This window comes from Stegodyphus dumicola, chromosome 1 (genome assembly GCF_044657685.1).
Source record: "Stegodyphus dumicola isolate Sdum_Otavi_A_Nest chromosome 1, ASM4465768v1".
Taxonomy (NCBI): domain Eukaryota; kingdom Metazoa; phylum Arthropoda; class Arachnida; order Araneae; family Eresidae; genus Stegodyphus; species Stegodyphus dumicola.
The window spans coordinates 79,516,096-79,577,992 of NC_140768.1; the positions used below are offsets into that span (position 1 = coordinate 79,516,096).

A 61,897-nucleotide genomic window follows, 5' to 3' on the forward strand; every position below is an offset into this window, starting at 1 on the left:
GTTGAAGATTTTGAAAATCGAGAAATAATGGAATACCTGAAAGGTGTGGCGAATAATTTTGCAATGGATTAGTATAATAACAGTTCTGTGATGCAATCTTATTTATCTCTAATCTTATTTATGTGTAATCTTATTTATCAGTAATCTTATTATCTGTAATTTTATTTGTCTACAATATAATATAACTACTTTGTAACCATATGTTTATTTACCATTTGTGTATTTTGCCTTTTTGATGCTGTTTTGTGAAATAAATAAATAAAAAAGACCTCCCTCATGTCCCGGAGCCTTGACGTTGGCGAGGGGGCTTCTCACTAATCTGTGACACAAACAAAAATCTAGAACACTTTCACACATATATTTATTTCAAATATGCATGCAAACAATCGCTAATTCAATAAATAAAAATCAGTCATATTACTTATTTATATTACTTCATATTTATTCTAAAAATAAATAAAAATACGAAAAAAAAAATATGGCGTCGAACTGCCCTGCGTCGAAACGTACGGCGTCGAACTGCCCCGGCGTCGAAACGTTGGCGTCGAACCGTTGGCGTCGAACCGTCGGCGTCGAAACGACCTGCTTCGCTGTTTCACACCCACAAAGCAATCCTGTAGAGAGGATACATAGAGCTTTAAAAAGAATTCTTCGAGTCCTATGTCTAGAATCTAGCCCGGACTGAGATAAAATTTTACCTCAGGCTTTATTTGCTCTTCGAACCGTTATTCACGACTGAACAGGTTACTCACCAGAGAATTAATTCACGGCAGAAATTTACGAACTTCAGTTATACTATTGCATGAAAAATTATCTGGTAAAGAAGAGGAAGAAAATGCTGCAGTGGACTATATTTTTGAACTAATGAATCTAATCAGGAGATATCAAGAACTCGTTGGCCAGCATATGAAAGAAGCCAAATAAAGGCAGAAATTCTGGTATGATCGCAAAGCCGTAGAAAGTAATTTTCAAACAGGAGATTTAGTTCTAGTTGTGGCTCATTCGAAGTCAAACAAGAGTAAATCCTGGAAAAATAGTTCAACAATTATAAGAGACAAAGACAAATAGTCGAGTTTCCCGAGAAAAATAAAACTCAGGTGTTAATTAATATGCTGAAACCGTGTTTTCAACGAGCAGAAAATATAAACTTGCTATGTTTAGAGACAAGATAAACGCCTATGAGTCTAAATTATAGCGGAGATACTGAAATGTCTAAAGTTCTGCAAGGCATCCAGTTGAATTCCCTATTATGTGAAGACCAACAGAAAGATTTAAAGCAGTTGATTTACAAGTATTCCTGTATAACCGGGATTCACTGACTTAACGAACATGATATAGAATTAAAAGCATAAAGACAGATATGTGCAAAACCTTATTGGATGTCTTCCAGACAAACCGAGATTTTAAAAACTGAAGTAGGAAAGATGATAAAACTCTGAGTAATAGAACCAGGTTAATCGGATTGTACTTCTTCACTCATACTGGTTGAAGTTCTGGAAAAGCGGCAAGACCATGCATTGGTTACCGTCGCTTGAACAAGGATACCCTCGCCGGAACTTCGAACCACAGGCCTCTCGAATACCCACCGAGCGTACTGACCACTACACTACGAAGGCATGCTAAGAAAGGAGAAATACCTTATAGAGTATGCATGTAAGCGAACAGATATATATAGCTCACGATTAATTTTTAATATATGTTTTCTTGTATTTCTGTTTTTAGTGCTATGTTGTGAATCTCTTGATTCGCCTATTTCATATGTCATTTGTTACATTTAGGGATTAAAAAAAACGCAAGAAAACCCGCAATTTTTTTAATATAGTAGTAAAGTACCATAAAGTATAACAATAACATAACATAAAATTTAGAGCTTCGGCATACTTCGCTAACATTAGTAATACTATATGAATACTGAAGTGTTTTTCAAGCAGGCTTTCTAATGAAAATTCTTTAATCAAAAGAAGCTGCAAGATTTTTTCTCAAATAACTTCATACCAAATAAAACTACAAAAAACTACCTTTTAATGGTGGTATTACACTTACACTAAAAAGTAAAACAGGTATTATTTATAAGCGTTGTAAAACCATAGACACGAAAGTCACTTCTATCCTCTATTATGTTTTTCTACATTATAAGTAGTATTATTAAATTGAAAACTTTTAATTTCCCCAAATGCATATTGAATTTAAACACTCCTATAGATTAGGTTATATTAATCATATTAGATACTTCTGTAAAGCACTTTTCGTAAAAATTCTTTTTGAGACGGCTTTGTTGAGCTTCGATCCACAGTGCTGATAAGCAAAAAAAAAAAAAAAAAAAAAAAAAAAACTTTTTCGATTATAGTACTGCCGGCTCTGCCACAAATGAAGAATGTATGTAAAGAGTAAACAATAATAGACAATGGACCAACACACTGTGCACTAACATTCTGCTTTTCTTAAACTATGCTGTGTTTTCCGAAAATTGGGACCTGTTTTGATTTTTCAAAAACTATTTAAAATTCAGCATATTTGTTCGACTTACTGTAAGTTTTATGAAAGAACTATATGCGGCCTGTGGCCGACCTTTGTTTTGGCCGTCCGCTTGGGGTGCACGCCCTGCAAACCTGCTTGGATCGGCCCTGTTCAGAAGACTGGAATTTGAAAAAGATGAAATGCTCTTTAAGAGGAAACTATTGCCGGTTCTTAATCGAGTTTACGATCCTATGAGGTTTACATGACTTGTAAAGTTATGTCCTTAATTTCTATATATTTTAGAATCGTTTTAGAAAAGAGCTATAGAAAACTTGGTTTAATAAAGTACGCTCATAAATGATTCTATAAGCTAATTTCATTTAGATGGCAACTTGGTTTCAAATAAATATATTAAAAAAGCAGAGCTCTCTCCTAACATGGTCAACCTGAGAGGGTTGTTATACAATGCAATTTTAACATATGTTACTGTTAAAAGACTGGCTAATATTATATACACACTTAATAGCATTAACTAATATGATGAAAAGTCTATACGGCTCACATTTGGCACAACAGTGCTTCAGACGACGTGGGTCAGAAGATTACAACAACTCTACGAGAAATCATCTGACAGACATGAAATTCAGAAATAAGGGACAGCATTTTGTATTTAAACTATGACGAAAGTATAGTTGAGCAAAAATGAATACAATACATGCAGTATAGAATCAAACAAAAAAGATTTTGCTGAACTCATAGCATCGTTGCACTACACATGATTGTCTGATCACACATGATCACTACACATGATAAGAGGAAGAGCAATCAGCAGATGTTCCTTAGTATGGGATATGTCCTCCCCTTACTGTAATGGTTGCTTCGCACCGCCTCTCCATACTCAGCAACAGATTGTCCAACAGATCTTGAGGTAAGTGTGCCCATTCCTCAATCAGCATCTGTTTTAGTTGTTGGGTGTTACCTGGGAGGACGTAATTGTGCAGCAAGGCGTCTCCCCAAAGCATTCCATACATGTTGTATGGGATTTAAATCAGCGGAGTGCGCTGTCCAATCCATTCGAATGATATCTTCAGTTTCCAGTAGCTTCTGAGCAGCAGGTGTCCGGTGTGGCCCTGCATTTACACCCATAAAAACGAAGTCTACTCCAATGGCACCTCGGAACAGGATAAATGGAGAAGGATAACCTCCTGACGGTGCGATCTCCAGTTACAGAGCCTCTGTCGTAAACGTGGAGCTCTGTCCTCTCATTCAGCATAAAGCCTCCCCAGACGAGAACTCCAGGACCACCGTACCGGTCTCTTTCCGTGATGTAACTGGGATGAAACCGTGTCCTGACCTCTCTCCAAATCATCTGTTATTGAGAATCGCTTGTGGCACTAAAACAACTTTCATCCGTAAAGTGGACACGACTACATTGATGAGATGCTCAGTTTTTATGCTCCTTGCACCACTCTAAATGGTAGCGCCCATGGCTAACTTTCAAAGGAATGCAGCGTTTAGGACGGCAAGCGAATAGGCCACCTTTTTGAAGGCGTCTGGACATAGTAAATCGCGACACTTTTCGCCCCGTTGCTGTACACACTTGCTAAGCTAAAGCGCTTGCTGACTGGTTTCGGGATCTTTTCGCTTTCAGGATGATATATCGATCATCCACTGCAGTTGGTTTCCTGGTGTGGCCACTACCAAACTTTCTAACAACTGCACCTATGGTTTGGAAGGCTTTCCAAGAACGCGAAACGAGACTTTTGTTGATTCCGAACTCTTCAGCTACACTGGTCACACTACGACCCTCCTGCAGCTTTTCGATCATTCTTCCACGTGTGAAGTCATCCAGGTGATTTCTTCTAGCCATATTTCACGAAAGAACTCACTTGTACTTGCAGCGAATGCCTTTAATTGCGTCTTCGTCTTTCCATTTATTTAGTCTAGAGTTGACCAATCACACGCGTTTTGCGTACGGTCAAGTCGCCTGTGATGTTATTTGCATACGCATGACCTTTCTACTGAATTGCGTGTTCATTGTATTGATCGCAAGAACTCCTTTTCTGCAATTTCATGGTTGTCTGATTAAAATTTGCATTGTTGCTTAGGTTTTGCAACACAGTGTACTAATATTTTCGAACACGCATGCTACCTGGGGCATTGGTTCACCGTGTGTGTTTCAGACAAGTCAACTTTCATTTGCCGAGAGAATATTAGCAAAAATTCACGACTGTCATGCATGGAAACTGGTTGTAGAAAGGTATCGGATTTTCCTAATGGCAATAACAACAGCAAATGAAAACGAAAAATCTATCATTTTGATCCGCTTTGAAATGGAGACAGCAGGTATCCGGAAAGACGATAATTTTTCTTTTCTATAAAAAATAACGCCAAATTAATTCCACTGGAAAAGTCGTGACGAGGATTGCTGTAACATAAGCAGGTGTGATAGTGTGCCATTTTCCAAAAATTGCTGTCAGTTCGCATATTATGTTTCAGTCTTAACGTAAATGTGCTAATAGATATCGGGAGGAAAATGTTGGGAAATAAATGGAAAGGAGAAGTATAGCACGCTTGTGTTTGCCTGCTACTGATTAGAAGCAATCAGCAGTTCCTTACAAAATGAAATACGGAAACCTTCCATAGGTTGCTTACAATCCTGAATTTACTCCAAGCGATTTTTCTTCGTTTCTTTCATTGAATGAGACTATGCGTAGAAGAAATTAAATTCAGATAATGGCATTAGTTATACTGTATAGGCTCCATAAAATAACTTCGCATCAAGTTTTCAAAAGTAAACTGAAAATTGAAACCAATGCATATCTTTTGAAGGAAGATAATTTGGAAAAGAACTTCCAACTCCTACTTTTGTAAATTAAAACATTCTGTGGAAATTTTATACTTGTCGCCTTCGAAAGCAATTTTTTAGCATATGTTACTACCAGTATACTTGTGTTTTAAAAGTGCAATTAATTAAAATTCGTTTAATTTTATATTGATTGTAAGTTAACAGAAGAAAATCTATACTTATTTTTAATAATTCAAGTCAGTTCGAGTTTAGATAATCTTCTTATTAACTAAAAATTAAATAAATCTTAGCACTCGCACTAATGAGATGGATCAGCCTGCCAATTCTTGCATAGCTGTACTATGTTTAGATGTAAATTAGGAAGAAGCACCACACTGCCTTAAATTCTTCTTTTGCTGCTAAGAGTGGGAAATCTGTAAGTAGAGCAACAGATAATAAATTTCATAAAATGTAAGCTTTCAGAGAAAACATAAACAGAAGACCGTCGTACGTAATTACGGGAACATTGAGATTTTCAGCTACACAAGATCGTTTTCCCTTTAAAGAAATGAGTTTGATAATTAAATTTAATGCTTAAAAGGCACATTTCTTGCGGCGATTGGCTTCTGTACCTGATAGGATGTTTCTTGGTTACAGATCTAGCTCGAAGTTTCTTTGAAAGCAAATTATATTTTAGCGCCGTCATGTCAAGTTAATTTCACTCCTCTCAGTTGGTTTTCTTAAGTCCATTCAGTGTTTTCAGATGTCGTTTGTTTTCTTAAATGATTGCACCAATAATCTTGCATTCGCTGTTGCTCTGCAATCAATGTCTTTAATCTGGTCCTTAATACTTAGCCGACGAGATACTTAACCGACACCAGTTAGCCGACAGGACTAACGAACAATCCTGTCGGACACGGACACATTAGCCAACACGGACAGTTAGCCGGCAAGACATTTAGCCGACAAGGACATTCAGCCGACAAGACATTTAGCCGACAAGGACATTCAGCCGACAAGACATTTAGCCGACACTTACAGTTAGCCGACAGGGCATTTAGCCGACAAGGACACTTAGACGACAGGACATTTAGCCGACACGGAGAGTTAGTCGTCAGGAGATTTAGCTACCGGACATTTAGCTGTCAAGACATTTAGTTAACAGGACTAAGCCAGCAGTGACGTTTATCTGACACATACCCAATAACTCAATAATGGATCTGAGTGTCCTTGTCGGCTAAATGTCTTGTCAGCTAATTGTCCGTGTTGACTAATGTGTACGTGTCCGACAGGACTGTCCGTTAGTCCTGTCGGCTAACTGGTGCCGGGTTAAATATCTCGTCGGCTAACTGTCACGGACGCAGAATTAAACACATACTTACTATCAATTACAAAATTTCTCGTTTTCTCCATAAGTTCAATACTGAGGTAATTTGTTTCACCTATAAAGTTCCGACCTAGAATTTACAGCTAAGTGTGTGGAACCTTGAGAACTAGTAAGCGAATAATAGCTTTAGCTCAGAGAACAGAAACTCAAGAAGGGTTAATTACACTTTATTGCTCAAAATAAAGTTTACAGATGACCCTTTCTCAGGACGTACAGAACAGCCTCCACTTCGGCTTTAACTCAAGAATACTAACTAAAACTTAATTAATGCTTAACTAAAAAGATATAGCCGAAGCTATCAAAATTCTACAGGAGTTGGCCCCTTAAACGCTAACTAAACGGCGAATCTATCAAGGGCCTGAATTACGGTCGAGCGTAGTAATAACTTAGACAGAGTGTAGCCAAAAGGCCGACGCGCGCTAGTCAGAAACCCTGGTTTTCTAACGAAGTTAGTGGAACTTCGACTTTAAGTACTGCTCTTCCTTCATTTGCATTTAACCGCGATTCTGAAAACACATTCTGGTGGAAAATTCTAAGCTGGAGTTAGGAAAGACAGGAAAATGGCTATAACTAAAAATAACTATTAATAACTTAGGATAAACGTTACACACCTATTAGTAAAATTCATTTTTCGATTCTTAAAGATCCCATATGGGCTTTTAATTCTTGTGTAAGTTCGCATAATTTGATATATATCGTGCTATTTGGTGTATATTGGCCAAATTGAAAAAGCGTTGAAATTTCTCGTCAAGGAGTATGAATTAATTTTCGAAAGGAAAAAAGAACTTTTTTTTTTAGCTGAGATGACTTAGTTACATTTTAATATGGGATCTGCAAAAATTCTCCGTAAAGCTTCTTCATTTAATCAACTCAGTTCCTTTGAAACACTTTCAAATCATTATTAAATTTTTCTTGTTTATTTAATGATATTAATTTTTCGATCTCGCTATATAAATAACTCGCTATATATATAATAATTCATTCTTACTTTTTGTCAGAAATTTATCAAATTTGACAAAAGAAATTAGCTCAAAATCGAGCTTGGACTACCAATTTTAAATTTGTCTATTGCAAAAGCTCAACTTTGTGTCTTTCAGAACATATGTTTTTCTGCTAAACTTCATGAATATTTATAAATTCTTAACACATATTGACAAAAGTTACATTTTACACGAAAACAAATATTCATATAACTTCATATATATTGAAAATACTAATCACGACTTGCAAAACGTAATACACAATATTACTTTAATTAACAATTATAGATATGTTTTTAATACCATCGAATTTCGGTAAATAATACTCAAAATGTGTGCGCACAACCCGAGCCATTTGTTTAGCAGGTGGCTTAAAGTAAAAGAATGTCTAACTGTCTGTGTCACTTAAATGGGCTGTCGGCTAAGTGTCCTTGTCAGCTAAATGTCCTGTCGGCTAACTGTCTTTGTCGGCTTGTCCTGTCGGCTACGTGTCCGTGTCGGCTAAATGTCCTGTCGACTAACTGGTATCGGTTAAGTGTCTCATCGGCTAAGTGTCCGAGATCAATTTTATCTTGCAATCAATGTTGCTTTGTATGCGTGCAAAAATACACTAGATGCCCATTAAGTTTTTCAAATACAGTACACTCCCGATTATTCTCGGAATTGGGTGGCGCGGCCGCCGCGGATAACAAAAATCGCGGACAATCCGAATAAAGCTAAAAACGGGTATAGCAAAAGAGAAAACAGTCATTCCAACTTTGAAAAATCGTTTTATGTACAATAAAACGTAAAATAAACAGCAGGAAATGTTTAACTAACGCTTAATATTTTAGTATATCACTCAAAACTAACCTAAAATGCATTTTGTTAATGAAAATAGAAAAGTGCTTTGTACTTACGAGAGGCGTCAAGGATACACAGAAAAATTAATATATATGTACTGTTTTAATACTGTAATGTATTATGCAATTACAAAAGCATAACTGCAAAACTACACCTTTTTGAAGAAATCAGTCATTTGTGTTTGCTTCTTGCTTTGGAAGCATTTTCTCTTGATCCGAGATTGCATTTTTCGTAGCATAAGTTTCTCGGCCAACTCCGCGTCGTCTTGTTATTCCAAATAGCTCGGCAGTCCGTCGACTTGTTGCAAAGCCGCTTCGTGAGTCTTCCGCATCTGCACAGTGGGCTCTTCTTCGCCTTCACTTCGCTGTCCCTCATTCTCGGGCTCTCCCCTTGCTTTCTTCACAATTTCGTCATCTGTCAAGCGTTCGAAGCCAGGTTCGTTGACGTCACACTCCAACCACTCGTTAATGTTTTCAGCATCGACGTTCTCACCACCTGGAACTGTTTTCACCATATCGGCAAGAGTTGCCTTGGGCGTCTCTACATCTTTATTCTCTTCTTCACAACTCAAAGGTGTTAGGTTGTTGTTGGCTTCAACATTAGGCATGAGTTTTCTCCATGATTTTATGAGGGTTGACGGTTTCACCGAGTTCCATGCAGATGCAATATCGTAGATGCTGTCCAAGATTGGGTAGTGTTTCCAAAACTCTTTCAGATCATAACCTTCTTCAATTTTGGTCAACGGGTAAAGGAATCAACGGGCAAATTTTCTATCCTTGTGCCTTTGAAAGATTTCAGTTTTTTTCCTATGACAACAAGTCTAAGTTTATGTTCACCACTTGTGTTACTGTAAGACATGATAGTGATCCTTTCCTTGCTGCTTTTACGACCCGCCGCTTTACTTTCACTTTCAAATGCTAAAGTGCGAGTGGGAAGACATTTCCACAAAAGTCTCGATTCGTCGGCATTGTAAATTTGTTCAAGAGATAGCTCTTCTTTTAAAACAAATTCTTCAAATTCGTGGTGGAAATCGTCGGCTGCTTGTTGGTCACCACGAAGTTTCTCCCCATGAAGTCCAGTTTCTCGAATTCCATGTCGCTGCTTAAAACGAGTCAACGAGCTAGAAGACGCATCAAAAATTCCTTTCAGGCCTAACAACTCAAAAAAGGTTTTTGCCTTGGCCGCAATGATAGGACCATTTACAGGAGTACCCTCTTTTCGAACTTGAGCTAACCACTCTGTCAATGCCGTGTCTAGTTCATCAAAGGTTTTTCGCTCATCAAAGGCTTCATAGTTTTTCGCGTTTTCATTGCGGAAGCACTGTCCGACATTGATGCAAAGTTCACCAGCTTGTCTTTTTGCTTTAGAATGTCACAGATTCCGTAATCCAATTCCATCTGCTGCCTTGTAGCGCCGTTTGTTACTTTGGAAATTAATTCTAGTTTTTGCGCAATCGTCAACACAACCTTCTTTCATTTTCCTGACATTTTAAATCGGTAACAAAAAACAAAAAACCAAAAAGCACAAGCACTGAACACAATAAAAGATAAGAAATTAACTCTGACTGGTTCGCAAACACTATCCGGCTTAAACTAACAATAGCGAAAGGGAGCAAGTGGACGTATCAGTAAGATTAAGACGAGAGAGGGCGGTGGAGCGGGCACTGCAAGGGTGAGTAAGAAATCATTTACTCATCAGAGGGGAAGGTTCCAAGAAGGCCTGGGATATTTTTGCTATAAATAAGCACGATGTTAGCAAATTTAACGTTTCGCTCAGTTTTGTGAACATTTTTCTTTTCTTTGCTTTACGCTAGGAAAAAAAAAAAAAAAAAAACTTTGTGCGGTAGGCGCGGATAATCCTCCCCACGCATAATCCGCCCGCGGATAATCGGAAGTCTACTGTAACAGTAGATGCCCATTAGGTTAAATTAAACCCTTTAATAAAACAAATATTTATCATTTATAGATAATACCGAAAATAACGGTAATTTATCTCAGCAAATATCGATTTAAGAAAATTGCAAATATCTGAAGCTTTTATTAGCTATAGATATTTACTGATGCAATAAATCCTACAACTATTATGAATCCCATTGGGAACTTGCCTGTACATTGACAAAGCTATTTCGTACAATCACGTTTGTCAGTCAAACAGAAAATTGATCTCTTTTTCTTATTATAATAACTTAAATATACCCCTGTAACATCGAATGTTACCATTAATTTCCACTTTTAGCAGCTAAATGTTTTTCATATAATTTTCTGTAATTTAGTTTCCTTTTCGCAGTATGCCTTGGCAAAAGCAGATGAACTTTGAGTTTAAGTATGTTTTTTAACTTCAAATCTTTCGGAATAATTTTACTTATAGGGCAAAATACATTTACTTATAGTGCCAACAGATCTTTGATTCGGTGGATTTCCTTTTAGTATCCAGATACCTTCTTACCTGGGTTTACCCAGGTTCAGACAGTCTCGGGATGCAGATTTGCAGTAACGTTTTCATTTTTGCCTTCAGCTAGACGCTTTTTCTCTCTCCAGTTCAATATATTAAAAGTACCTTTCTTTGAAATGCATTAAACTCGATTTACAGTTTTTGATTCGAATATTTTCCCTTGGAAAGTGCATTTGCACGACTGTAAGAAATGCCAAAACTTTAATCTTGATTTTAGTAAGCTATAATTAGGGAAAAAACAATAATTACATCACCAATAATTTATCTTAATAGTTTGTGTAATTTGTTGTATGTCGTGAACCTCCACCCCTATTTCTGATATAAACTTAGAATATTTACAGTGACACACTATTTAGTTTCTTATCAAATTTTGGTCTCATAATCTTTATGATAAGAATCTGATGAATGTAATTACTTCCAAATTTAAAGCCCTTTTTAAAGAAATCAGGAACTTTATTGTGAGGGTAATTTATCAAATCCAGTTTTGGGGGGTTCCGTTTTAGAATCAGGTTTAATAAATTACAAGTAAATTAGTTAGCATATCTTAATTATTTGTATACTTATCCTAAAAGTTCCTAAAGTTTGCAACACGACCCAAATTTTAGCGACCACGCAGTAGGTCGCTAAAATCTTTTAAGTGATTTTTTGCGGTATTTAAATATGTATACTTAACAGCAATTATTATGTGAGATAATTCCCAGACGCACAGACATGTATCTGAATTTTTAAGGTGTAATTCGGATTTTCTAAAATTGAATAGAAATGTAAAATCGAAAAAGGATTTGTTCAGATATGCGAGATGACTAAACGCGCTTATGAATTTTTGATGGCTGTATGGGGAGGTTCCATTTCCGCTTGATAAGTCTGGATCATTAACAATCCTCTTGTTTCATTCTTTTATTTTATATTTTAACTGCCAATTCCAGTGTATTTATTTGCCAATTCCAGTAAATGATTACTGGAATAGTGCACATTTGCTTTCTAACATTCACTTCGCATTTCCAGGAAATAGTTTTCATTTATATTCTCTGTTACTTTATTAAATTAAATATTATCTTTACAGCAATAGCGCAGGATTTTACTTTTAGTCCTATTAAATAAATTTTAAAATACCATAATTTGAAGTTTTCTTTTTGTTTTTCTTATATAACGATATCTTACGCACACACACGCACGTATATATATACATATTTTATTTATGGAAATGTTTTTTGAAAAGCTTTTCATTTTCTTAGTATTAAAAGTTTAAGGTTCACATAATCGGGGACCAACTATTTTTTGAGTCTTGTTTAAATGACAATTTGATTTAAAAGTAAATTCTTTTACTCATTAATTTGTAATTACTTTTGAAAGTCTGATTTGCATTCAATGAATGTATCTTAATGTGTGCATTCAATGGGACACATTAAACAAGTTTTATTTTGTATCTTTGGCAAATTTTGTATTTTAGAGTAGTCAATTTTGCATAATGTAGTATATTATTCATTTTCTCTTTTTTTTCCAAGTATTCGAATACGTGTAGGAAAAATTCTGAATACATTTGAGATTTGAGCTTTCGGTTTTAATTGAATTTTAATGTTTTTACTGAAAATTTAATCGAATCTTTTTTCGATATTTGATCTTAAATGATTCAGAAGAACGAAACATGTATTCGAGACACATTAAATAACTTTTATGAAACTTTAATTCATTTTCCCTGATGAGTTCTGAATAAGGGTTTCAGACAAAGGAAATTAATTTTTATTTTGTTTTTTCTATTACTAATTTGCATTTTTTATTTTTCGGGTTTATTCTACTGATAAATTCTTATATTAATTTTGATTATGTTTAGCTACAATGTTTGACTTTTTATCCACGGTTGTAATTATCAATATTGTTAGAGAATTGCCTTGTTTAGATTCCAATTTAATTTAATTTTGGATGCTTTAAGTTTAATTTATAGGTACTTAATCTCTATCAATAACTTTTTTCGAAACTGCGTCATATCTGAAAACTAATTCAGCATTATGCCATCTTGCATTGCCTAAAAGTTTCAGCCATTAGTTTGTCTATAAGCCATTTGCCTATAATTTTTAACTCTTGCATTGCCTATAAGTTTTAGCCAATCATATTAATGAAAAACTGTTACCGTTGCAATCCATTTACCCTCCCTCTTTCTCTGCCTACGCTTGCTGGCTTAAGGACATCTCTTGCTTAGCCGCTTCTATTGAAAATGTCATACGTCATCATCAAAATTGTGGGATGCAGATTGGCCCTACTGTGCTGTGCCATTCAATAGCGTAATCAACAAGTAATAAAGATATATTTTGATTATTAAGTGATTTTTGTGATTCTTCAAAATTTCTCAGCATCTTCTGCTACGTAATTAATATTTTTCAGTGATGACATAACTTCATCATCTAACCTTTTAATGAAGCTTGTACCAGTGTGAAGTGACTTGATAGAGTTATTTTCTGTTGACATAGCTCCTGAAAATTTTTATTCAACTCTTGTAACGAACAGAGATATTTTGGCTTATATGTATTGTGTGTAAAACATATATTTTATAAAAATGTATAAAGTATGTTTTATATGAATGCTAATGTATTTTAATGCTTTTTTTCTGAAAAGGCTTCTCTGTCACTAAAGCTTTTAAGCTTTTTTCTCTTTGAAGGGGATGGATATGCAAGGATAAAAAATATGTTAATATAAATTATAATTTAAATTAGCAGTAGTCCTATAAAAGTTAATTTTAATTTGCGTATTTCTCTTCTCTAAAAATTAATAATAACTTTCTCTGAACTACGTCATTTTGAGACTATCATATCATAGCATATGACTTTTACATAACGCTGGTGACGTAAATGTAACTAAAACTTTAATTGTTGTGTGATCGATAACTTTAATTAATTGAGTGATCGATAATTTTACAGTATTATTAATTATCCAGTTAAATGCGACTGAAACTGAAATTAACTCATTCTGAATTGAGATTTTATTCCGAACATAAGTCACTTGCTCTCTGGATCTCGATTCCAAATAGATTGCTGCTTCCTTACCGCAAAGCTATCAAAAATGTAAAATGCTTAAATAGGCATGATTAAAGTGCCAAGTATTTGTGGCCGCGAAATGTTTACATATATAAGGTATTTCTCCAGCCTTCTTAGCATGCCTTCGTGGCGTAGTGGTCAGCACGCTCGACGCGAGTTCGAGTCCCTCCGAGGGCATTGGTCATTTTTCTTATCTTCTGCTTCCAAATAACCTGATGTCTCTAAACATATAATTCGAGATTTAACAATATGTTAATACGCGAATACTGTAAACAACTTCATGTAATTTAAACTTTCATTCATTAACGTAATTTTTAAAAATTTGGTCTTCAGCAGCGTGCAGTCCCTGGATCAACGATGTGTTCAGACTGCTGGAAGGAATATAAAACAGAGCAACTTGATGAAAGCTGGTTACAGTCACCTTACTGTGAACCATAAATACAATTGCATAGACCCAACAATGGGTGTTCACATCCAGAATGTGAAAAAATAAAGGGGGTTTAGCCTAATGGCGCAATAAAGGTCAAATGGGGCACAGCTTGGAATCATCTCGAATAATATCTTTCGGAATTTATATGGAGAAATTACATAGAAATAAATGATGTTTTGATGAAATTTTTGGAAGCAGTTTCGGAAATTTGGCCTTGTTATAAAGATTATTAAAAATATTCTTAGGAAATAACTTCTTCTTATTATCATATATTATGCCGCTTATCTTATATTCGCGCTTCACAAGCTTGGCGAAATCATAGCTGCGATCTGGGCGTATCCCTAAGGTCGCCAAATAAGCTCGGGGATCTTTATAATAAGGAAGTACTCCTAATTTACATCTTCTGGAGTGGATTAGTTGTAAATTAGAACACACATTAAAAAAAGAAAAAAGAAAAGAAAACTTATATAGTTTAGGTAAATTACTTGAATATGGCTCTGAGAGGACTAGTAAAGAAAGAAATCTGTGTTCAGAAGCGATTTATTCTAAGAGTTAGGAATATTCCCTCCTTCTGCTATTTGATTTAACGCAATAAATAAAAGTAAACAGAAAATAAACATAGTGACATGGGAGGAACAATTGTATATTTGAAAATAAGTATGCAAATTTTATTTGATATTGTAAATTATACAAAATTTAAGGTATTTATTTTAAGAACTTCTCCACAGGTCATTCTAAAAGTGTTTCGTAGGAATCGCAACTTTTCAGACTATTTCGATGTAAAATATTCCATAACCCGTAACATTGACTGCTTATCAGGTTCTTCTATATTCATTTCTTGTACGATGGGTAAGAGTCCTCGATACATTCTCAAATCGCAAAACTTTTGTTCATCTGTTGCAATACGGAATGTATTTTCGATTTGCAGAGTTGCATTTGGGGCAAAACTAGTACATTCAGCAGCAGTATAGCCAGCGTAGCAGGAGACAAAATAAACATATTGCCTGAAAATTTAAAGAAAATAATTTGTAATACAACAAAGATTAATTTTTAATGCATATATACATATATGTTACCGGCATTCTACAGAACACCTAGGCATTTTATAGAATGTCTGTCTTTTTAGGCAAAGTATAAAAGATCAGAATTATTATATACTTTAAATAGGCACTGTATATAATACCTAGGCATTTTATAGGATGACTAATGAGCTTTAGGCAAAGCATAAAGAAAACGTCATGATGAGCTATTATTTAAAAGACGTTTATTTCTGAAAAATACGAATGTTATCTTCAAAAAATAATGAAAGATTTACATTAAAAACTTTTATTCTAAACACAACCGGGGAAGGAAAAAAAAAAAAAAAAAAAAAAACTGAAAGTTTTTAGATTTTAAATTACGTTTAAAGGGGTGTTTTTTTTAACATTTCGTGTGCTACCTTTATTTATTAAATATCATGTTCTTTGCACTTAAACCATAAAATTCAGTTCAAGAGCAATATCGCAAAATAATTTTAAATTGAGCATATCTTTTGAATTTCCGATACAGTCTCACGCGCTGAAAATAAAAATGTTTTTTTCTGCACAACGTTGCCATTGCTCGCTTTGAAATTCTTGAGTTTGTTAATCAAAAATTCGTCAATGTTTTACAAAATAGGAAATCGATAACAAATTCCAAATTTTGGCTTCCAGATGCCCATACTCGCAGAAGGATTACGTTATTCAAAATTGGAGGGCTCTAGGTACCATTATTTTATCACAATGCGAGAAACATACATACATTCATGCAGATTCTTCATTATTTAATTTCTTTAAATATAACACAGGGCGATAATATTTGGTGGCAACAATTTGAAAAGTGAAATAACGGTTGTAATGAATCAACGCAAAATGTCTCAAACTGCTCATTTGGACTACGGATAAATTAAATTTAACTACCTAATCAGTAATTTATTTAATTATATAATAATTTAACATTTTCTAAGTCATCATGATTACTAATTGACTCACATATTGTAAGGATCTTAAGTTTTACTAACGTTTATTTTATTTTAAATCTTTACTATCACTTCTTATTTTCTACTTCCGGCCAGAATTATAAGCGTGAAGGATTTTATGCAAAGTTGTCTGGCGAACGCCAAGTATTTAAGTGTGGCCTTTTTGCCAAGCAGGAGAGAGGAAGCAGTGAGTTCGAAGCAGGCCGCTTACCTTAGAAGTTACGCAGTTGCTATTTGCCTTCCAGGCCAGAGGTTTTAATCCTCTTGATAAATTAAACGTATTGTAGTGTTCACAGTCTCTGTGCTACATACGCTTCCTGTTATTATAAGGCCAATCTTATTCTAAAGTTAAATTAGAGTTTAGTTTTATTTTTATACCTTTTACGTTAGACCCCGAGTGGAGGGTCATTGTATTCCGAAGTACGGAAGTCATTGTATATAAAGAAAAATAAAGGGTCTTGTATACCCTTCGTCTGTATCCTGTCTACTTACTACAATTAGTGAACATAGCTTTAGTAAGCTCTCTGTTCCTAGTCAGGTCATTGTATGTTTCCGAAGAAGGTTAGAAGAAACATTGAACCTGATAATATTACGAACTACTTATGATTAAATACACATATATTAAATTAGATATTAATTAATCCTTAAAGAATTAATTTGAGAAGAAATATTTCTTTACTTAGTGAAGATAATTTAGTGAATCCTTACCATATTATCAAAGAATTTTTTATAAAATACTATTTGACCTAACTATCATAAACAAATATTTTAAAAACAAATAAAATAATTTATCTGTCTCTTCTGGCTTCAGATCATTTGCGTTTAACGCGATTCTAAAAACTCATTCTAGTAAGGAATTGAAAAATTCCTTTGCAGAATGAGTTTTTAGAATCGCGTTAAACGCAAATGAGAAAGTATTTAAGTTCCACTGACTTCGAGAGAGAGTTAGGATTCCTGAATAGCATGTGTTTGCCTTTTGGCTACGTCTCTCTATCTGTTACTACGCTCGGTCTTAATGCGTGCTTTATGATAGCTTCACTGGCTAAGTTAATATTAAGAACAAACTAGTTTAGAATTGTGTTAGCTTCGGCTAAATTTCTTTAGTTAATCATTAGTTAGTCATTATTTCTTACATTTTGAGTTTAAGCCCAAGTGGAGGTTTTATTGTACGCCCTGAGAAAGGGGCCATCTGTATATCTTTATTTGGAGCAAATAAGGGTTAATGAACCCTTTCTTGAGTTTACGTTTCCGTTCGTGGATTTAAGCGACTACAACATTTTCAGAAATGTTTTAGCCTCAAAACTATTACTCATATTACGGCAAAATTTAACATTTTCTTGAGCTGATCTATTCCTACAAAAACTGATTGATAAGAGCTTCAGAGGTTATATACTGGTGATAGCGAAGCTAAAGGAAAGCATAGACGCTCAGAACTTAGTACACCATGCCAAACATATATTGCTGAGCGACTATTTTTATCATTTTTCCTACGGCGGGCAGAATTTACAGAAGAAAGATGGGAACAACTGCTCTTCTTCTTTTATGAATCACTAAAGTAATCTTGATGATAAAGATTGGTTATTGAGAATGAATCAAGGTGTAGCGAGGATGGAGCGAAGAACAAAAAATATCGAATAACCAATGGTATAGTATAGTGGTTTCCAATTGGCGAAACATGAAAATCTATATGTGGAATTAATTAATTACGATGTGCTATAAATCTTAACGCTTGAAAATGCAGATTTTATTAATTTTATTTGCACAAAAACTATATAACTTTTATTCGAACTTTTAAAACGTTTATTCATTGTCAAAAATGAATAAGCTCACGAATTTTTGTATAAAGAATAATTGTTTTGTTTGGGAATACACTTATATGTGAACAGCGGTTTTTTTTTCCACTGTTGAAAATTAATAATAAAAACCTGATTTACGGATGAACATGTAGAAAACGTGATGAAAATAGTTTCTAGTAATTTCTCTACATCGCTGTAAACTTTATCAGAATAGAAACGCCATCGAATGTCAGACATCGAATGCAAGGTATAAAGAAGTTTATAGTTACTTTCATACAGACATACGCATTTTTATTTATGCGTCCAAGAAAAATTTAATAAATAAGAGAAAGGTGTTGCTATTATTTATTCTTAAGTTTTCTCCCTCTTGGTAAATTTTCTGTGAAAATTGAAAGTTTTCATAATTTGTTATTTTTAGTTTAAATTACAACAAGTTATTTGATGATTAATTAAACATGTTAGAATTATTTGAAAAAAAAATGTTAGTCTAGGAATTTAATATTTAGGTGTCATATATTTGAATTACAAAGTATAACTAATAAAAACTGCCTTAAATGCATCAAATTTTAGACTTTAAAAATTAATTAAAATATACTTTATTTTGTTAATGATTTTTTTCATTTTGTTAAAAAATTTTTTTGGAAGTTTTCTCCATTAAAAAAAAAAAAAAAAAAAAAAAAAAAAAAAAAAAAAAGGGAGGAGTGAGGCCTTCAGCTGTTCAGGCTCACATATAATTTGAGTTTGAGACCACTGGTATGGGAAACGGTTAGCGAGGTAAGAGCGCGTAATGGCAAACTGCACATTCAGTTGATCAATGTTAAACGAATTTCGCATACTGCGCATGCCCAGAAAAGAATTTGGCGTAATTACGACTTTGGTACAATTTTAAAAGAAGATAAATACGGTGTGTGGTTAATATTCTGTTATCTGGGCGTAAACAGTTCGGGGGCTTAAAACTTGTTAGGTTGTAAGTTCCTTTATTACTTAGAAGGTAACTATCGATTGTAAACTACTCAAATTTTCGTTTAAGACTGATTACAAAACAGGAAACATTACAGGATATATTAGCTGAATCTTTATTGAATATACTTGTGAGGAAAAAAAGCAACTGCGTATGGTAAATAACTATATGTTCCATTCGTGTATACTTTAACAAATAAAAGAATAAATCGAGTTTAAATTACTGAATTAAAGTCAAGGAAATTATTATAAATAACTGATATTAAATATAACGTTTATGAAAAAAAATAAACCAAAATGAAATGAAACAGAAGCAAATGCATTAAGCACAAATAAATTTCGGTAGTATTGTAAATAGTCGATAAGACCTACATGATGAACAGGCTTGTGTAATGGTTGCTTATGCTTAGTCGCCAGTATTTCCTGCCACGCCGACGGTACACCACTGAGCATGCGCATTAAACGAAATTCCTTAACAATGATCAACTCAATGTGCGGTTTGCCATTACGCGGTAAGAGCGCGTAGTAAGAAGAATCGAATGAAGAGCTGGATTAGAAAGTTCGATTCAGTCAAACGTTAACTCTCTGAAGTGATTTCGTTCAATTGTAGTTTTGAAACTTCCTAAAACCTCTTTTCTACATAGAACTAACAATAAAAATTTCCCAAAAAATTAGGAAATGATAAAAGTTAAATTTACTTTTAATGTTGGAGGATAAACATTCCTTTTTCTCCTAATATGGGAATCGAACATTCCTGCCACGCTTCCAACAAGCACTCTCAATGGGTGAATCTCCTTTAACTGTAAAAGAGCTATCGCTCCATTTTCTAGAAACACTGTACATTCGCTCAGTAGAGTGAATCGGTTCTCTGAATCAGCTCTGGAGTGAATCGTCCAAATTTAGCCCAGAGTAAAGTATGGGATTAAAATTGGGTAAAAGATTATGAATAATTAGCAGGAACTATGAATCCACAAGAGGCAAAGGGTATTAATAATAATAATACGCTCATGATAATAAAGCAGTGCATTATCATCCAATTATTTATTTGGTAAGTCTATATTAAAAGGATACGTTAAAGAAGATTTAATAATGGTTTCAGAAATAGCTGAAATATACCACGGAGCTAAACACAATCCTTCTTATAATTCACTTCCAAACAATTTGAAATTAAATTAAAAAAAACTGCTAAGATTCTAAAGCAGCCGCAAAAATAAATTGCGGTTCAACAAAATCTGAAGTAGTTATTTCAACTGTGCATTGTAAAAAGGAGTTGATACTAGTTTTGAACAAAGTGAAACGACAGGATCCACTCCTATATTTTTTTTCAAATTGATGCTTCGAAAAATATTTTAAATGTTAGCTCAGTATATTAACAAAGAACTCGATGTAGTGAATTAATTACATAATTGACGTTTTGCGAATCCAGAGGAAAGTGAAAATGGAATGTTCCGATGTTTGAAAATATACTCCTGCTCAAAAAGTAAACAACAAAGGCAAAACACGGAATAAAACAAAACCTAATGCATATGCGTAAAATTGATCCAAGAGGCTGGTGCAACATTACTAGACCACATAGCAAACAAAAAAGCAAAGACGTACTAAAATACATGTATTACGTTCATGATAAGACCAAATACGCTTATGATAAGACCAAATGTATTGGAAGAATGTGCAATGGAAACATCACGCTAATAAAGGGTATGATACTCTCTACTGCTGAAATGCATGCTTGACAACGTCAAGGCAAGCTGGCAACAGTACCGTTGACCGTTTGTTGTTTCAGCAGCGCCCATTTCTGTAGTAATGCATGTCGGAGCTCGTGGGGGGTGTCTGGAGGCACACTGCGACCTGCTATCCTACACTCCAACATGTCCCGCACAGGCTGTATGGGATTCAGGTTCATTGATCTAGCAGGCTACGGCAGACGTGGAGTGGTTTCACTCTTTAGATACTCTGCACCACTCGAACATTATATAGACTGGCGTTATTGTCCATAAATATCACGTCGGTATACATTGAAGCGATAAAGGACGCACAAGAGGGTGTAGAATTTCGTTGCGATATTAGGCGGCTCTGACGGAATCACGTAGAAGTCGGTGCGGCCGTACATTGCTATCCTAGCCCATACAAGTAAGCCTTCTTCTCTGTTATGGTGTCTTTCGATGATGTTTGCTGCACAATGACCCTGGTTCTCGCCATATCATTGCCCTTCGGGAATCGTTCTGGATCCCGAGATTCATCTGTAAAGAGTACCTGGTGTCCAACTGCGATGTTTAAGTGCCCAATTCAACCGCGTTTTGACATACAATGAGGACAAAGGAAAACAAGAGACAGGAGACTATCAATAGAGCAGCTACTCCAACATTTCGAATTTCAGCTTTTGTGCTCTATCGATAGAAACTATCTACCATTCGCTATCAGCGGCATTTATTTGAAATGAAATTTTACAAAGTTACAATGGTTGTACAAATATACATTATGACGTACAGAGACAAATTATTCTGGTCTTGTGGTGTTTACATATATGGCAATGTTTACAATAAAGCTCATAACATAAATATTTAGAGAATTGTTACATATGTTGAAAATTTATGCTTACAGATTTTTATATATTAATTTTGAAGAATTACCAAATTATATAATATAAAATATCATTATGCATTTTAACAAATTTAGACATATATAGTTTAGAAATAATTATCTTATATTTAATAATCTTCTAACTAATAATCTTATAGTTATGAGAAAAGAAGTATTATAATTAATACTAGCAAATTGAAAAGTGAAAAACTTGGGAAAGATGATTAATATTGAACCACTGTTTGTAATTGTTGAAATATTATAGCTATAAATCTTGATAACTAAAGTACAAAGTTAACTACAACACTCATAATACAAAATTATAGTATTGATAATTAAATGTAAATGATATAATGATTAACACAATTGTTATTATCAACATATGAAACAGTAAATGTAATAATACAAAATTATAGTATTGATAATTAAATGTAAATGATATAATGATTAACACAATTGTTATTATCAACATATGAAACAGTAAATGTAATAGTAATAAAAATTTTAACAATAATAGTACTAGTATTAAATCGGAGTAAAACTACTATCGGATAGTAAGGTTAGTGAAACTGCAATGCGTTAAAAAAAATCGTATAATGCAGTAGAATCTGACAGTATGATGATAAACATAAAATAATATAATTAAAGATGAAGTAGATTAATAACATTAAAGATTATTAGTATTATAGATGTAAGGGATTAAAAAGATGAAGAGTTGAAAAGTGAATATTAGGAAAATGTGGGATTAGTGTTAATATCTTATATATTGCTAGTTATTAAGGAAGTCTGACAGTTATAATCATAATGTATTGTAATCAAAATAATAAATGAATAAATGATATATGTATTAGTTAATAACTAAAAAATGATAAAATCTGAGATACGTAAACATATAAGGAACAATAATAAAATAAAATAAGATATTAAAATAGAAACATAAATGAGATGATAATATACTTATTAATTATTAATGTATAATAATATTAGGATAGAAAACATATAATGAAAAATAATAATATAATATAGAGCATTAAAATAGTTACATAAATAAGTTGATAAGATGTAGAAATGTAAGCTAGTTAAAAAAGGAAATCTTAAAAAAGTATACACTTAATAATGATGAGTAGGGGTCTACTGTACAAAGGAATAATATATAAAAGTCGAGAACTCAGAGTCTATGAGTTCTTTAAAATAATCCAAACATGCAGAGTTTCAAATTCCAAGTATGAAATGTTTAATATTGTAGCTAATGAATATTTAGTCTTTTTTCTAGAGTTTCAATGTTGAAAAATGTTAGAATGGGTTTATAAATTAAATTGGTAGAAGACCCATATTGAAGTGTCTATAATTTTTTATTGTTTAATAATCATGATTTTCCTGAAAGAACATTTAAAGTTAAATAATAATCCATATAAATGTTTCTAGAAAAGAGTCTGGAAATAAATGAGTAATCTGTAACTGTAGAGATAAATAAAAGGTAAAAGGTAAACAGTCCTTGAAAGTATAAGTAGGTCTTGAATATAAGAAGAGAACAGTCCTTGAGTTGTAGTCTTTAAATTAAAAATATTTGAGTAGAAATTCATCGAAGTCATGATAATTGACATATAAACATGTACAATGATGAAGACAGTAAGATTAAAGAGGACGCAATTTGGATAATTAGATTTTCTATATTACGAAATTCAGAAAAAGCATGACGATATCATATTACACGAAATTTTGAAGAAGGATGAATCTTTAGTTTACAGAAGGAGGGAGTATGCTATGTAAATATCTACGGTGCTTTGAGATTGTCACAATTTAAAGATAGATAAGTTATAAGTGACTGTAATTTTTTACAAAGTATATTGCTTTTCTTGATTTGCTTGAACCAAAGTGGAGCAGGTGTTGAATTATTAAAGTGGTTTAAGACGAAATTCTTTAGTTATTTCACAGTGAATCAGATATTGTTCGTATCAGAGATAATTTCCCTTTACAAGAGTTTTGAGATCGTCTTCGAGTTGATTATTCAATGATGATAGAGGATATGGTAGAAAATGTTGAGGAAGTGATGAATTATTTGCTGCGTATTTTGCCAATTGGTCTGCCATTTCATTGCCAGTTGTACCTGAGTGAGCCTTTGCCCATTTAAATTTTGGTCTGAGATTAAGTGTAAATAGAGATAGGAGGTGATGTATGCGACGTACTATTGGTGATCTGTCTATAGCCAATTATTGCAAAGATGCTGGATGCACTATCAGTAATTATGATACAGGGGTTGGACAAAAATATGGAAACACCTTTAAAAAAACATGTTTCTTTGCTTAATATGGCGTAAGAAACCCATTGGCATCCAAAACAGCTTGCAGTCTTCTCGGAATGAATAAATACAGTTCCTGTATGTTTGCCAAGGGAATATTATACCATTCTTCCTGCCAAACGGTGGCAAGTTCAGATAACGATGTTGGCGATGGATAACGAGAACGCACTTTCCGTTCCAATGTAGACCACAAAGGTTCGATAATATTCAGGTCTGGTGACTGTGGTGGCCAGGGGAGATGGGACAACTCATCCTCGTGCTCAGAAAACCAGTCCTGGACAATGTGAGCTGTGTGAACAGGGGCTTTGTCGTCTTGGAAGACACCATCACCATCGGGGAACAAAGTTTGTAACATGGGATGAACTTGATCGGCCAAAATGTTCACATAAGTCTTGGCAGTCATGTGCCCTGACACAGTTATCATGGGGATAGCAGAGAACCACGATATGGCTGCCCAAACCATAACAGAACCCCTGCCATGTTTCACTCTTGGCAACAAGCAGTCTGTATTATAGGCTTGAGATGGCGTTTTCCAGACGCAAACTCGGCCAGAAGTGGGAAACTATGTGAAAGAAGACTCGTCAGACCATATTACTCGCTTCCACTGCTCTATATTCCAGGCTTTATGACTTAAACACCACCTTTTCCTGTTACGGGCATTAGCATCACTGATGAGTGGCTTCTCAATTGCAGCACGGCCAGCAATTCCCTGTTTATGAAGCTCCCTTCTAATTGTTTTGGTACTCACAGGGTTCGGTAACGCAACATTCATTTCAGCAGTAACTTTTGCAGCTGTGGTCTTCTTATTTTTCGTCACAATTGCCCTTAATGATCGTCTGTCACGATCACTCAGGACACACGTTCGTCCGCGCTGTGATTTAGCAGATGATGTTTTTCCGCTTTTCAAATATGCGGAATAAATCTTCGATACAGTACCTCTTGAAACACTAAACACCTCGGCTACCTTGCTTACGGAAGCGCCTACCATACGTGCTCCAACAATTTGCCCACGTTCGAAGTCTATTAACTCTGACATAATGCAATGACAACCTCACATAACAGTACTCCGACAACAACTGAACTGTTTAGCACATTTACGAAGTTGTATAGGTGGCGTCAGTAGTCAAAAACGCCATCGCCACCTACATATTTCATTAAAATCAATCTTTCGTTTCAAACATGCATTTCACAAGGTGTTTCCATATTTTTGTCCATCCACTGTACTTGTTAATGAGTTATCTTTTGCATACTTTATTGCCTGTTCTGTTGCAAAACGTTCTGCTTGGAAGACGGTATTATTTTGATAAAGACAAAAATACCTTTGTTTTAATATATTATTATTTTGGAATACACAGTATGCACTGCCAACGCCTGAATCTGATTTGTATACATCAGTATAAATTTGAAGTTTGAAATTATAAATTGATGAAGTTGCAATTAAAGATTTTGTAAAAAATTAAGGTTTTATATACAGATTGTGTTTTAAAAATTCATAATTATTTGGAGAGTATAGGTTATTGTTAAATGAGCTTGTGATATGTAATCTTGAGACTTGGACTTTTGTGGCTTCTTTTTTTGATTGAAAGATTGATGGGTGGTATACCAGTGATGATTTGAAGTGAATTTGTTAGAGTAGTTCTGTATGCTTTCGATATTAATAACAGAAATGGTCTTTGAGAGGATAGTAAGTGTCGTTGAACGTGGGTGTTCAAGTTTGTACCCCAGAGGCTCCATGAAGAAATATTTTTTTCAATTACTGTAGAGTACCATATTTTTTGGAATATTGGATTGATGCCCCAAGTACATGAATAAGTGTGCGTAGTGAATTGGAGAGTACAAGCGTTTTAGTTTTTAAGTATTTGATATGTTGATGCTACGATAGATGATTGTCTATTACTATGCTAAGATAAGTTAAGATTTTTTTCAAATTTAATTTTATTCTATAATTTTATAATAGGATTTCTTACATTTCTTGCTGAAGATCCTGTTTTTGGTATATATAGAGTTCTGCACTTTTCTACTGAAATTTTGACTTGCTATTATTTAGCCCAAGTGCTGAAGATCACTAATGAATTTTTAGAACTTTCTTCTATTATTTTTCGATTATTGGCGCAGACTATAAGAAGAAAGTCATCGGTATAGGCCTGTGAATGAGTATGAGGCATATGATCATATGAGAATAATACGGTATTGGCGATTGAGTTCCAAAGGGTTGGTCCCAGGCATGAGCTTTGTGGACAGTCCTTAGTAATTTTATAGTTTATTATACCACTATTTGAAGTATATTATAGATTTCTATTATGTAGATAGTCTTCTATTAATCATAGAATATCCTGAGGACAGTCAATTGATTTGAAGATGTTGATTATATCTTTCTATCTTATTGAGTCGAAAGCACATTGAATATCCAATGATATTATTACTGAGTGCCGTTTTTGATTTTTATTGAATTGGATAACCTCTAAGAGTTTCTGGAAAGCGTGATCGATTGATTTATTTGGGATGAATCCAAATTGGTTTTCGTGGATAATTCTATTTTTATGTAAATGGTAAGATAATCTTGATAATATGATTTTTTTCTAGTAATTTTCCAAGGGAGGGAAGGAAGCAGATTGGTCTATAAGATAAAAGATTGTTCAATGGATTTATTCTTTTTGAGAAATAAAACTATTTCTGCATTTTTTAGAATTGTAGGAAAGGTATTAAATTTCCAACATGCTGTAATAAATGATTTGATGATAATTTTATTAGAGTAAAAAATTTGTTTTAAGATGATATTGTCTATTCCGTCTGGACCCGGAGCCTTTTTATCATTTAGTTTTTTTTATGATAAAGTCTATTTCATCCAAGTTTGGAATATTTTCTATATTATAAATTGCATTATCAGCTCTGTTTGATTGATAAGGATCATCTTCTTGTAGAAATAGTTCTGAAATAATTTTGAGAGCGACGTCTGCAGAGGAACCAGTGCCAGGAAAGCTATACATTGATAATGTAGGTGGATTAGATAATTTATTATATACCATTTTAAAGACAGATCCATAAAGAATAGACGTATTACTGCAGAAATTTTTCCAGCTGGTAATTTTAGCTTGTCTGATATTGCTTTTGTAAAGAGCTCTGTGAAATTAAATTTTGTAGTAACTTCTTTCTTCATCATCCACACAAGATTCAAACCTCCTGCGGAGGCCTCTTACTTTACTAAGCTCCGCAGTTAAATTTGTATTCCACCAATTTAATTTAAATTTGTTAAAAATTGATCATTTTTATAAATGGAGTTACATATGTTTTGAATAATATTAATGAAGTATTCAACAGAACTGTTGACATCAACTTTTTATGAAGCAGAATGAAATGTCGAGATGATACATTTTGAATGATTTCGTAATATTGTTTTGAATTGGTGATGGCCTCCATATTATGTCTTGAATCTATGTTTAATTGTATAAGTAATATCTGCATGTAGGTTAAAGGTAATGAAGCGGTGGTTACTTAACGATTCTTGATCGGAAACGGTCCAGTTGTTAATCAGATCTGCTATGTTAGAAGATGCTAGAATATGCTTGTATATTCTCTTCTTTGACATATTGTAGAGCATTCGGGGGTGTGATTTTTAGCATTTGCAGATTTATTTGTAACATTTTTCTGTCCTTGAAGGATTCCATTAATAGGTGGTTTTTGATTTAATTTTTTCAACCTCTTGTTGATAGGAAGGACATCTGACGTCGTTTGCGCTATGGAATATATCAAAATTTGTATGGAGACGGTTATTATTTACCTGGAAATTAATTCATCTTGAATTTATATCCTAACATGATGTTAACATGGGTATCCTAACATGTATTGTATCCTAACATGATGATAACATGGGTAACATGATGGCATTCACCACATAACATGCAATGGGTTCAGTTTGAGCTATATTTGTAGTTGTGGATTAAAATTCTGACAATTAGTGCAGCGTCTAATCCCATAGTTTTCCGTGATATGGATGAATTTCCTACCGATTGATATTGTTTTTAATTTTTGTAGACTATTGAAGACTGACGTTGTACATTCTAAGATCCATTTTGGTGTGTTTTCTGAGCGTTCCGAAAGTTTGTGGATAAGAATAAATGAATGACTTGGCAGGCTTGAAGTCGATGTCAATAAGTTAATAATATCTAGCTCCGAATATGGTGTAGATTGCGCCTAGGTAATCTGGGTATTGAAATCCTGATAATTAAGTCCTTGACGTTGCTGTTGAAGACCTTGCTGTTAGTGATATACGGCTTCATGAACATAGCAACAGGAAGCGATCGTTTGCCGTTGTGGTAACTCTCCAGTGTCGAGACCCACGTCTTCTACAGAGGTTTTGATCCCTTTGGTAACAATTCCAAATTCTATTAATAACACTACCATGCACATTCAGCTCTCTCGCAACAGCTGATTATCTTGAACCAGCTTGCAACATCCGGGTAGCCTTCCAACGCATTTCATCGTGCAAATGGTGTCTTCGCCCATGTGTGTGGTAAGGTATTGTTGTGTGACTGCAGGATTGCGTTTTATGCTAATTTTGGTTGCCTATTGCATTCAACGACGCAACATCTACCTCATATGTAAATTATATGTTTTAAACCCCCTTTTTACATTTGTACCTTTTCTCTTATCGTTTCTTGCTTATTTTTTTATCTTGAGTGTAATGTGAGAATCTATGGGTATTTTTCAATGTCAACAGAAAGACATGAACACTATGTCATTTCATTTATCTGAAAAAACAGAATTCTTGGAATTCTCAGATATAAACTAGATATGTGGCTTTCTCTGAAGCCATACATTGAATGAATTCAAATTTCGGGGAAGGCCTTAAGTTCTTATTTCGTAGGCAGACCAACTGATTGTTCTAAATTATTCAAACTGCTTTTAATTAATGATAATTCTATAGAAATTACATTGATTATTGAAATATGTTTATTATTCTCTAGAAGATATTACTTATGTTACACTTAATGTTGATATTTAGTTAAGCTGTTTAAGAACTAGAGAAGAATGAAATGTCTGCTGAAGATGTTTTCAACGTTTTTCAGACTTCAGAAATACGCTTAGATCTCGATACGCTGAGAAAACTTTGTTTTTCAATTTCATCAACATTAAAAGGAATTAGATAATGCAGAATTTAAATATTATCGATGACTTTAAATTATTTCTTTCTTTGGCTAATTACTTATTTAGAAAAACGCTGTGATGAAAATTCTACATATGGCAAATTATCGATTCTAACTCTGTTAAATAATTCATTTCCAGAGTACCAGAAACGTGTTGGAAATTAATAAAAACTAGCAGCTTCGCTGCCAGCCTTCGTCTGGCTTTTAAATGTACCGGAAAAATGGCTGAAGGGAATACCAAACGTTAAATTTAAAAACTGCGTAGAATTTTACTCTGCAGAAGAACTTCATAAAAAAGGTTATTACGTATAATAAAATTACAATGCAATAATACAAATATTAATTATCCTAATAAATAAATTAACCAACTTCCCTTTGCAAAAATTTAAGAACTCAAATGGTATAAAGGAGGTTAAAAACTTTGTTTCCTAAAAAAATCACTCAAAATTTTTCAATATCTTAAAAACAGTGAAATGAGCCATAAATAACATAAAAGAATACAAAAAACAAAAAAATTCTGAAAAGCAAAGTATAATTAATGATATTTTGTCTTATATTTTCAAGAGAAAAGAAATTACAATGAAATGAGCTATATCCCTTAATACAAATATTAATTATCCTAATAAAAATTAACCAACTTTCCGTTGAAGAAAAAAAATCATGCAAAACTTTTCAATATCTTACAAACAGTGAAATAAGCAAAAATTAACATGAAAGCAACTCAAAAAAAAAAAACATAAAATTCCGCGCAGAATCTTACTCTGCAGAACAAGTTTATCAAAAATAAATAAATAAATAAATAAATAAACAAAATAAATAAATAAAATAAAATAAAAATGTATTATATATAGTATATAAATGACAATGAAATATGTCAATCTCTTAAAAACAGTGACATAAGAAATACGATGAAAAATTGTTGCCAAACCCATATTTCTAAATAAATGAAACTATTCAAAATGATGCGATTTCATCAAAAATCTATCAACAACAATAAGACAGGAAAATTGTGGCCAAAATCACATTTTTAAAGATGTGAGATATGCACAGTGTACTCGGAAGCTTCATTTAAATTTTTTTTTAAAATACAAAATATTATCATTTTTCCAAAATTCCATTCCTTTTGTAAAAGCAATCGCAGGGATGAAAGTTTAGCGTGTCCAAAAATCAAAGAAAAATAAACATTTTTAGAAAAAATCCCGTTGAAAAGATGTTAAGCTCTCTTTGTTAAATAAATTCGTATTTAATCGATTTATTGAAACACGAAATTTATTTTAAGCTCGTAAAATAGCTAAGAGCCGACGTTTCATGACGATGTGAAAACGGAGTGTGTAGAGCAAAATCTCGCTTTCCTATAGCCCATTATGTCTTAAAATGACGCGATTTCGTCACAAAACATAAAATAAAATTAAAAAAAAAATTCGAATTTCGAAAAAATCGCTTCCAGGTGCACTGGCTCTTGTCTAGATGCACCTATGTACCAAATTTCGTAGCCGAGGGTCTATTAGCTTACGCGCAGCGCAAACGAAAAACACATACACACACAGACAGACTCTTTCTTTTATTATATGTAGAGATATGTAGAGATTCGAAACTGAAAGAAAGGCTGGATTTGCTTTGACAAAGCAATACAGTTTAAAGAAACTTTTATTCAAAATTCTGAACATTTTACGAAGTCTAAAACATCAAGCAGAAAATGACACGTGATTTCAAAAGTGCTGATTATAAATGTATGTGTATTTTAACAAAAGTTTCGTATGCGTTTTCAATTTCTGCAACAGCAGTATAGTGTGAAAGAATTATTAGTGTTCTATAAAGTAAACGGCGAAATGAACGAAACAGGTTGAACTTATAAAAAAATTATTATTTTTATATTTAATTTGAATGCAATTGTTTAGAATTACCCAAAAAATAAAATGTGATGTATATTTTCTCTAGTGGGTCAAAAGTCAGTACAAATATAATTTATGAAATTAGTTTAGCTTTAAAAATTAAAAATATTTTGTAAAGTTTTTCTGCATTTTTAAATTAACATTTTTTAAAATTGAAATCTAACAATTTTTCTTATAAAGCCTCTTTTGTGTTTAATGAGTCGATATATTATTACTTAAATTACTGAAGTAAAACTTTTCTATTATTTTCAAAGTTTTAAGAAAATGTTCGTTCACATAAAGATTAATTATAATAATTTATAATAGTAACAAACAGGAATTAATTTAAATGTATCCTGAAGAGTTTTTTTATTGGAACTACTTTCTGGATATTATTGAGATTGTAGTTGACAGCGATGAGTTCTACTTCAAATGTAATAGGAACTACATCAACAACTTTCTGTTCATAGAAAAGATATATCCATGCATGATTTCCATCATTCATCCATTTAATGTTTAAGTTCTATGAAAATTTGTTTTGAAACCATCTCCCAATATTTTTTGTTTCCTTATTCTTTGTTTAAGCTATTCCCTAGTAATAGGTGAAAGAAATTCCTTGTTTCCGATAAACGTCTAAATTTAAACATTATTTTCAAGCTGATTCTGAGACTGAATTGTAAAGAATTCTTATATTTTTGCTGTTATGGAATTTCTTTAAATTTAATAGCAAGTGTTTTTAACATGCTGCTATCATTATTGTGCAAATGATTATTTTAGCGGGAATATTAAAGTATTCTGACAACTTGATTGATGATCCCATGTTGAGTTAGCATATTTTCACTTGTCGTAAGCGTTAAAAGTCTGAAATAACCTTACCTAGAGTCAAATGTTGTTTTCTGTTGTCGGAAAGTATTTACTGAAGACATATTACGTTAGAAAATGGAAAAATTCAGTAGATATGTTATCTTTAGAGAGATATCAGTTGGGAATATATATATACTTACAGGCAGTCAAAAGGGCTGAAAGGCAGATATAATTCATCTATTCTACGTACTAAGTCTTCTCTGTTAGCCAGCGCATTTCGAAGGAATCTCAAAAAGGCTCCATATGAAAGTAAGGGACAAACTATTTCAGGCCTGCTTTTTGTGTATCTATAGCATGGCATGCTTTGCAAAAGAACTGAAAAAAGAGGAATGTTATTATTATTATAAAACTACATCTACTAATCTATAGCTTTTCTAACAGATATTGTTGTAAATAAATATCGGTAAATAATATTTAAATCTTTTTATTACATTGCCGTTTTTCTGTATTGTCGTAATATTATGTATTGTTTTACTTGTTTATTTATTTATTTGTTGCTTTTAGAGTAACAAAGTCCGAGATTCGGACTCGTCGGGATTTCGGCGATTTCGGATTTGGGATTTTTCCGGATATTAGATCAACAGTTTAAATCTAATGAGACGGCATGCAGAAATTATAAAAATAAAAATTTGAAATAGTGATTTATGAAATAATGAAGCATCTATGATCAAATATCAAATTTCATCAAAATTTACAAAAAAAAGCTTAATATTTATTTGTTTACTTTATTAAACATATCTTTGAATGTAAATTGTTTAAGCTGCTTCATCCTTTGTACTAATACTTCCTCTTCAATTCTGTAGACCAAGGATGTCAAACTCGCGGCCCGCGGGCCGCATGCGACCCACAACAAATATTTTTACGGCCCGGCCAATATATCGGCAAGTAATAATATATAATAATAAAATAACATATCGACGAAGAAAAAATGAAATGTTTACTGCTAAGTAATTAACGATAATTTATTGTGTTATTAGATTACTCACAGCGAGCTGACACACACACTACTTAAATTACAAATGCGTGTGAGTAGCTTGCGTTCAGCTATCTTCGGCTTTTGGGGGACACGTGCACTTAGAACTTGTACGCATCCCCCGATAGCCGAATGTGGCCGAACTCATGGTCTCAGTTTTCCAATCATAGTTTTGTACGATATATTTTGTACGATACTTTGCTTTATTATTAATTATTACTTAATTCATATTGTTACGGATTTCATAGTTATTTATTTATTCAGTTTTTTTAAAATTTAGAATTGTAATTAGATTTGCTTCATGTTGCCTTAAAAACGCAGACGATTTTTGAAAAGACAGCTGCGTTGGAAGGTTAAAAATAGAACAGCGCGTGCATTTAATACCAAATAAATAAATATCTCGTAATTGCTGTTGCCATCCACAAAAATCCAGATATTTATAGATGTTTCCAGTATATTCGAGAAATTAATTATAAAGCTTATAAAAGCCGAGAACAAACAACTCATCTCAGTAGTAGCTGTAGTTCTAGCGAACTGTTTGTTTACTTAATGCTGTGATTGATTTGTAGCGATTTCGCTGTGAGATAGAATTAGTTTCTCTGTTTTGAATTGATTTTTGCTAAACGTCTGACATTTTGTGATATTGTTAGAATATTTTTGAAGAAATATTTCAGCATTTTGATTTATCTCTTGTGGAAAGAATACATTTTTGTTAACTTTTTAACGTTAACCGTGTTTATTCCATCCTTTTGTATTCAGTATGTCTATATCAAAACCAAGTGGTAGTAAAATTAAACGAAAAATCGCTGACGAACATAGAATATTCCAAGTAAAATGGGAATTAGAATATTTTTGCTGTGAAATAAGAGATAAAATAATCTGCTTGTTATGTAATAATACTATTAATGTTCCAAAGTTATATAATATTAAACGTCATTACGAACAACACAAATCGAAATATAACAATTACGAAGGATTAATGAGAGAAGAAAAGTTGAAAGAGCTCAAGTTAGGAGGGAAAAAGCAACAGTCCATGTTTAGTAAAGTATTGCAAGAAAGTGAAGCGGCGGTACATGCAAGCTACGTCTTGTCCGAGTTGATAGCTAAATATTCGAAGCCTTTTACTGACAGTGATTTCATCAAGGAATGCCATTATTCAAGAAATTTAGCATGGATTTTTAAAAATGCTACTTAATATTTGCATTTTAGCGTGCGCAATATTCCCACATCCATAGGCTGAATGATGGACGTACAGTTTGGAGGAAAGAATAACACGGATACATTATGTTTAATACTTTTAAGTGAAATATGAGCCAAACAGTTATCTACAATCAGGACAATTTTTGCCTCTTCAGGTAAACCAACCGAATTCAAATTTTGCCGAGCCTCGGGTATGAAATGATTTTCAAACCAATCATTCAATAACGCTTGTGTCATCCATGCTCTTTTATTTGCATGATACATATTGGGAAAATCTTTACTCGTTTAAAATGCTCGAGATCGTATATTTTTCCGATTAGGAAAAGTTTACACTGGTGCGTTCGTCCAGCATTTGCGCGTGCTAAAATTGTTAGTCTAGCTTTGGAATCTTTGACAGCATTTGGATCCTTTTCTGTAGATTTTGCCAAGATATTTTGCGGTATTGCCAGAAAATAACAGTTTCATCAGCGCTGTAAATTTGTCCTGGAGATAACGTTCCGCTGTTCGGAGATAACGCTAACGTCCTGGAGATCGTTCAATGAATTTATCTGAAAATAGTTCAGCAGCTTCAGTATCAGCTGAATTTTTTCAACTGAATTTTTTAATTGCATTATACCACAGTGATTTTTAGATTTGGTTAATTAATCTATCGAATATGTGCATTCAGGTTTTAAGTTCATTTCTTCATGAAATAGTTAGGCTTGAGCCATTAGCATTAGACCCGTCAATGGTACGCCTTCTCTACGTCTCTGTCTGACCATTTAATCATCACTTTGTCATAATCGTCACTTTTAGTATAGCGAATAATTCTTCTGTTATTCATTGAGAGTCGGGTGTCGCAGTCACCACTACGAAAAAAAACTATAAAGCTCCTTTTTCTGTTATGTCATGTATAGTTGACTTTCCAATGCCAAACTCCTTGCATGATTTTGAGACGGAAATACATATATTCATTTTTTGCAGCAATTTCCCTTTTTATTTAATGGACATCGAAACATGCTTTCGCTTTGTAGGTCCTGTTGCAACACCAGAATTAGAAACTCTTTTCGACATAATCGAAAGTTAAAACTTTTGTTTTCATAAAATTGCTGTAATTATATCAGCCTGTAAAAATAATAAGTTGGATCAAATCAAAAAGTTAAGGAACAGCGCAATCTGCTATATTAACTGAAAATCTTCTTTGGAATCAGTAAAATTATAATTTTAACCTACCAGCGTCCGCTATACATGACTGGCTATTTAGCATGAGATTGGCGACGAAAGAGAAATTGTTGCGTTAACTTTTGTCTTGCTTCTGTCGCGCACTGAGACAATTAAGCCTGAATTTTATTAACTTAGTTATTTATTATATTTACGTCTAATTCTTATACATGCTTAAGGCTTTCTGAGTCCTGAATAAATAAATTTCCACATATGCTGAAGCTTACTGAGGGCCGGCGCTAGATATTTTGCCGCTTGATGCAATCTCTGCGAGTCCTAAATTCTGCTAATAAGCACCTCCCTAAGTTCTAAATTTTTGATGCCCTTTAATTTTAGGTCCCAGTGTTTTCCTTAAATTCTAAAAATTTTATCATCCCTTAATTTTGTTACTTTGAGCTTTTCTAAATTTCAAAAATTTTGTCTTCCCTAAATTCTGCCTCCCGGTGCGGCCATACGATCTCTGACGCCGGTTCTGGGTTTATGTGAATAACAAGTCAGTTATTCTTAATTCAAATAGCACTAAATGTAATCTTTTGGCCTAAGAGTATCATTAATAAAATCTATTTTTAGCGTATGGAAAGAAATTTTTGTTAAATTTTTCCTTGTCAACATTTAGCGCATTTAACTTAAATCTGTAATCATCACCAAGCGTAATGTCAACATAAAATGTTTCATACTTTTTATTATTTAATTACTAATATAAAAAAATGTATAGGTGTGGCTGCATGAGTCATTACCCAAGTTGTCGTGTGTTGCTAAACATACGGTGATGAAAGCAAAATATAATAAATAATGATTTGCCAGGTTAGCGTCAGGGGCATAAAATATTAGTAGTTGTAAAATCAACTATGTTTCTATGTAGACCTATGTTTCTAATGCTTCGGTATGAGATGTATGCCAAGCAGATACGCAGGTACAGAGCCAAATTATTGATCAAACAATTTTATGCTAAAATTGTTGTTTCTACAATAAAGAGGTATTTTATTTAGCGCCGAAGTGAATTTAAGAATCGGGATTCTCCACATGCTTTCGTATGGGGGGGGGAGGGTAATCAAATGCGCATGCGTAAAGCATAAAAAATTCCTAAAAAATTTTGTTGGTGGCTTGAAGGTCCGTATTTTAGATCATTCTGGATATTGGACGTCTGGATCTCGGACTTTGTGCTGTAGTAACTCGAGAGTTTATTTTGTGTTCAATTGTATTTGAGGCCACATGTGTTGTATATAAGTATTTATTTCTTATACAGAACTATAGATATTTTAGTTCTGCGCCCATCAACTTTAAATTATAAGAACTAGCACAAGGAAAGCTTGGGAAAATACGTTCCTGATGGGCAATAAGGACAATTTTATGACAAAGTTAGCGATATTCGGAGATTTTTCGCCAGCATGATGATTTTCTAGAAGATTCGGTTAAACATATTTTCGAAACTCTATGATTCTTCCCGATATTTTTAAATGCCAGTGCAATTCTTTATAAAACGTCTCCTAAAGCTGGGGAGTGAATTGTTACTGAGCTCCGAAAGGAGCTAGTGACTTTACCCTTCCTGTTCTAAAGATACCTGTGACTAAGAGCGAATCAGTTGAACTGAGTTATAGAATTTATCGTGTAAGAGCTATTGGTAACTTACGATACTTGTCATATGCTAAGGAGTAATTGCTCAATATCCAGGTTCTTCTAACTATTTTTAGCTATATATTGTTCTGTCTATTTGGAATTTTTATAATGAATCATCAGTTTCTTTCTCTTTATCTGGAATGGTTAGTTAAAGTGATATAAACGAACAGATATCCCGCCTCAATATATACAAAAACTTAATATTTAAGATGGGCTTTAAAAAACGTTTAAATATTTTGGAGTCTGTGGGAGGGGAAGGTAGCCCCACACCCTTTTCTACAAACAATTGAGCGATACGGAACAAAAGTATAGTACGTACGACCGAGAGCTGTTAGCAATATTTGCCGCTATCAAGTACTTCAGATATCTGCTTGAAGGAACGAACTTTACAGTATTTACAGATTATGAGCCACTCATAAAAGCATTTTTCCAAAAGTATGACAAGCTCTCACCTCGACAAATTAATGAAACAACTTACTTTCGTAGCTCAGTTCACTACTGATATTCACCATGTGAGTGGTGCAGAAAATGGACCAGCCGATGCTCTTTCTCGCATCGAAATGGTTGCTAATGTCATTGCTATTAACTATAAATCTATGTCGCAAGCAAAAGAGAGTGACACTGTACTCCAATCCTTTTTAGCCTAAGAAAATCTAGTTCTGAAATTAAAGAAGTTAAAAATGCCTGAGAGTTCTGTAGAACTCTATTGCAACATTTCACATGCTAAAATCCTTTTTTTTATTCCAGACAGTCATAGAAAACTTGTCTTTTCAGCATAATCTTTCCCATCCTGGACCTAAAGCAACACTGAAGTTAATTAGTGACCGATTTGACTAGCCCTGAACGAAAAAGGATGTCACGAACTTCGCTAAAACTTGCATACACCTTACACTGGTCCGTGCAAATTTCTTCGACGTGGTGACAAAACCTTTACCATATCTAAAAAGGGACATGATATCACTTTGTCTATCAACAGAGTAAAGCCTGCGTAGTTAGTCCCAGACGATGTATCTGAACCTCCTAGTTTAACTGATGTGGATAAGGCCTCATCACAGCAACCAGCCTATCCAGTAAACGAACAGCCACCTGAAAAAAAGTGTTACGAATTACCGAACTCGTTCAGGACGTCGTGTCCACTTTCCCAAACTATTTGTTGCAAGACTAATATTTTTTCCCCTCTCTTTTTCAGATTTTTAACGCATTTTTTTTTTCCAGGAAGTGAGATGGTGTGGGTCTACCCCCCTACCTCACATTTCTTCAGCACCTCGAGTTCTCCTCGCGCATCTCTGTGTTGACTGCAAAAAGAGAACTTTTTCCGTCTGTTTTTACGAGTTCGCGTATACATTATATTCATCGCTGAGATTTACGCTATGTATATATTTTGATTTATTAAAGAGTTTATTTTTCTAAATGGGTGTCTAGCATTTAACAGACCCCAGAAGTTCATGGGGAATATCATGAAGAAGATCTAAAAAATGCCAGTTCAGTTTGGATGTTTGTTTGAATTCCAGTTACATTTGGATGAGGGGCTAAACGTGTATCGGAAATCTTTATAATCGGAATGCTTTTCCTTATGAAATTATTCTTATTTAGATATGAAATAAAAATCCCTTCTATTACTTAAGTTTTTCAGATTATAATTCAACAAAATAAATCTGTAATCTTATTTAATACCAGGCGTACTCTTTCAGATGCTATTATTTTCATTTTGTTAAGGCCACATCAGAACCTTAAAGTCGAATTCGAAGACAATTTTTTAATTTTTAAATTCGAAGCCGATTATTTTTTTTTAATTCACTTGGTCTGAGATATATCCCTTATTATCTATAAAATGAAGACACACTGAGTATCAGCGAAATAAAGGAAATTGTTTAGAAACAGTCTCGGCCTTCTAACAAGCAGACTATGTAGAATAATTCATCGACATTTATGAGACTTTTTTTAATTATAAAATATTGTGAATTGAGATTTATAGTGTTAATGTCTATATCAAGCGATAGGGTTTAACAATCACTGCATCTTAGGCTTAAACTTGCAGCTCTTTCGAAGATTGCTTCTAGGTTTAGGCGAATTTTCAAGCTAGATTTGTAAATGAGTTAAAAATTAAAAAAAAAAAAATAAATAAAATACAGCAATGGAATTACACAAATTTAGTAATAAAATAAATTATTTCAAAATATTGCCATATTAAAGAGCTTAAAGCGAAATTACTTAAAGTGTTAGTTGCTTTGCCTTCTTAGAACTTATTCGAATGCTTTGCCATATTCAAATAAACCATACCAAACTATAAGAAGTGCGAAGGTGATACATTATGATAAACAGAAATCACATCCACTGGTTCTAAGTATCAGGTTTAATTCCTTCAGGTCTGTCCAGATCTGTCCAGGTCTGATCGCCTGTAAGCTTTTTGTTTAAAAAAATACCATTAGCCAAATAATGCCAATTAATTGTCGATACACTCAAACACTGTTTTATAATTCCGTCCTGCGGTTTCCTCTTTTATAGTGTTGCCAAGATATTCAAGATTGTAACAAATGAATATCGTCAGCAACACGCTCTACCGACGATATAGAGAAAATACTCAGCACGCGAGCTGCAGAAGTGAGATGTGATTGTTTAAACTCACACTCTGAACTTTTAAAAAAAGTTATTTTATATTATTCTATGTATAGTTTGATAGTTTTCCTGTATGTTGTTGTGAGGTGTTAATAAATCGTCTTTTAAATTAACTCCTAATTGATTGATTGATTAAATTTTCTAAGGATATACTACAAGATCAATTTAAATGGACAGCTAGTTTTCACTTTTGAGGCTCGATTCCTACAGAAGTAACTCAAAACTTTACGAGACTCAAGAAATACTGCCTTAATGTTCTGTCAATGGCCAAGTGATTAAGATCGCTGAATACCGAGAGTTCGACCCAGGTTCGATCTAGTCGAACAGGTTGGCTGCACGTTTGATTTTCGTAATTTTCCCTATGGATAATGTAAACAAGAGCCAGCTTCTCTTAGAAAACCCTTCACGAAGACTTCCTTCTTCTTAGGCAGATGCCCTAGCTTCATGCTTTTGTCATAGCCCAATAATCTAATAAAAAGACACCGTCTCCAGCATATAAAACTGCAGCTAGTAAAATGTACATTAATTTCCCACTCCTTTTCCTAACAAGCCGACGGGACGACGAACTGTCAAATTGAACTCAAGCCAAGGGTTATCTTGCTACAGCCGTAAAAAAAAAGGCTAAAAAAATATGAACTATAACCAAACTGAGCAAATGTGAAATTTTAAATACTCTGCACTCAAATTTGTATCCTGTTTGGATGAATCAACAGAAATGACAACATAGGAATTATTTAAACTAAATATTTACCAAATGAAAAGAAAAATATCCAAGTTTTACTTATTTATGTTTTACGTTACATCCTTCAGTTATCCGAGTTATTATAAGGATAGTAATCAGATTCTTGTCACCTTTTCTTCAATACTATCTCTTCCACAGAACTAACAATCAAATTTCTAGATAGATTTAAAAGAAAACGTGGTAAAATCACGTCCCTTCTGACGTAATACCAAAGGAAATATTCACACAGCGTACGATCTGCTGACATAAGAAAACAGATATGGAACACCAAACCATATTCCAACTCGGTCTGTCTTCATATTTGTTAGCTTATTTTATAAAATGGCTGAAAGCTAGATCATCAGGATCTATCAGAACTAACTACGGATACTTAAAAGGAAAGGATGACTTCATCGAGAAGTTTTTGAGGGAAATTAGCTCATATTCACATTATGAGAAAAACCATAAAATCTCCTCTGCAACGAGTTCATTTGCTTGGGTTTGAACCAGGGTCGAATTACTAGAATTCAATGGTCTTAACCACTCGACCACGCCTGAGGTCTGAAATGGCTAGAATACATTCGTTTAATTTTCTCTTCGGCTTTATATTTTAAGTACTATAAAATTATAGCTTCACAACCAATTTGCTCCATAAATCGGGGGGGGGGCGTTAATACGTTATTGTTTCTGTGTTTATTGTTTTGGATCACTTAGTTTGTCAATCAGTAACATAAAGATTAAATTTTAAGGAAAATTAAAGATTTTGCACTTTTCGGAACAGCAAAAAAATGGCGCTTGGGAGATGAAAATATTTTATTTTGGGTAGTGGCAATACACTTCCGTTAAATTGTCGAGCTTTCTGATTAAAATTGAAACTTAAATATGCCACTCCTTCCAGGGTCGCATCGCATTTCTTTTAAATGTCTGAATTTTTTTATTAAATTTGAAACACAAATGCCTTTTAAATCGTCGGATTGATTAATCAGAATGTCACTAAATTCATCAAAATAGGCTATAAATGAAAAAAGCTAATTCGAAATTCAAAATTCGCTCTTTGATGTTCTCTTAATCGGGCGGACGACTATGTGTGTTAAAAATTTGGGGGCTGTAGGTGCCGCCGTTTTTCTACTATTTGAGGAACATACAAACAGATTCCTTACTTAATAATTTTTATATAATTAAATGCTATAACTCTGATTTTTATTTAAAGAATAGTTAAATAAACGTTACGATACTAAGGTGCTTATAAATAGGACAATTGAACTTGAGACTAAATAAAATATTTTTTTAAATGTCTTTGCTTGGAAGAGCCTAGCCACACACAGTCACTGAACTATCGAGGTCTGAGCACGTATACCGAGTATGCAATACGTATTTGCTAAGCGACTTAATAAGTCTACGGCTGAAAGTGGGCAGCTACTTGCCGCAGTAACGAAACTCGTATAAACTGAAGACAGTGAAGAGCTTGCAGGTAAAACATTCAAAAGGAACTGGAAATTTGCAAAATAGGAAAAACAAAAGTGTCTTGTATGACCTCCCTTCCCTGAAATTGAAGTTCAAGTTTACAAATCATGAGCAGAGCAACTTCGTGTTCTCTGATAATCAGCCATTAATAACACGCGAGATGAGATCGAAACTCGAACAACATGAAGAAGGCATAGTTTGAGATTTTAAGGACGGCATATATAACTTGACTAATTTGATAAATTTATGAAGATAGCTTCGAAGTTGAGAAACATGCTTAGCGAGTTTCCGAATCTTCACGATAACATCAGTCTTAACATTTTGTGCCCGGGGTGAGCATCTTCAATTGGGAGTGATATCCTTCTTTTCCCTGAATGAAGAAGATCTGGAATATATAAGATAGGTTTTGGAAAGTCTGATGATCTCCTGAGCATTTAATACTTTTGGTGTTTTCGTCTTTGCGGAGAAGACAAATAAGTGTCAACTGCTTAAAATGTCTCTTCGGAAACACTGAAGGAGAAAACTTCTTAGCCTTGAAAGTCATAAATGTTGAGGCTGAACATGGAAGATTGTCTTGCAGAAATCGGAGCAAAGCAATTTTAAAAAGTAAACTAAAAGTCTTTCGATACTGTTGATCATCTTGAGAAACAACTACTTACGAAATAAAATGATTTTTAAATATGGTCGAATGAAAATAGCGTTTCATTTAGAAAGTAATGTAAAATGTATGAAAATATACTCTTTCGCAGATACCATTAAAACTGAAGAATAAAATTTAATATGAAAGCACTAGTAATTATCTTGGTTTGAATTCAATAAATACCTAGAAGTCATTTAACTCTCAGCTAAACTTTAAACATCACGAACGCACAACCAATAAATTCGAGAACAGCTAATAGCCTTTTAACCCTTTTCGGCAGGCTACCTTTTAAAGTCGGAGTTTTTATAAAAAAAAAGGCAGGCAGTCTAATTAGGCTAGAGGAGTACAGAAGTACAATTTTGTGAAGATAGCAATTATCGTTTATTTCTGTGGGTGCCCGAAGAGGGCACACTGATTAAATAGAGCTTCGAAAAGAGTGCTGAAACGAGCATTGTTGTCAATGAACTGACCGATGAGATGCGGAGAAACAAAGAATACAGTTGTCCTAGATTATCGGTGAGCCCGGTCTGGGCACACCTAGGGTTCGCCGTTTGATATTAGGCAAGATTTCAAGCTACAAATTTAAAACTAATATAGAATAAGGAGATTATCATACAGCCAAAAAATAACATAGAAATTTCTTTTCAAACGATTCCTTTTATACCTTAAAAAATCTGGAAGATTTCTTTGAAAAATTAGGGTCTTAAAAAACTAAACATGGCTAAGATATATGGACTGGTTTGTGTTGAGCTGCCGTCTACTATAAATAAAGAAGGTTCAGAGTAACCTATAAATCTTTTTTCATTCAATTTTTCTGTGCGTACAGAAGGAAATTTTTACGTGTGTCCATACCGGACGCATATTTCACAAGTGCACACCTGTGTAGCCACCGAGGGAGTGGCTTCTAGGATGGACCAATGAGCATCCAGTAAGCTTTCTGTCATGTCATCTGACCTTTCCCGTGCTTTAAGATTTAAGCAAGATGGTTGAAAATTTTCTGCCACGCAATTTTCTGTAAAAAATGTTTAAAGCATCGCCGATTGCTTCTGAAACTTTTCATTGCGAAATTAGATCAAATATAGGCAATTATGAAGAATACAAATACATGTTGTACTTCGCAAAAATATCGATGGGAAATATTACTTAATAAGTGGTAAATAAGATAAAGAAAGAAATATGTGATAAACACCTGAGCGCAAATGCAATCTTTGCATAAAACTATGCGTATCAGAAAAATATTTACACCAATTATACATGCAAATAGAAGTCAGCACTTTTTATTGCAGTCTATATGAAAAATAATGTCTATAATAATAACCAATGCAGAATTTTATTCAAAGGGAAATTTACTCATTTGCATTCGTATACATTTAGTGTGTTAAATTTCACATTTAATAACTGCTACACATGTACTGTCTACATAAGAAATACTCATCAAGCAGAGTGAATTTATCTTATTTACAACGAGTATATTCAATTTATTCACATATAACTTTAATTTTAACAATGAATATAATCAGATCATATATATTCTGAACTTCCCACTTTTAAAATGCAAGCACTGAAATAAGAAAACACTAGATTCATTGTACCCTTTCAGTCATTCTCATCTCAATTAAAAAAATATACACTTGAATTCTCTTAATCCACATAATATGCCGTGACTGTGAACATCAATCCAAATATTAATGCGTCATAAAAATCTTGAAAGTGAAATGTCACCGATTAATTAAACTCAGAAAACGAAAGCACTACAAGATTTCTACTTATTATGCAAGATTTCTACTTATTACGCCATATATTTATAACTGCGAAACAAATGCAAATTAAAACGTAAACAACATACGCACGATTTCACATGCACGAAGATTTAGCGTCACCAAGAGCAATAGCAGCTCATTGGTCCATTTTCGAAACCCCTCCCTTAGTGGCTGCGCTGATGTGCACTTGTGAAATATGCATACCGGACACACTGTGCCGCAAAGGTTTAATCGCGTAAAGCCCCGTTTACACTAGCGGAACTGAGAGCACAATAAATGCACGCCATGTCAACGGCTACATTAAACGGAAAGAAAATAATAGTCACTTTTTTGAGATAAAATTGAATAGGGTATTTATTACATGAAACAAATAAATATTCTAGCTGATAATATTATTTAAATTTTTTAGACTGCGTATGAAACTAATTTAATTAAAAGACATCAAGTTGGGGTGCATTTTTTGGTCTCAAAGTTAGTGTAAATGGGCTTTAACAGTTCAAAAATCTCAGTTTAGAAAGGATTTAACATGAGCTGTGTAGCCAAATACATGGCACCTATTTCATCAATACCTCCCAGAACTTTCGAGAAAATAATTCAAATTCTTCCCCCGTTCAGAAAAGGCTATACATATCTTGGTGAATGAATGTTAGAAATGTAGCACAACATAGGGAATTTTAAATTATTTTTTTAAAAATAATTTAAAATCAAAAGGGATATCAGTCTCAAAACGTGATTTTGTTTCGTTTTACTTCAGTGTCTTGTTTTACTTTTCATTCAAGTCTGTTGCCATTCAGAAAAATATAAAATACTTATATTTTTCCGAATGCAATAGACTTGAATTGCTATTGATTGGCTATTAATGAATAAACCAAACTATTTAAAAAATAGAAGCTGTTATTAATATAATATTTTTTTTTTATTTTTCATGATGGTTCAGTCAAATAAATATACATTTAATTCATCATATAGCTAATTAAAAAAGTGAGATATTTTTATAGAAATACGATATACATTTTTTTTCACTTTTCAAATGTACACAAGGTGCATAACATTCCCATGCTAGTCTTAATGTATATTCATGTAATATCCTATAAAATGTTTTGCTATTCCACTTGGGCCATGTCTATTGATATTCTTATAAACTATATTAAACTTTAAAAGAACCCTTTTGAGAGATCTTTTTTTTAAAGAAAATCATTTTCTAACAGTTGACCTAATTACCACAGTTAAAAAATATACAATTTACCACATTTTGTTTTGTAATTTGCCATAAAAAGCTCTTCTAATAATATGCAAAATTACGTCATTTAAAAGCTTTTAAATGACAATCATTATTTGAAATGCATCTGAAGCAATTCGTACGTAAAACATTTTTATACAATTACCCACAACTGAAAACAATAGAATATCTATGATGCAAGAATTTATTAATATAAACTCCCTGCAGTCCCCGACGTTGCCTGGGTTTTTACGCAAAGCGAATAGATGTCATTTAGGATGAATAGGAGTAGGTTTTTTCGAAATCTTAGGTGGTTAGTGTTTTTTCTCTTATTTTGCTTTAGTGTTAGTTAGTTGCACAAATTTTTGCCAAGCTCGAGTAACACTGTAGAACTGTGTAGAACTAACACAGTGCCATGTAGTTGTTTTAGTAAGAAGTTTTAGTAAGTACTTGCTTTGCTGTGCCTTTTTAATGACGGTTATATCTATTTTCAGAAATGTCTTTTTTTTTAATGTCTTTGTTATGTCAGTTATGCCTGTTTTCGGACATGAGCTTTCAGAAATTCACCATCCAGTTTGGTTGATTTCTTCACCGTTTTTGAAATATTCGTGAAAAACTGTTAGAGAGCGCACTTCAGTAATGTTCTCCATTTACTTTAAGGATTCTATACTATTTCGGAAAATTTAGCACTATTCTAAAGAGTAAATGAAAACAACACCATTGATGCTGTAATAACGAGAATGCAACGACGGCGATATAAACCTAAGATAAGTGAAGTGAGAGCAGCATTATTATATAATCTCCTTGATTGAGGATGGTGTGGAATAGTTTTTCGAAATCTTAGGCAGACAGTGACCTTTCACTTGTATTGAGGTTACGTGTGTAGAATTTCATCAATATCGAAATGAAACTAGAGATTTATATGAATTACACACACACACAAACAAACAAGCGAGCATTCTATTATATCTTTATAGATAATGATATAGTGTACCTTCACGAGTCCAATTAGTAATTAATAATAACTGAAATGAACCTGCGTTTACTGTTTTTAAGCAGCTTAGTTTGTGAATTGATAACAGAATGTATTTGAAATAAAAGTTAAATACTATATTAAGTACTGCTGGTCGACAACACACTGCCGCGCAGAAGATAAAAGCATTTTTTAATTCAGGCTCTGACAAACACATTTCTTTTAAACCGCAGAGTTTGTGATTAAGTTCGAAAGAAAAATATATTGAGAGTGGCAAAACATACGGTTTTCAGAGAGGCAACACAAAGCTTTACTGATAACCTATGACACATATCTTTACAGGTTATATTGCATATAACATTTTAACAAAATAATAAGAAATCTGAAATTTAAAGAAAATTTCCTTCTGATATGAAATTTAGAACAAATATTTCTTCAGCTACTCTTGTACTGTATTATATAATTAATTTCGATAGAAATAAAATAGAAATTATATGACTCACCTTTATGGATAAAAGTGTTATTGTCGCAGATATCGTTTATACTACTGACCACCTTTTCATACTCTCCTGGATTTGGATATATTTCGGAATTACAGGAATTTTTGTATGCGCTCAAACATTCGACGTATGCTTCAGATAATCTAAATCGAAAATAATAACTTTTAAAAAGGAATTCTACACAAAACGTTTCAAAGAAAAAAAAATTTTAAGTAACATTTCATTAACAATTACAATATATACAGGTAGATTTACCTTGTAGAGTCCAACAGATGCACTTTTGTATGAAAGACGGGAGTAACTATGTAAGAAAAGGGTTAAAGTACACCCTTTATTAGTTCCTTAAATTTTACAATGCGTCGACTCGATGCTAACACACTTCGTCTCTGCTTGGGCGGTAACTGAAAATCAAGTAACGGAACTAAAATTTGAAGATATTAACAAGTGAGAGAAATAATCTACAGGGCTCAGCGAGATCTCGTCCTTCGAAACTAGTGGAACCAGCAATAAGCAAATCTATCTACGCAGAGGTGGCGGTTATGGACTAACTCTATAACTCCTACCGAAACTCGGCTTTTAAATACTTTCTTCAAAATAGAAATTTGCATTCCGTCACGCGCGCTACCAAATTTAGCTATTCTTGCAGTAACAATTAGGGGAATAAAGGCTTATAGGAAAGTTTGAACTTTAACTTGTTAGTTTAAATAAATATAAATCCCTACAACCTAAATGGGACTGATTAGAAGACTGAATGAGCTTATAATAATTATATATTTCAATAGTAAAATTCTGATCTCATTTAAACAGCATTGTAATTTTCTATTTTCTGCTTGCGTAACATAAATATTGATCATTTTCTAAAAAAAATGCTCTTTCTAATAATGTTCTCCATAAATTCATCCTTTCCCATAGGCTGCTAATCGCAGCGTGCTTTGCTATATTCAAGATACTCAAATCCATTATGATTTTTTTATTCATTCATTCGATTGCTCGGCTGGACTTTTTAGACGTACGATTATTTGTAGATTTAGTTTCAGCGTTTAATCCATGACATTCACGTGTCGAACTGTCGGAACGCTGTCTTAAGTTTCGATCTATTGCTGTTTTCAGTGCTGAGTAAAGCTTTTCTTGATTGAGTGTAAATTTATTTTGTTCTTTTGATTTTTATCTAGAGTTAACTTTATCTAAGTAGAAAAAAAGAGCTGTTTGGTACGATAGTAATGATATACAGCTTGAACTCCCAATTAATCGACAGCGAATTCACCGAGCTTACTCTAAAAAAGTTCGCATTTTTGGAGCTATGAAAAGAATTATTATCATAAACCGTCAGACTAAAGCAAAATTTCCACTGAAAATTCAAAGACGTTGAATATAATTACGTTCTATATGTAGTATTAATGACGTTGGATAACAGCACTGCACTGGATTATTGCATTGGATTTATCATCGCAGATGATATGGCAATATCTATTAAGAACATTAAAAATTATTTTTATTCGCAACAGTACGTAATTTAACTGCACATTATCGGGAAAATAAAGGATTGTTAAACTATATATTAATAATAAACTGCTAAAGGGAAATACAAGAGTAATAAAAAAAAGGAACGTTGTTATTTTTGTTTTGAAGTGTGTTCTTGTTTTAAATATTGATTTAATTTATATAACCGAATGATTTTATTCTCCAAATAAAACGGCTTAAAAATACAAGTAAATTGTTAAATAGTATTAATTATTTCTTTTGTCATTTTTAAAATTTAAAATTAGAATTTTATTAAACTGCTGTCGGACTATCCGTGGAAGTTGTCCCGAATATTAGCCTGATTACCGGAAGTCTAGTGCATTTTAGTTTATCTAGGATGCAGACAAAACTAATAACGATGCAGCTCGTTATAGTCTCTTTTATTTAAAAGCACTTTAATATACATATCAATGTTCAGAATAAAAAACAGTTTTTGAATTACAAGCTAAGTCATTAATTTTTTGAGAAATCTCTCAAAATCCATCTTTAGCTTTTAATGTCAGATGACTGACATTTTTCATTTCAGTTCTGTATTATCAAGTAAGTAAACATGCAAGTTTTATCAACGTACTTAGAGTAAATGCTATAAAACTCGTACTATTGTCATGTATTATATTGCATTTCTAGAACTTTTGAATGTAAATATTCCCACATAATTTAATATTTTTATTTTGCAAATATGAAATGAATAGATTGCCTAAGCAAAGAGCAGCGAACTAAGTCCAAAGCAACGCCCTACTCAAGTATTTCAAAAATTTTATAGTAATTAGAATAAGTCTTCCTCTTAAGAATGTTAATGAGAACAATGAATAAGCGATATAGCCTGAGGTTGTGCAATAAATACTAAACATGGTATCAGGGTCAATGTTCCTTCTAACCTTCTTCGGGAACATACAAGGACCTGACTCGGAACAGAGAGCTTACTAAAGCTATGTTCACTAATTGTGGTAAGTAGACAGGATACAGACGAAGGGTATACAAAACCCTTTATTTTTCTCTATGTACAATAACTTCCGTACTTCGGAATACACTGACCCGCCACTTGGGGTCTAACGTAAAAGTATAAAAATAAAACTAAACTCTAATTTAACTTTAGAATAATACACGTGGAAGATTGGCCTTATACTAACAGGCAGCGTATGTAGCACAGAGACTGTGAACACTACAATACGTTTAATTTATCAAGAGGATTAAAACCTCTGGCCTGGAAGGCAAACAGCAACTGCGTAACTTCTAAGGTAAGCGGCCTGCGTTGACTCACTGCTTCCTCCTCTCTCGCTTGGCAAAAAGCCACAACTTAAATACTTGGCGTTCGCCAGACAAACTTTGCATAAAAACCTTACCACTTATAATTCTGGCCGGAAGTAGAAAATAAGAAGTGATAGTAAAGATTTAAAATAAAATAAACGTTAGTAAAACTTAAGATCCTTACAATGGGACAGGACTTAAATTGATAAATGATTTTCCAGTGAACTAACTCTTCAGTGTCAAAATGAATAGTACAATACATTTCTTATATCCAGAGATCTCCCTACAAATGTTCTATTAATTATAAAAAATACTTACTCGCACCATTCCAGAAAATCTTCACGAAGTACGAACTTATGGAAATCTATTGGTGATATTCCACAAGCTTTCTGGACATTTTTCTCACAAAAATGAGAGTTAGATTGACCTATAAAAGTGTAATTATGTTAAATTCTTTCAATTGATATCATGTAAACCTTAATACACCTAATACCTAATAGAAAATTATTACTTGTTAAAAGACTCAATATTTTATGTATTAAAGAAACAAAATTTGATTTAAGTTTGAAGAAAAGCTTAATAAAAAAGATAATTTTCAATAAGCTTTTTCGCTTAATTTATGGAAATATTTGTGCTTCTTTTCTAATTTTTTCCGCATTTTATTATATGTTAGTTTTCATCCTTTTTTTTCTTATTACTGGATTTGTTCTCATTTGTTGTTTTTTTGTCAGTATTAGTGTCCTTCTAAAGCAAAATTTTGAATCATGATTTAATTTTTCTGTGCTTACTAGCCGTACTTGATATTCTATGTAGACGCACGTTGTAATTGAATAAATATCCCTAGTAGATTCGATGATGTAACAAGTTGTACTGTACCTGTACATGACAGAAGTTCATAGTGGTGTGACTTTTTGCGAAACCTATTTTTGCGAAACCGTTTAGGTAATGAATTTTTAACAGTCTAAAAGTATATTTTCCTAAAATATTAGCATCCTACTCTTCTTTTACTTTCTTGTTGTTGTTCCCTTATATACAATCTAAAAAAGAGGAAATCTTCCCTTAGAATCGAGCCATTCGCCAAAGCATATTTTCTGCAGCCGAACAGTAACAATTTGCTATGCGACAATTGTAACCTGTCTCTCCCCTTCCTTATTCCTACCAGTGGTCGAATGGTAAAATCGCTGAATTTTGGGAGCTCAACCTTTGTTCAAATCCAGGCGAAAGTGCTGGTTGCATAGGCGTTTTCGTGGTTTTTCCCATGTGCAACGTGAATGTGAGCCAGTTTCTCTTAGAAATTCCTCCACGAAGGCATCGATGTCCTTCGCAGACAATCCTAGCGCGCTTTGACATAATCAAATAAATCAAACTAAAACCTTAGCTTTCTTTCATGACGACAGAGCATCTTATTGCTTGCTTGCGGATTCGTAATAGATTGAATGCTCACAGCATCTATGATAGATTGATAAAATGCCTTTTATCAAAATCAACATTTCAGAGTTCTGCAAATTTCCATATAGGTGCTCGAAGTATCACAGAGTACAATCAGTAAATACACTTCAGACTACAAAGACGTTAAACACAGTGCAATGCAATGCGCATGTACAGAGAAAGCTATGAGGTGATATCTCAATACTCCGAACTCATGTTGGGCTAACAGCTAAAAACAACAACTCAGAGAGCAGATACTCACACCGCCTTTATATAATTCTACACGGGCGCCGAGATATTTCTAGTACTTTTTGCTTCAAGGAAATACTCGAAGGCAACATGAGGGTCGAATTACAGTACCTACTATACAGTACCTACTATGGTGATACAACTAGGACTAGAATTACACCCCCATTATGCAAAATTACTTGTTTATTAGGGATTTGCGGTGTAGTCTAGGTGGTATTTACTACTACCGTCACGAGCGCACAGCCGCGAGGCTGGGGGCCCGACAGATCCGTGGCCGAGTATATAGCTAATGCCACTGACTCAAAAGACACCGTACTTATTAATGAAGAACGGGCCAAACGAGCGCCTCTGGGGAGCAATCTTTGCGGTTATCCCTTCGGATACTACGCGTCCTAACGCGTAGAACTCATGCGAGCTTTTATTTATGATGTGTCCAAGACCATAATATCTCTATCTCGGAAGAGACGTATAAAAACGCTCAGCGATTCTCGGAGACGGCTATTACGTCATTAAAATGACGAGCCATAAATAGTAACCCTCTGATTTCCCTTGGAAGACGTGTTCTTTCAGTGGAATAGCTGCACGATTTTAGCCTACCACCTAAAATTAACGTGAGCCACAAGTGAAACTCACGTCCGATCAGACTTAGGGCTCAACATAAAGGTTCTAGACCACTCGCGTCATCATCACGGAACTTGGCTCAGATACGGGCGTGTCATCACTAGTCAGATGGCCCTGTTCTTCATCGCCAAGTACTATGGTAATACAGGGAACGGATCGAAATGTAGCCAAATAATCGCCAAGTTTAAAGACTTTTGGCTATTTCTCGCCAAATTTGCGACAAAAATTAGTCGTTAAAACCGTTGCCAGCTTGGCGATATCTTGCCAAATTACCTAGATAGTCATTTACTCTGTTAAATGGACTTGACTCTGCTTTCTTACTTTTCTGGCATAACTTTTCTCTCTGGATTTTTCATGTTACATTACGCAGAAAAATGCAAACATTTTACATATAATTGCACTGAAATCCTCTATCTATGTACAATATTCGGAATACTGCACCCTTTCCAAGAACTCGACAAGAAGCCATACGTATAACTAAGGCAAATAAACGTAATACTAAAACAATAATTTGAGTAAATAACATAACCAAACACTAAATCAATAACTGAGTGCGTGAACCCACAAATATAACCATGGTCTTATGCTATTTACATTATGTACATTATGGTACGTACTATGCCCATAATAAAAGGCTAACCTGTCGTAATGAAGGCTTAAGGCTTAGAATTCGGCGACATATGGATCCGAATAACGACGTCGTCTAGCGTGTTTAGGACTGTGTAAAGACCATCCCAATGTGACTGTAATTTAGGACAGAATCCTTTCCTTCGTATCGGATTCCATAACCACAACTTGTAATCTTCGTTGAAATCGATGCCCTATAGCTCTCGCGCCGTATCTGGTTTTCATCTTTTCCGTCGTCAAGTTGTCTCGCTCTCTGCAGAACTGTGCTTCATGTCAAACCGTGCCTGAAGATCTTGGCTGAACTCCTCAGGCTATGAAGGCGCACCTGGAGGGTAACCAAAAAAGAAATCATAAGCTGCCTTGTCAACGAAGGTCAATACCGAAAATCATCTGAGATGGGCAATAGCCGGTAGTCTGGTGGACAGCGTTGCGATAAGCCAGTAAAAATAGAGGTAACTTCTTGTTCCAGGCCTGTTGGTTTCTGGAAACCACAAACGAGAGGTTATTATGGATAGTTTAATTAAACCTCTTACCATGCCGTCAGACTGGAGATTAAAGGTGTCGTTTGAGCTTTGTCGATGCCGAATAGCTTGCAGCATTCTTTAATTATAGGAGAGGTAGAATTTCTTCCTAGATCGAAATGCAATTGAAGAGGCGCTCCGAATCTGGAAATCCAATGCTGTATTATTTATATCTGCTATCGTGACAGCCTCTTGATCGGGGATGAGATAAACTTCACATTACTTGGTAAAGTGATCAGTGATAACGAGGATGTATTTGTTGCTTGGGAGTTCATGGCATAGATCCTAGGATGTCAAAGTCGATACGTTCAAAAGGCGCTCCTACATTGTAACGTTGTAGCTTCCATGTCTGCGTTTTTTCAGTCCTTTACGACCCGCAAAAGCATCGCAAGATTGGCGCCACTTTTGCAAGTCAACCCCTACAATACTCCAATAGAAGCATTTTCGAACTCTCTGCAAATCTTCATTATTCCGAAGTGGATTCCGAAGTAGAGCGGCTAATGTATGTCTTTAAGGACGTACGGAATCTGGGATCTTCGAAGTGTCAGCTATTATCGGAATGACTTTCGATCATCCTATTAGAGCTTCCGGTACAAGACACCGTTTCGCATATGGAACGAGTCCCAAAGAGCCCGATATTATTTTGTCGTAGGACTTCGTAGATCGAAATGTCCTGCCAGGTGTGCTTCTTACTTGAAGACTCCATTAAATCAGTTGCGGTTTTAATGTCGCCGTCTTCCAACTATTCTTTCCTGACTTCTTCATCGCTCCATGTTTCTCGATCGATCGATGTTGAAGTTGTAACCTGACTAAGTAGCTCGTGTTTCTTTTCGAGCCTGGAACGATGGAACGATATGTGCTGCTATCTAAGTAAGGTCTTCCAGACAAGGTATCGGCTTTCTAGGTATCGACAAGGTATCGGCTTTCCCTTTCGATGGCGGATCTTTGTGTCCTCAGAAGCTGAATGCAGTTCGTTATTTTTAAAGTTCATGAAAAAGTTATATTTCTCCGTAACGTCCATTCCGAGTATAAAAGGATGTGTAATATCTGCCACATATTCTGTATGATGGTAGACGGCACTTCCAAACGTGATTTTTACGTTTAACTTCCCATAAATTTCGATTTAATTACCAGACGAAGTCTGGAGGGTAAGGTATGTTGGCGTCCAAAAGAGTTTATTTTTAAACAGTGGCGCTAAAAATTCCGAATGATAGTAACATTGGCTCCTGTGTTGATGGTCATATTGCAGTGAACTCCATTGATATGACCCATGATGAAGTGTCCATTACTGCCGCAATTCACTGCAGAAATCTGAAGTGATTTAAAATGGGTATTCTCATTTATCTTTCGAACTCAGCTGCGCGAGTTGGCCACTAATGTGTTTCCTGCGTTGTCTTAACTTCTGTTTTTTGGGGTGCTCTGCAGTTTCTTCATACGTCTCTTTCAGCATCGCAGTTCCAGCATTTTATGGCAGGTTTTATGTCACTTTTATTACGTTTCAAGGCATTGATTTGACTGGTTAAATCGTCCACACGAGTATTGATTTGATCCACTGGCTGTTGGAATTCAGCAGCTTTGATTGGGTGGGGGTCTCTACGAGTTGTTTCCTGGGCTGCCACAAATTTCATGGCGTACACTAGAGTGCTTTTCAAATATTTGACATCCGCCATTCGCAGATTTTTCTGTATTTCAGGATCCCAGATGCCGTCGATGAAGTACTGCAGGGAGAGGATTTCCTTTGTTTCTTTCAGGCACTTCAATAAAGCGACATGAGACAGGCTTTCAACATCTATGGCAAGTTCCGAGAGTGCTTCTGTGGGCTTCTCTTGGCGGGATTTTAATTGAAGCCTGCTAAAATATTTTAAACACTTCTCCAAAAACCCCAGCTCCAACGCGCCAAATTTAGCTTCGAAGTCTAGCCTCTGGTTTTCGAGAAGAGTTCAAAGAATATCCGTTGCATCTGCTCTCAGAGAAGCAGCGAGATGATAAGCCTTAGCTATCGAATCCCATCCATTAGCTTCCGTTACTATAGAAAAATGTGTCTTATACACTTGCCAAGAGGTCTTTCCGTCATATGTGGATAGCTTTGGAGAGGGACGAGAAGGCATGGGTAAAAATTTAAAAAGCCCCGGAATTGCTTCTTGCTGTCGCAACGCACTTTTTTAAATTTTCACATTCTTTGACAATGGCAGAAACTCTGTCTTCGATTTGTTCTTTGACGGAAAAAAACTCTTTTTTCAGTTTCTCCAATTCTATTTCCAACCATGTTTATTCTGCCTGTCATAGCCTCGAATTTGTTTTCTATATCCAGAAAATTTCTCTTTTCATTTTCTATTGACATGCTTCAATTCTTTCTTGTAGAACTTTCATTTCTTTTTAACAAATACTTGAAGAGCTTTCATCTCTTTTTTAACAGATATTTGACCACCTTCCATCTTTACTTGAGCAGCTTATATCTCTTTTTTAATGACTGAACAGCTTCCATCTCTTTTTTAACGATTCAACAGCTTTCATCTCTTTTTTAACGATTGCACAGTTTCATCTCTTCTTTGAACGCAAAAACGGTTGCTAATAACAGTATTAATTGTTCATCCACCGTTCTTGTCACTGGCATTCAGGCTCACTACTGTCATCAAAATGTTTCGCGTGCGTGCGGGTTCGCAATAGATATTATGGACACAGATCCAGTGATCGGTTGATAAACTTTATTTTGTCATTTAAACACTTCAGAGATCTGGAACTTTTCACAAAGACAGTTCTTTCAATTCTTCACAATATCACAGAGTAAAATGAGTAGCTGCACTTCAAACTATTATGAAGGTTCAACACGATGAAAAACGCAGCTAAAGATAAAGCTACGTGGAGATATCTCAGTCCTCCTAACTCAAGTTAAGCTAACAAAAACAACAAAAACCCAGAGAGCAGGTGCTCTCTCCGGCCTTACATAGTATTCACCCGGTCGCCGAAATATTGCTGTCACTTTCTGCTTCTCAAAATTACTGGAAGGCAACGTCGAATTACGATTAGAGCTAATATAGTGATCAATTCCATTTATTCAATTGCCGCCTAAACGTACAGCGGTTAGGGAAGCCGACTGCGATACCTAAGGGCCCGGGTTCGAATCCCAGAGAAAGCATGAATTGTGTGTCCTCTCATGGGAGGTGACGGTGAGCGCCTATTATGTGCCTCCATAATAAAATGGCTACTACTTCTGGCCTTAGTAGCGGTGAAAGACGAAAATGGCTAGTGCCCGCCACTGGGGGAAAGAACATTTATTCAATTATGGTACCTGCTACTGTGATACAGGGATTGGACCAAAATGCCGCCTATGGTCGCTAAGTTTGACTACTTTTTGTGATTTCTCGCCATATCACCGATGTACTCATTTACTCAATGTTAAATGGACTTGCCCCTGATTTCTTATTTTTTCGGTATTTCTAGTCTAAAGTCTAGAGACTTTTCATGTTACATTATGTGAAAAAATACAACAATTTCACATATAATTACACTAAAATAACCTATCTATGTACAATATTCGTAACAATATGGTGTCAGGAGTTTGTTGAAAGTTAATTTAATCAGCTAAATTTGAATTTCTGTTAACTATTCAATGAGCTTCTGTCTGGGTTCGTTGAATGATTTGCAGCTGAAATTCAGAAGTTGTGAATTTATATTCCCATTGAGTCTGTATTATTTATTACGAATTTGTGGTAAAAATGCAATTAAAGTTTCGAAAAATCAATAAACAGAAAGTAAATTTTATGAATCACGCATCGGTGAGAATATTATTTACTAACTAGATTTCTTGACTGGTATAAAAAGCCAGATCTGATCAGTATTTTGTATACATATTGTATCTCGTGTTTAAAAATCAAATCAGTCAAAGAGAAATCAAAGATAATCAAAATCAAAGAGGAAAAATGATCAAAGGAAATTTTAGTTTTCGGAACTAAAATTCCCTGTGTTTTGAAAATTTTGTAGACAGTAAGTAAAATTCCAAAAAGGAACTTTCCATATAGTCAGAAATATCTTCGACTCCGGGAAATTTTAAACACTCTTTTTCCTTTACCACTAATCTTTTGCCAAGACGCTTATTATAGTTTCAGGCCCGCCAGCGACCGAGCGGTGAAGTCGCTGAACACTGGTAGTCCGACCTCCCTCGGTGAACCTAACGTTCAGTTTGATAGGCACCCCGTTGGAAACCTATCCCAGTGTAGCAACATGTTTTTAATTTTTCGAATTTTTTCGAGCATAGTAGAGGAATAAAGATGTAAAAGTCCTTGAAGTAATGGATAAATTAGTCCGACCTAAGTTCAGTTCCAGACTAATGAGTTGGCTGCATGTTCAATGTGGATACGAAAATTTTCCTTAGAATGTCCTCCACATTCCATAAGGGGAAGGCAACATTTACCTTATGCGGATAGCCATAAAGTGCTTTGCCATAATTAAATAAACTAAATCAATCATTACAGTTACAAACTTCTGTGCCTTTTGCTGGACGTGAACCCTAACCAAAAGTCATTAGATTCCATCAAACCATAACGCAAGGTGGTTTATTTTGATTGGCCATGGTTTGTAATACAACGAACGAAACTGAAAGATTAATAGAATTTAAACGTCTAAACGGCGGGTACAAAATTTCTAAACGTGTAAAATGATTGCACATATTTTCTTCCTGCGAAACTGATTGTAGTTCATATTCCAGTTTCTATTGACGTGATAAGAAAATCCCGCATATATTTAGAACAAAATGTGAAAGAGTTATTCGCGAATCCCGTGTTCAAAGGGTTAAGAAATCTGGGAGTCTATGCTTTAGAGTCAAAAGTGTTGTCTGAATGGCCTCTATTTCTCTATCAATGGCCGTGCTCTAAAAATCAAGCAGTAATTAATATTAAATCTGAAAAGAGAACTGAAATTACCAGCATAGGCTCTATTCTCCTTATCAAGTTTAGAAGTCATCTGTATAAATATGCACCATTCATTATTTCGATATTGTTCTTCAGTCATTTCCACCGGTAATGCAGTCCGATTTTAAAATAGGCTGACAAAGATCCAGTCACAAAAGCAATACTTCGAATTTCAGTAGACTCACAGGGCAGTATTAAGGGATAATTCAATTTCTTACTCATGAGAAACTGAAAAGAAACCTTGCTGAGTTGTAAGCTTTCGTGGCTGATAATTTATTATAAGATTACTAAAATCTGAGAAATTCCAAAAATTTCTTCAAAGTTTTAACCTAAGAATTCGCGAATGATCTTATTTATCAGTTGCCCAGTGTAACGTAACAGATCATTTTTGGAGGTGTTTTTTTTAAATTTATTATAATAATAATAAAAAAAAACCTTATTTTGGAAAAATTCCACTTTGCGTTTCAAATTCTTAAGGAGTTATTAAAGGACATCAGTATTTTATAATAAATTTTATAAGCACTTTGTAAGTTGTAAATAAAGTGGATATGGAATATTTTCAGTGTATTCTTGCTAAGGATATCGTCATACGAAAGTATTTTCAGTATTTACATCCATGCTTTTATTTGTTCCAACAGACTTCTAGTAATCTATCAATATGGAAAGTAAAATTCCTGGACAGTAGTACAATTTCAAAATACGCATACAAAGATCCAATCGCAAAGTAAGACTTCAGTAGGAAAATTGGGTTTTAGTAAAGGAGATGTTCCAAAAATTAGTTCGTTTTTAAGTTTATCCCTCATAGAAAACTGAATGAAATATTGCTGAGTTTTAAGCCTTCGTCGATGCCAATTTATCTTAAGAATCTTGGGCATCTGAGGAAGTTGAAAATGATTCAAATGTTTTTGTTCAAGTGTGAGCCCACCTTAGAACTGAAAAACTGCATCCAACATATTATAGAGATTTCTGGAATTCGTTATGACGGAACCAAAGAATAGAGACATGGGGGCCATATAAAATTTATAAACAAAGTTACTTTATTCTGAACGATTCTTTGAACTTCGAGATACCAAACCTTCGATACATTTCATTGTATTATAGTATTTTCACATAATATTGCAAAAATGAGTACTGAAAAAGGTTTGTGTGGAAAATATGTTTTTGAGAGTAGTAGTTAAAGAAAATCGTACTAAGCATTCTTCTAATCAGGAATCCTCTTTTTAATCAATTGATCTTCTACATAACTTTCTAAACATAGCTTTCTAATCAGAAAACATTTAATTCAGACTGATATTTCAATGATTTGCTACTTTTATAAACCTGGTATTCCGTAATTTTTTCCATGTTATATAAAATTATATCATATTTTTTAATATAAGTTTTTATGGCAATAACATTTTCCTTTCCTGGTTATTGTAAAGGTTTTTAATTATTTTCTTCTAAGTTTATTTCAAAGTTTTTTTTCCACAAGTACTATTTTAGGTTAAAATTTTTTTTATAAAACCTCCAATATATTAAATAGAGGCCTTTATTTCTTTGCTTTAATAGCATGTCCATCCTGCCTAATTCAAAGAATTTGGATATTGTGAACCTATACAGAATAATTTTTAAATCTTCAGTTTGTGTGTTATTCTGAATTTTATCGTAAACTCTAAAACTAATCTCATTGTAAATATGGTGTCATAGCAATTTATTGGTCATTTAAAAAGAGTGATGCTTAAATTTAAAAATTAAGATTACTGGCTAACATAATTATTAAATGTAAGTAGAGAATTTTTTCCAAAGAAACATGAACCAAAAATTTAATTTGTATTGACGCAAAACTCAAAAGAGATATATACGCTTTTCTTACTTTGCAAAACCTACTTTTGTTAAAGTTACTCAAACATAAATGTATTTATGCAACAAATTTACCCAAAACATGAAATTAAATACAGTATACTGAAAGGTAAGCAAATTCAGTTTTCTTTTAGTATGGTGTACCTTTTTAAGAAATCTAGCTGATGCATTACCCTGTTATAGAAATAATGTGAAATGAAATTTTAAAAACAAAAGGATTTTAGTATTTTAACTAAACAGTTTCATTTTACCTAAGTTTTGTATGTAAGTAACTTTTTGGGAAAAGGAAATAAATTTTACTCAAAATGTAGAAATACCTATAGCAAACTTCTAATTTTTAGGTGACAGAAGAAATTCATAAACACAATGAAGTGGTATAAGAATTATTAAATCCCAAATAGCTACTGCGGCAGTAATTTATAATATTTTGCAAAAAAGAAAATAATGTCATTTCCTTTTTTAAACACATCTTTGAAGTGCATACTCTTTGCAGTGATTCATTATTTCAATTTTTTTCTTTGTCTCTTTTTAATTAAAAAGAATCAAAATCCTACAAAAAAATTTCTGGCGAATTTCTAATCTGATAAATCCTTCATCAAATGTCAAACTACAACTTTAACGTAAAATTAATTACTTACCTGATAAAAAGACCAATGAAGAGATGAAAATAAGGAACCGCATTTCGACATTAAACATTTCAAGCTGTAATAGCTAGGTTACAACACAGTGACGATAATGAATGATAATGAATGAGACTGCTTATAAAAGAGGATACAGCTGTTATCCATGTTTATGAACACATCCGTTCAGTAAAAAGCAATTAGGAACTCGTAGGAAGCAATATGCCAAATAACGGATGCAAGAGTAGTTAGTTTGAAAGGTCAAATGCTTATATAACTCGAATCCTGATTCAATTTTTAAATAATATTGAAAATAGATCATCTGAGATCCCATTAAATTGCGACACTATACTCATCATGTGAAGGTTATCTTGTATAACATATTCATAAGACAATTAGATAGAGCCACATTTCATTTAAAACACTCACACTTAACTTATTATAAAGCATTTAATGGAGCACTGGAATATACTTGAAATTGATTGTTCTACAAAGCTGATACATAATAGTTCTCAGGCTATGATGAAATAATCATATATGTTTCCATTTTCAGATAAGCTTGACGTAAAATTTTGTTTTATAGTAAGTATTGTAAATATAGTAAATAACTTCCTCTAAGAAACTAAACGAAGCTTTAATCAACTAAAACTACACATAAAACAGAACATCAAATGCTACATTGTGAGAATAACATTTAAACAAAGAATAACTATTGCCATTCTATGTAATATAATTTTAGTGCCGTCAATAATACTAAATAATGTACCACATCCACTTCTCCCAGAGATTATTAATAAGTTACACAGTCTGACAGATAAGAAGGTTAACGTTTCTGCCTTTTCGGACGCAAGGATTCTACAGCATGTAATATCTGAGCTTAGAGAAGAGCTAGCCATGGTTATTCTACCAAAATATGGTTTTACTTGAAGTAGACAACTTTTCTCAAAACACTGATTTATGAAACTGAGTAAACTACTAGTATTAATTAGCATTCAGCTGAACCCCATTTACTAGGATTTTAGTTACTGACATTTCAAGACAGTGAGAAAGCATCGAAGCTGATGCTAGTGTATAAACTGCCGCTGTGGAATTAGTAGTACTGCGTACAAGTTTGGACTTGCAGACCTTTTGTAATGGCCCTTTTATTCACATCCTCCTCGATATATTGCATCCTTAGCTGAGCAAACACTTCGTAAACGAAGGTCTCTTCCAGAAAAGAAACGAATCTGGAACGAATAAGAGCAACTACTGCAAACTGTTCATTATCGTCACTTTTGCTTTCACATTGTTCAACTGCAGCTACCGGTGCTGAGGAAGATGTCAAATACGATTCAGAATGATGTTCAGCAAGTTCTAATGCTTTATCTTTGATCATAAGCTTTTTTTAATGAAATACTGGCAATTTCTAATAACCGTTCTCGAATGCGCGGTTTCTTCAAACCTCGGGTGAATGCATTTCTAATATACTCATTTTTATATTCTTCTGCAGTAACAGACTTAAATTCACAATCTTTGCTCAGCTGTTTCAATAAATATTCATTTACAGAGTCACCTGTTT

General features: G+C 33.8%; 1 protein-coding gene across 1 annotated transcript; it reads right to left on the bottom strand.

Moving 5' to 3' along the window:
• Positions 1-14,962: 14,962 nt before the first annotated feature.
• LOC118184270 (uncharacterized) lies at positions 14,963-60,471 on the bottom strand. The gene is made up of 5 exons (XM_035353920.2): positions 60,358-60,471; positions 49,846-49,954; positions 46,762-46,901; positions 32,016-32,190; positions 14,963-15,369 (listed from the first exon to the last, which is right to left on the bottom strand). Exons 1-5 carry the CDS (start codon positions 60,413-60,415, stop codon positions 15,135-15,137), a joined length of 717 nt encoding a protein of 238 aa, XP_035209811.1. The 5' UTR covers positions 60,416-60,471; the 3' UTR covers positions 14,963-15,134.
• Between the last annotated feature and the right edge of the window lie 1,426 nt (positions 60,472-61,897).

Coding starts and splice junctions, on each gene's coding strand:
- LOC118184270 (XM_035353920.2), bottom strand. CDS start 60,415: ATGTTTAATGTCGAAATGCGGTTCCTTATTTTCATCTCTTCATTGGTC. Junction 32,191..46,761: donor TAACACTTTTATCCATAAAG/GTGAGTCATATA, acceptor CTCTTTTTTCAG/TTCTTTTGCAAAGCATGCCA. Junction 15,370..32,015: donor TTCAGCCCTTTTGACTGCCT/GTAAGTATATAT, acceptor TTAAATTTTCAG/GCAATATGTTTATTTTGTCT.